At 34.6% G+C, this 72089-nt stretch overlaps 2 protein-coding genes and 1 long non-coding RNA gene across 7 annotated transcripts in view; 1 reads left to right on the top strand and 2 right to left on the bottom strand.

The window, feature by feature from the left end:
• The window catches only part of LOC141566679 (zinc finger and SCAN domain-containing protein 12-like), a 25549-nt gene extending 22241 nt beyond the window's left edge, over positions 1–3308 (bottom strand). The window contains exons 1-2 of one of the 5 annotated variants that reach the window (XM_074311560.1): positions 3225–3291; position 1 (exon numbers count right to left, since the gene is read on the bottom strand). The exon at position 1 is cut by the window's left edge and continues 27 nt beyond it. The gene's annotated coding sequence lies outside the window, so the exon portion shown is untranslated. Of the gene's footprint in view, positions 2–1046; positions 1090–2950; positions 3185–3224 lie in introns of those variants that run through there. The other 4 variants (XM_074311559.1, XM_074311561.1, XM_074311557.1 and 1 more) reach the window with 4 other exon arrangements.
• A 22672-nt stretch (positions 3309–25980) lies between these two features.
• Positions 25981–47043, bottom strand: ZKSCAN1 (zinc finger with KRAB and SCAN domains 1). Its single transcript, XM_074311553.1, has 6 exons — positions 46893–47043; positions 39718–40237; positions 39287–39434; positions 38180–38268; positions 37769–37895; positions 25981–35518 (listed from the first exon to the last, which is right to left on the bottom strand). Exons 2-6 carry the CDS (start codon positions 40141–40143, stop codon positions 34629–34631), a joined length of 1680 nt encoding a protein of 559 aa, XP_074167654.1. The 5' UTR covers positions 40144–40237; positions 46893–47043; the 3' UTR covers positions 25981–34628.
• On the top strand, positions 38606–47006 carry LOC141566680 (uncharacterized). The gene is made up of 2 exons (XR_012489375.1): positions 38606–38686; positions 45971–47006. It is a non-coding gene; the product is annotated as an uncharacterized LOC141566680 (long non-coding RNA).
• Positions 47044–72089: the final 25046 nt, after the last annotated feature.

Genomic DNA, 72089 nt, shown 5'->3' with positions numbered 1-72089 from the left:
CCTCCATGTGATGCAAAAAAAAAAAAAAAAAAAAATTAAAGCTTTTAATTTACAAAACATGCATAGGTAATTTTTCAACATTGACCCTTGCAAAGCTTTTTGTTTCAAATTATCCCCTTCTTCCTCCCATCCCCTCTCCTAGATGGCAGGTAGTCCAATACATGTTAAACATGTTAAAATATAGGTTAAATCCAATATATGTATACATATTTATACAGTTATCTCGCTGAGCAAGAAAAATCAGATCAAGAAGGAAAGAAAAAAAAAAAACGGGAAAGAAAACAAAATGTAAACAAACAACAACAGAAAGAGTGAGAATGCTATGTTATCCACACTCAGTTCCCACAGTCCTCTCTGTAGATGGTCTCTTCATCAAATGGACAAATGGAATCGGTCTGAATCATCTCATTGTTGAAGAGAGCCATGTCCATCAGAACTGATCATCATATAGTCTTCTTGTTACCATGTATAATGATCTGGTTCTGCTCATTTCACTGAGCATCAGTTCATGTAAGTTTCTCTACACCTCTCTGAAATCATCCTGCTGGTCGTTTCTTATAGAACAATAACATTCCATAACATTCATATACCGTAAATTATTCAGCCATTCTCCAATTAATGGGATGGTTCCAGTTTCTGGCCACTACAAAGAGGGCTACACAAACATTTTTGCACATACAGGTCCCTTTCTCTCCTTTAAGATCTCTTTGGGATCAAACACTGCTGGGTCAAAGGATATGCACAGTTTGATAGCTCTTTGGACATAGTTCCAAATTGCTCTCCAAAATGGTTGGATCCGTTCAGTTCCACCAAAAAAGTCAGTATCCCAGTTTTCCCACAATCCCTCCAACATTCATGATTATCTTTTCCTGTCATGTTGCAAAAATATTAACAGATTATTAGTATAAAGATTACAACAACTTATCACCAGGATAATATACCAAATGGGATTTATACCGGGAATATAAGGTTGCTTCAATACCAGGAAAGTTATCAGTATAACTGACCATTATCAATAACAAAAGTAACAGAAATCATATGATTACCTCAATGCAGAAAAAGCATAATGATGAAACACAACATCCATTCCTAATAAAAACATTAGAGAACATAGGAATAAATGGGAGCTTTCCTTAAAATGATACATAGCATATATCTAAAATCATCAGCAAGCATTATATATGAACTAAAAGCATTCCAATAATATCAGGGTGAAACAAGAATGCCTATCAACATTATTATTTAACATTGTACTAGAAATGTTAGCATTAGTAATAAGAAAAGAAAAAAGAAATTGAAGGAATTAGAGTACATAATAAGGAAATAAAACTATCATCCTTTGCTGCTGCTGATAGCATATTTAGAATGCTGGAGAATCAACTAAGAAACTTCTAAAAACTATTAGCAACTTTAGCAAGTTGCAGGATAGAAAACAAACCCACATAAATCACTGGCATTTCTATATATTTCTATATGTTCTATATGTTACCCACAAAACTCAGAAGCAAGAGAAAGAAAAATTCAATTTAAAATAATTAGACAATATTAAATATTTTGGAATCTACCTGCCAAGACAAAGCCAGAAATCATATGAATCCAATTACACTTTTCACAGAAATAAAATTAAATCCAATTGGAAAAATATCAAGTCCTCATGGGCAAACTGAGCTAATATAATAAAAATGACAATTCTATCCAAATTAAGTCATTTCTAGTCATATGAAAAAATGCTCTAGATCATTATTGATTAGAGAAATGCAAATTAAGACAACTGTGAGGTATCACAGGAAAAATTAATTATAAATGTTGGAAGGGATGTGGGAAAACTGGAACACTAAATACACTGTTAGTAGAGTTGTGAAATGATCCAACCATTCTAGAGAATTTATATTCAAAAGACTACAAAACTGGGCATATCCTTTGATCCTTTGATTCAGAAGTCTCACTAAGTGGATCTGTATATCAAAGAGATAATAAAAAGGGGGAAAAGACCCATATGTTAAAAAAAAAAAAAAAAAGCTGCCACGGGGAATACTATTTTCCTGTAAGAAATTATGAACTGGCTAATTTCAGAAAAGCCTGGAAAGACCTACATGAATTGATGCTGAGTGGAGTGTGCAGAAGCAGAAATACATTGTACAAAATTACATTAAGATTATGCGATGATCAAATGTGACAGGCTCAGCTCTTCTCAACAATGCAATGATTCAAATTAACTCCATCCCAAAATGCCAAACACGCACAGAAAGAGAACTATGGAGACTGAATGTGAATTTTGTTTGTTTTCTTTCTTGTGTTCTTCCCCCCAGGCCCCCCCTTTGGTCTGATTTTTCTTGCACAATGGCAAATATGAAAATGTTTAAGAGGATTGCACATATTTAATCTACATCAGGTTGTTTGCTGTGATAGGAAGAGGTAAGAGAGGAGGGAGAAAAATTTAGAACACAAAGTTTTACAAAAATGAATGCTGAAAACTATCTTTAAATGTTGTGGGAAAATAAAACACTATTAAAGAAGAGTGAGAGAGAGATTAGAGATTAACTTCCAACTCCAGTGCGTGTATCTTGTATATGTCTAGTTACGGCTGTAAGCCTGTAACCTTTGTATCCCCAGAGCTTGGCTTCTGCCCGTATAGTGTCTAACAAATAACTGCGGACTGAGCTCACTTCCCAGCGGTCTTCCCTGCCTTTCCCCTTTCCCCACTCCAACTACAGAAACGAACTTTCTTTTCTTTTTTTTTTTTTTTTTCTGAGGCTGGGGTTAAGTGATTTGCCCAGGGTCACACAGCTAGGACGTGTTAAGTGTCTGAGACCAGATTTGAACTCGGGTCCTCCTGAATTCAGGGCTGGTGCTCTATCCACTGCGCCACCTAGCTGCCCCTCCAAGACGAATTTTCTAAAGGGAAGGTTTTATATATCATCCAGATGCCGGGTGGTTCGTTATTACCTACCTCGGGATCACCCACACGTGTCAGGCCCAGGGACAAGTGGCCTTGCTCGGCCATTAGGAACGTGAGACCTCGCCTACATTCACTTACTCTGTGTGGTCCTCAGTTTCCCCATTTCCAGAACCTCAGCACCCTCTGCTCTGCCCCCTCCCCCTCCCCGCTCTCTGCTTTCACGACAAGGGACGAAGAAGAAGGCCTCCTCCTCACACCTGCCCCCAGCCAGGTTGGAGGTCCGCAGGAACGCAGCTCCCCGCTTCCCAGAACCCTAACCACTCACCAGCTCCGAAAAGACCCTCCAGAATCCTAGAGAACGGAACAATGCCGAGCTCCCAGAACCGGAAGTTTGGAAGAAGAGATTCCCTCTCCGAGGCGCAAGGCAGACAGGCTTGCCCCTCTCTAGGACGAGTTGGAGGACTCCATACCTCTATGGTACTCTCTCTTTGGCCATATGGGAGACAAGGAAACCTGAACTTGCCATTAGATTTGTTGAAAAACTTTGTGGCCAAGCAGTATTTCCGTTATTTCAGAAGTTCTTAACGTGGAATCTGTGGGTTATGTTTTAATTTAAGATTAAACATTTATTTGTTTGAACTAACATTTATGATCACTCTTTCATTTCTATGCTTAAATGCTATTTTTAAACCCTTAAATAAGCATGGCCTGCAGAAAAATGCCTCCAGGTCTCCGGATGTTAAACCCATCACACTTCCGGCAAGAAGAAGATAGCAACAGATCAAGGAGCAAATAGGTAAATTTATAGGGAAAACTGTTAGAAGTGGAGTTGGGGAATACAGAACTAAGAACAGAAAAGGGTAAATGACGTCACCGGATTGGGATGAACGTGATTGATGGAAAGTTTAGTAATGGCGGCTAACAGTGACTTTCTTCTCTCATGAAACTAAGAAATGGTCATTTTTTCAGTCCAAGTGAAAGATAGTAGCCCAGGCTTTTGGATGACAAACCAGACGTCCTTGAATGAAAGCTTAGTGGAATAAAAATAATCAGGCCCAGCTCCCTTTCTTTTACACATGCTCTCCAAGACTGTGCCTCATCACTCCCAAGAGCTACATTTCTTTCTTTTTTTTTTTTTATTTAAATTATGGCTTTTTACTTACCAGATATATGCACAGGTAATTTTACAGCACTGACAATTGTCAAGCCTTTTATTCCAATTTTTCCCCTCCTCCCCAGATGGCAGGATGACCAATACATGTTAAATATGTTACAGTATAAATTAAATACAATATATATACATATACATACCCATACAATTATTTTGCTGTACAAAAAGAATCAGACTTTGAAATAGTGTACAATTAGCCTGTAAAGGAAATAAAAAATGCAGGCGGACAAAAGTAGAGGGATTGGGAATTCTATGGAGTGGTTCATAGTCATGTCCCAGAGTTCTTTCGCTGGGTGTAGCTGGTTCAGTTCATTACCGAAGAGCTACATTTCTTTTTTCTTTTTTTTTTTTTTTTTAATTTAATTTTTATTTTATTTTATAATTATAACTTTTTTTTTTTTTTTTTTTTTACAGTACATATGTATGGGTAATTTTTTACAACATTATCCCTTGCACTTACTTCTATTCAGATTTTTTCCCTTCCTCCCCCAACCCCCTCCCCCAGATGGCAAGCAGTCTTATATATGTTAAATATATCACAGTATATTCTAGATACATTATATGTGTGTAGAACCGAATTTTTTGTTGCACAGGAAGAATTGGATTCAGAAGGTAAAAATAACAGTTTACACTCATTTCCCAGTGTTCTTTTTCTGGATGTAGCTGATTCTGTCCATCATTAATCAATTGGAATTGAATTAGCTCTTCTCTATGTTGAAGAAATCCACTTCCATCAGCATACATCTTCATACAGTATCATTGTTGAAGTGTATAATGATCTTCTGGTTCTGCTTGTTTCACTCAGCCTCAGTTGATGTAAGTCTCTCCAAGCCTCTCTGTATTTCTCCTGTTGGTCATTTCTCACAGAACAATAATATTCCATAACTTTCATATACCACAATTTACCCAACCATTCTCCAATTGATGGATATCCATTCATCTTCCAGCTTCTAGCCACTATGAAAAGGGCTGCCACAAACATTTTGGCACATACAGGACCCTTTCCCTTCTTTAGTAGTTCCTTGGGGTATAAGCCCAGTAGTAGTATGGCTGGGTCAAAGGGTATGCACATTTTGATAACTTTTTGGGCATAATTCCAGATTGCTCTCCAGAATGGTTGGATTCTTTCACAACTCCACCAACAATGTATCAGTGTCCCAGTTTTCCCACATCCCCTCCAACATTCATCGTTATTTGTTCCTGTCATCTTAGCCAATCTGACAGGTGTGTAATGATATCTCAGAGTTGCCTTAATTTGCATTTCTCTGATCAATAGTGATTTGGAACACTCTTTCATATGAGTGGAAATAGTTTTAATTTCATCACCTGAAAATTGTCTGTTCATATCCTTTGACCATTTATCAATTGGAGAATGGCTTGATTTCTTATAAATTAAAGTCAATTCTCTGTATATTTTGGAGATGAGGCCTTTATCAGAACCTTTAACTGTAAAAATTTTTTCCCAATTTGTTACTTCCCTTCTAATCTTGTTTGCATTAGTTTTGTTTGTGCAGAAACTTTTTAATTTGGTGTAATCAAAATTTTCTATTTTGTGATCAATAATGGTCTCTAGTTCTCCCTTGGACACAAACTCCTTCCTCCTCCACAAGTCTGAGAGGTAAACCATCCCATGTTCCTCCAATTTATTTATGATTTCATTCTTTATGCCTAAATCTTGGACCCATTTTGATCTTATCTTAGTATGTGGTGTTAAATGTGGGTCCATGCCTAGTTTCTGCCATACTAATTTCCAGTTTTCCCAGCAGTTTTTGTCAAATAATGAATTCTTATCCCAAAATTTGGGATCTTTGGGTTTGTCAAACACTAGATTGCTATTTTTATTCACTATCTTGCCCTGTGAACCTAACCTATGCCACTGATCAACTAGTCTATTTCTTAGCCAATACCCAATGGTTTTGGTGACTGTTGCTTTATAATATAGTTCTAGATCAGGTACAGCTAGACCACCTTCACTTAATTTTTTTTTTCATTACTTCCCTTGAAATTCTCGACCTTTTGTTGTTCCATATGAATTCTGTTGTTATTTTTTCTAGGTTATTTAAATAGTTTCTTGGGAGCCTGATTGGTATAGCACTAAATAAATAGATTAGTTTAGGGAGTATTGCCATCTTAATTATATTCGCTCGGCCTATCCAAGAGCACTGAATGTCTTTCCAATTATTTAAATCTGACTTTATTTTTGGGGCAAGTGTTTTGTAATTTTTCTCATATAATTCCTGACTCTCCTTTGGTAGATATATTCCCAAATATTTTATACTATCGACCGTTATTTTGAATGGAATTTCTCTTTGTATCTCTTGCTGTTGGATTGTGTTGGTAATGTATAAAAATGCTGAGGATTTATGTGGATTTATTTTGTATCCTGCAACTTTGCTAAAATTCTGAATTATTTCTAATAGCTTTTTAGCAGAGTCTTTGGGGTTCCCTAAGTATAGCATCATGTCATCTGCAAAAAGTGATAATTTGATTTCCTCATTTCCTATTCTAATTCCTTGAATCTCTTTCTCGGCTCTTATTGCCGAGGCTAGAGTTTCTAGTACTATATTGAAAAGTAATGGTGATAGTGGGCAACCTTGTTTCACTCCTGATCTTATAGGGAAAGGTTCTAGTTTATCATATGATGTTTACTGAAGGTTTTAAATATATGCTCCTTATTATTTTAAGGAATAGTCCATTTATTCCTATACTCTCAAGCGTTTTTAGTAGGAATGGATGTTGGATTTTATCAAATGCTTTTTCTGCAGAGCTACAGAGCTAAGATGACAATATTCCCAAGGCCTTATGGCTTTCTTGAAAAGTACTGTGGTCTCTACTATTATTGGGATTTCTACTTTATTATTCCCAAGGCTATGTAGTCTGAGGGTTAGTACTGCAACATTCCTAAGGCATGCATTATATCACCTCTAATATTTTTCATTTTCCTCTTTTGTATTGCACATCTAATGAGTGTAAAGTGCCTAAGAATTGCTTTAAATTGCATTTCACTAGTAATTAGTGATTTGGAACTATTTGATAACATCTTTCTTTGAAAACTGCTTGTTCCTATTTGACCATTTATCTAATGTTGTGTCCTATCTTGCCCAACTCTTTATAATCCCATTTTTACTGTAAAAATATAGCAGAATTGCAGTAGCACTTCTTTTCAGTTTCCTTTACTGGATCTAAATCCAGGGCAAGCTTGCTAATTATGAATGCCTAATAGGATTTTGTCCTGGGTTCTTTTCTCTAGAGGCTTCACACTTGTAGCCAGGAGGCAATAATTAGCCTACAAAACTAATAATGAACCAGATTCAAATGTAATTGTGAAATACTTAACAAAATAAATAAAAATACAATATAACATAGATAACATTAATTTGTGGTTTTCGGAGTCAAAATACAGCCAAAATTTTAGTTTAATACTACTGCTTTAAACAATTTCACTTGGTGATTTCAATCAGCTCCCCTGATTTCAACTATCATCTCTATGTAGGTGATTTTCAAATATATTTACACAACCCTCAACTTTTTCCAGACTTTGATTTCCAATTACCTGTTGGACATTTGATTGGATGGGTATTTAAAATTCAATGTCCAAAACAAAAACTCACTTTCCCCTTCAAACATTTTTCTCTTCTGAATTTTCCTGTAACTATTGAAAGTATTTGTTGTTATTAATCCTTCTTTTTCTTTTTTTTTTTTTTTTTTGTATTAATAGTTTTTGTTTACCAGATATATGCATGGGTAATTTTACAACATTGACAATTGCCAAACCTTTTGTTCTAATGTTTCTCTTCCTCCTCTTCCCCCCAGATGGCAGGTTGACCAATACATGTTCCTATGTTAAAGTATAAATTAAATACAATATATGTATATATGACCAAACAGTTGTTTTGCTGTACAAAAAGAATCAGACTTTGAAATAGTGTACAATTAGGCTGTGAAGGAAATAAAAAATGCAGGTGGACAAAAGTAGAGGGATTGGGAATTCTATGTAGTGGTTCACAGTCATTTCCCAGAGTTCTTTCGCTGGGTGTAGCAGGTTCAGTTCATTACTGTTCTATTGGAACTGATCTGGTTCATCTCATTGTACCCATTTGGTTCATCTCATCAATACCCATCGTATTGATCATCATACAGTATTGTTGTTGAAGTATTTAATGATCTCTTGGTCCTGCTCATTTCACTCAGCATCAGTTGATGTAAGTCTCTCCAGGCCTTTCTGAAACCATCCTGTTGGTCATTTCTTACAGAACAATAATATTCCATAACATTCCATACCACAATTTATTCAGCCATTCTCCAATTGATGGGCATCCACTCAGTTTCCAGTTTCTGGCCACTACAAAGAGGGCTGCCACAAACATTCTTGCACATACAGGTCCCTTTCCCTTCTTTAAGATCTCTTTGGGATATAAACTTAGCAGTAACACTGCTGGGTCAAAGGGTATGCATAGTTGTAATGCTTCTTTTTCAAAAAGAACCAATGACCCCATGGTGTGATGGCTGAATTAATTATGATATATGAATGTAATGGAATACTATTGTATTCCAATGTAAGAAATAATGAAAGTATAGGGCAGATAGGTGGTCCAGTGGTTAGAGCACCAGCCCTGAAGTCAGGAGAACCTGAGTTCACATCTAACCTTAGACACTTACACTTCCTAATTGCCTCAGCAAAAAAAAAAAAAAAAAGAAAGAATGAAAGTAATGGTTACAGAAAACATGGGAAGACTTCCATGAAGCGATGCAAAGTGAAGTGAGCACAATAGGAGAATAATTGAATAATGTATTCAATAATAACAATATTGTCTAAGCTAATCAACACTGAAAGACCTAGTAACTCTGATGATCAATATAATGATCATCCAAAGGATTTATGATGAAACAAGCTATCCATCTGCAGATAGTGAACTTGTCCAGAACTAATGGACTCAGGATATGGACTAAACTTTACTTTTTTCCCTCCATTTTTTGTTTGTAATTAGATATAGTTAATATGGAAATTTGTTTGGCATAACTAGGTATATATTTTTTAAGTTTTATTTTTCTTATTTTCTCAATGAATGTGTATGGGGAGAACAGGAAGGAGGAAGGGATTTTAAACTCAAAATTGAATTTAAGAAAAAAGACTATAAGAATCCCGAGGACAGATACTATTTTTACTTTTTTTTTTTTTATCCCTCAGTAAATGGCATATATTAAGTACTTGATAAATGCTTAAAGATTGGATGAAGGAGGAAAAATAGATTGGGAGGATGATCTGTGAGGCAGAGTTGCAAAAAATTGTTAATTTTTAACTTTAATCAATTAACCCAATTCAGCTGCTTATCTGCAAGTGACATTTATGATGTTACTCTTTATATCTAAATCATATACTTATTTGAGGCTTATTTTAGTATATAATCTGAGATAGTCTGTATCCAGTTTCTGCCAGACTTCTTTCTAATTTCCTAATAGTTTTTGTTGAATAATGAGTTCTTGATCCAATAGCTGGGATCTTTGAATTTATAAAACACTAGATTAACTAAATAGGCAGTTATGCTCATTTGCTTCTATGTATCTAATCTGTTCTGCTGATTAACCACTCTATTAACTTATATCAAATTGTTTTGATGATTACAGCTTTGTAGAATAGTTTGAGAGCTGGTACTTCTAGGCCCCTTTCCTTATCATTTGTTTTTCATTGATTCCTTTTATATTCTTAATCTTTTGTTCCTCTAGAAGAAATTTGTTATTATTTTTTCCCAACTCTTTAAAGTAATCCTTTGGATAGAGCACTGATCCTGGAGATCCTGGGGTGAGGATTAACTGAATTCAAATATAACCTCAGTTACTTTACACTTCCTAGGAAGGCATGTCATTTAATCCCAATTGCCTTACAAAAATAATAATAATAATCCTTTGATGGTTTGGTTTCATTGGTATGACTTAGCAAAATCATTTTTATTATTTGTCAAAAAGTGTTTTGTCATTCTGTTCATGTATTGCCTATAGAATCCCAAATATTTCTTTTTTCTTTTTAGGATCAGAAGAACCTTTATTGAAAAAGGTAGCCTAGTTTGGCTTCTGGGTTCTAATCAGACAACTGAGAGGCAGATAGATGGCACAGTGAATAGGGTGTCCAGTCTGTAGTCAGGGAGATTTGACTCTAATAGTAGTTGTATAACTCTGAACAAGTTTCCTAATCTCTTTCTGACTCAGTTTTCTTAATTGTAAAATGGAGATAATAGCACCTATCTTGCAGAGTTGTTGTGAAGATCAAATGAGATATTTGTAAAATGCTTAATACAATGCTTGGCACATAGTCATAATATACATTTTTATTCTCTTTCTTTTTCCCTTCTCTCCAGACTTCAGAATAAAGTAAGACTGGAGGAGAACCTGGACTAATGAGCAACCTACTGCCTCTGAAAATAATATTTCTGTGACATTTCATGACATTCCTGCATGAAAAGATGAATTCTGAACTTTGAAAAAGTGGCCAACCAAGACTGTTTTTGTCTATTTGGGGGCAAGAGAGCTTGGTGATCCTTTGTAAATTCCTTGAGACATTTCTCATGAATTTAGAGCTTACTCTAGAGCAGAGGTATAAAATAGAAAATGTGCCTAAAATGTTGTTGGACAATATTTAATAAAACATAGATAAAAAAACTCATTAAATAAACACACACAAAAAAAATCCTACCATAAATAGCAGCACATTTTTTTATTGGCATAAAGTTGGGCAAAGTAACTCATTATTATTTCTCTAATTTCCTCTTCATTGGTGGAAAGATCCCCCTTTTCATTTGTAAGACTATCAATTTGATTTTCCTCTTTCTTTTTTTTGATCAAATTTACCAAAGGTTTATCTATTTTATTGGCTTTTTCATAAAACCAACTCTTGGTTTTATTTATTAATTCAATAGTTTTTTTACTTTCAATATTATTGATTTCTCCTTTTAATTTTTGTATTTCAAGTTTAATTTTTGGTTGGGGTTTATAATTTGGTCTTTTTCTAGCCTTTTAAGTTGTAAGCCCAATTCGTTAATCTTCTCTTTCTCTATTTTCTTCAAATAAGCCTCTAAAGATATAAAATTTCCCCTTATTACTGCTTTAGCTAATAGCAGCACATTTTAAAAACAAAATCAATATGTTGATGCATACGGAGCTTTATGAATAGATCAGTGGCTCCCATTTCTATTTGAGTTCGATGACATTGCTCTAGAGAGCCAGGCAGTTAAAATCAGTTTCTTGACTCTAGTACTCTTTTTTGAGATTAACAATTTGATTTTCTTCTTTCTTTTTTCTGATCAAATTAACTAAAGATTTATCTATTTTGTTGTTGTTTTTTTCATAAAACCAACTCTTAGTTTTATTTATTAATTCAATAGTTTTCTTATTTTCAGTTTTATTAATCTCCCTTTTTATTTTTAGAATTTCAAATTTGGTATTTAATTGAAGGTTTTTAATTTGTTCTTTTTCTAGTTTTTTTGTTTTTTTTTTTAGGTGTAAGCCCAATTCATTGATGTTCTCTTTCTCTATTTTATGCAAATAAGCATCTAGAGATATAAAATTTCCCCTCATAACTACTTTGGCTGTATTCCATAAGTTTTGGTATGTTGAATCATTATCATCATTCTCTTGGATGAAATTATTGATTATATCTATGATTTCCTGTTTCATCCATTCATTCCTTAGGATTAGATTATTTAATTTCCAATAAACTTTTGATCTATTTTCTCCTGGCTTTATATTACCTGTGATTTTTATTGAATTTTGATATGAAAAAAATGCATTTACTATTTCTGTCTTTCTGTATTTGATTTTGAGGTTTTAATGCCCTAATATAGGGTCAATTTTTGTATAAGTTCCATGAACTGCTGAGAAAAAAGTAAACTCCTTTCTGTCTCTATTCAAGTTTCTCCAAAGTTCTATCATATTTAACTTTTCTAATATTTTGTTTACCTCCTTAACTTCTTTCTTATTTATTTTGTGGTTTGATTTATCTAATTCTGAGAGAGCAAGGTTGAGATCCCGCCCTAGTAAAGTTTTGCTGTCTATTTCTTCTTTCATCTCTCTTAACTTCTCCTCTAGGAATTTGGATGCTATACCACTTGGTGCATATATGTTTAGTATTGATATTGCTTCATTATCTATGGTACCCTTTAGTACAATGTAGTTTTCTTCCTTATTTCTTAATTAGATCTATCTTTGCTTTTACTGGATCTGAGATCAGGATCGCTACCCCTGATTTTTTTACTTCACCTTCTAGTGTTCTTTAAAACAAACAAACAAACAAACAAACAAACAAACAAACAAAACCTTAAAAATTTTTTTGGAATAAAATAAGCATGCTCATAATATAGTACAATAAAAAGGTGTTTATTCATAAAGCTATAAATCTATTATGCACAACTTGCTATTCTTTTCAAATATACAATAACATTAAATAAATTTCTTTTTTTCCTTCCCTCCCTTCTTGGCTACACACAATTACACATGCACACATATATACATGTGTGTATATATATATATATGCATTTATACATATATATGCGTATACATATACAAAATTATTCTATACATACTCCTATTTATCAATTCATTCTCTGGATACTGATAGCATCTTTCTTCGTATGCCCTTTTAAGTTAACTTGTATTTTTATAGTAGACAATATAATTTATTTGCTCAAGGACATTCCTTTTTTTTGGAGAAGGTCAAGGCAATTGGGGTTAACTGATTTGCCCAAGGTCACAGAGCTAAGAAATATTAAGTGTTTGAAGACTGATTTGAACTCAGATCCTACTAACTTCAAGGCAGTGCTCTATTCACTGCCCCTCAAAGATAGTCTTAAAAGAGTATTGCTGTTGCTGTTACTGTATACAATGTTCTCTTGGTTCTGCTCATTTTGCTCTTCTTTATTTCATGTTTTTCTAAAATTATGAAATCATTGAGCTTATCACAGTAATATTCCATCACAATTATATGCCACAATTTATTCACCATTCCTTGATTTATGGGCATCCCTGCAATTTCCAGTTCTTTGCCACCACAGAAAAAACATTTTAGAACATGTTAGTTCTTTTCCTTTTTTTCCTAACAATCTTTGGAAATAGACCAGATAGGAGTATTGCTGGGACAAAGGAAATAGGCAATTTAGGTATAATTTCAGCTTGCTTTCCAAAATGTCTGGATCATTTTACAATTTCACCAATAATGAATTAATGTCCCAATATTTCCACATCCTTCCCAACATTTGTGACTTTCCCTTTCTATCATTTTTAGTTAATCCAGTAGGAGTAAATTGACAACTCCCAGGCTGTTTTAATCTGTATTTCTCTAATCAATAATGATTTAGAGCATTTTTCATATGATTATAAGTTGTTTTGAGTTCTTCATTGGAAAACTACCCTTTCATATTTTTTGACCATTTATCGAATGGGAATTCACTCATGTTTTTATAGATTTGACAAAATTCTTTATATGATAAACTGTCTATAAAAATTTCCCCCAAAATTTGTTTTCCTTCTAATCTTGGTAATATTTGTTTTATTTATATAAAAATAATTGAAATTATCCTAATTTTGCTATCACTTATTTATTCACAAATTATTTATCTATCCATAAATCTGATAGGTAATATGTGCCATGTTCTTTTTATTATTATTATTATTATTATAGATTTTTATTTACCAGATATATGCATGGGCAATTTTACAGCATTGGCAATTGCCATACTTTTTGCTCCAATTTTTCCCCTCCTTCCTCCCCCCCCCCCATGGCAGGTTGACCAATACATGTTAAATGTTAAAGTATAAGTTAAATACAATATATGTATACATGCCCAAACAGTTATTTTGATGTACAAAAAGAATCGGACTTTGAAATAGTGTACAATTAGCCTGTGAAGGAAATAAAAAATGCAGGCGGACAAAAATAGAGGGATTGGGAATTCTATGTAGTGGTTTATAGTCATCTCCCAGAGTTCTTTCCCTGAGTGTAGCTGTTTCAAGTTCATTACTACTCTATTGGATATGTTCCATGCTGTTAAATTTTTCTTGTAAAAATCTCTCTTTAAATCTCAGTCAGGTATTCATTTTTACTTTTGTAAGGGTCAGGGGAGGAACCTCACATAGTGTAAGAGGAAGTAAAGAGGCCTTGATGCCTGAGGCACCTGGATGTGATCTCTGCAGCCAGCACTAACCACCTAGTGAGCCGAAGCTCTGGTCGCCTAGAGGACGCATCATCCACAGGAGAAGCCTCCTTCCCTTATTGGCCTTGTGTGTGAGAACTCATAGATCCTATATAAGCAGTGGGAACCAGGAAGTAAGTGGAGTTCAATGGGCGTTCTATAGGAGTTCAATAGGAGTCAGTGGGAGTTCATTAAGAGTGCAGCACGTGAATACATGAAATAAAGTCTTGTGATTACAAGCCGCTGTGTCTGGGCGCTCTGTTGGACATGAGGACCACTGCTCGGAGAGGTGGTGGCCAGAAATCTCTGAGGACCTGTGATTGGGTAAGATTTCTGAAGGCCTGGGACTAGTCAAGACTGGCAATCAATAACTCTGGGTGGGAGGTTATAGACCTTATTTTGGTAAATAGTGTTTCCAACAGCTGTTTTCCAGTTTTCCCAACAATTTTTCCCAAATAATAAATTCTTATCCCAAAATCTTAAGTCTTCATACTTGTTAAATATAAGGTTATTATGTTTATTTGCTAGTGTAAACTATATGTCCAATTTATTCCATGGAACTGTCTTTCTATTTCTTAGCCAGTACCAGATAGCTTTGATAATTACTATCTTATAATTTAAGATCTGGTATTGTTAAACCTCCTTCCTTTATACTCTTCCAGCCTCCATTATTTTGTTTGGTATTCTTGTCTTTGTTTTTCCAAATGAATTTTATTATTATTTTTTTCTAGTTCAATAAAATAATTTTTGGTAATTTAATTGAGATGACAGTGAACATATAAATTTGTCTGGGTAAAATTGTCATCTTTATTATATTGGTTCTGTCTACCCATGAACAATTAATATCTCTCCAATTATTTAAATCTAATTTTTGTTATAAAATTTTTTTTAATATGCTTGCTTTTATAGTGCCTGGGTTTGCTTTGCTAGGTATATGTCCATATATTTTATACTGTTTAAAGTTATTTGAAATAGAGTATTTTTTTAAAACTATCTCTTCTTGAAGAGTTTTGTTTGTGATATATGGAAATACTAATGGTTTATTTGTTTTTATTTTATGTAATGATACTTTGCTAAAATTATTAATTGTTTTATTTAACTTTTTAGTTGAGTCTTTGGGATTTTCCAAGAACATCGTCACATTTTCTGCAGAAAGAGATAGTTTTATCATCTCATTCCCTATTCTGATTCCTTCAATGTCTTTTTTCTTCTTTTTCATTATTGTAGAATTTCCAATACAGTATTGAATAATATTGGTAAAAATAGGCATATTTGTTTCATACCTGATTTTACTGAGAAGGCCTCTAGTTTATTCCCTATTACATGTAATGTTTGTTGATGATTTTAGATAAATTTTTTTTTTATCAACTTAAGGGAAAATTCATTTATCTAAAATCATCAGGAAATATTCCAATACTTTTAAGTGTTATTAATAGAAAAGAGTGTTGAATTTTATCAAAGCTTTTTCTGAAGCTATTCATATGATTCTTAACTTTTATTATTGATATAATTAATTGTTATTAGTTTTTCTTGTTACGGTAACTGCATTCCTGGTATAAATTCCACTTGATCTTTGTATTATATTGTTTTAATCTTTTAGCTAATATTTTATTTGGGGTCTTTGCTTCCATATTCATGAATTCATGAATGAAATTAGTCTCTAATTTTCTTTTTCTGTTTTACTCTTCCTGGTTTAGGTATCAGAATCATATTTGTTTTCTAAAAGGAGATTGGTAAAATCCCTTCTTTACCTAAAATTAGTTATTATTGGAATTAGCTGATCTTTAAATATTTGATACAATTCCCTTGTAAAACTAATGGTCCTGGTGCTTTTCTCTTAGAAACTCATTTATGGCCTGTTCAAATTATTTTTCTAAAATATTTTTATTTAGATATAATATATTTATTTAGATATAATATAAAATATAAATTTTTATAAATATTCTTCCATTTGACAGAAGTTATTTAATTTATTGGCATTAAATTGGGGAAACTTTTAATTGCTTTAATTTCATTTTCATTGGTGATACATTCACCCTTTTCATTTTTAATACTAGTGATTTGGTTTTTTTTCCTTTTTTAAAAAATAAGTTGTTTATTTTTATTTTTTATCTATTTTAATTGTTTTTTCATAAACTCCTAGTTTTATTGACTCAATTTTTTTCTACCCTTAATTTTATTTATCTCATCTTTAATGTTAAGGATCTTCAATGTAGTGTTTAATTGGATTTCTTTAATTTGTTCTTTTTTTAACTTTTCAAATTGTATACCTAACTCATTAGTCTGCTCTTTCTCTATATTATTGATATAAGCATTTAAAGATATAAATTTTTTCTAATCACTGCTTTTGCTGTATCCTGTTGGTTTTGATATGGTGTCTCAATATTGTCATTCTCTTTAATGAAATTGTTTCTATGACTTGTCCTTTAGCCCATTCATTCTTTCAGATTGTTGTTTAGTTTCCTATTAGTTGTTAATATATATTTACTTGTTTGTGGTCAAAGAAGAACTGGAGTACATTATTGAATACAAAATGGATAATTTTGATTACATTAAATTAAATTACATTAAATAAAGACAAAATTAGAAGGGAAAGAATAAAATGGAAATTTAAAAAAAATATTCAAGGTTTCTGATAAAGGCCTCATTTCTAACATATATAGAGAATTGACTCAAATTTATAAGAATTCAATTCTCCAATTGATAAATGGTCAAAAGATCTGAACAGACAGTTTTCAGATGGAGAAATTAAAACCATTTCTATTCATATTAAAATGTGCTCTAAATCACTATTGATTATAGAAATATAAATTAAGGCAACTATACATCTCTCAGATTGGCTAAAATGAAATAAAAAAATAATGGTCTGGAGAGCAATTTGGAACTATGCCTAAGGGGCTATCAAACTGTGCATACTCTTTGATCCAGCAGTGTTTCTACTGGCCCTGTATCCCAAAGAGATCATAAAGGAGGGAAAAAGACCCACATGTGCAAAAATGTTTGTGGAGTTCTTTTTGTAGTGACAAGAAACAAGACACTGAGTGTATGCCCATCAGTTGGAAAGTAGCTGAATAAGTTATGATATATGAATGTTATAAAGTATTACTATTCTATAAAAAACAATCAGCAAGATGAGTTCAGAGAAGTCTGGAGAAACTTACATGGACTGATGCTAAGTGAAGTGAGCAGAACCAGGAGATCATTGTACATGGCAACGGCAGGATTATACATTGATCAATTCTGATAGATGTGACTCTTTTCAACAATGAGATGATTCAGGCCAGTTCCAATGGTTTTGTGATGAAGAAAGCCATCTGCACTCAGGGAGAGATCTATGGGAACTGAGTGCGGATCACAACATAATATTTTCACTCTTTGTCTTGTTGTTTGCTTGTATTTTGTTTTCTTTCTTATTTTTTTCCCCTTTTTGGTCTGATTTTTCTTGTGCAGTATAATCATTGTGCTTCTATGATAATAGAAGAACTATACATGTTTAACATATATTGGATTACTTGATGTCTAGGGGAAGGGGTAGAGTGGAAAAGAGGGGAAAAATTTGAAACACAAGGCTTTACAAGGGTGAATGCTGAAAATTTTCCATATATGTTTTGAAAATAAAAAACTTTATAAAAAATTAGATAAAACATGTATTTCCTTGATTCCTTATTAAATATAATTTAATGAATTTATGAATTGAAAAAGGATACTTCTAATATTTATACTTATAAAATTTTAGTGTGTTTATATATTATAATAATGTGTAGGTATGTGTGTGTATATGTGTACATATCTCTTTCATATATATATATGCATATATATATGTGTGTGTGTGTGTGTGTGTGTGTGTGTGTGTGAAAGTCCCACGAATTGCTAAGAAAGAGGTGTTTTCATTCAGTTCTCTCCAGATATTTATCTTATCTGGTATTCTTTGATAAATAGGTGGGACCAATGAAGATCTCTCAACTCTGACAAGTTGCATCAAGTGGTTTTCCCCAGGAACTTTTACAATATGATAAAATCAATCAGGCTTTCTAGGTGGCTGTGGTCCAAATCAAGTGTATCCTCCCATTTCTTTGGGTCATGGAATAGGCAACATGGCCTTTGAGTAAGAAGCATGGTGGAGGAACACATGTCAAAATGTAATAGGCATTCCAAAGCTTTTCACCACCCATGACCAGATTGACCTAGGCAATGGCCATCTGTGTCAGAGTTGCATCCTTATTTATGTCATATCTTTTTCAGCTTCTTACAGAATAGGCCCAATCTATCCAGTTTCAGAAGTATTTGTATTATTATAGCCATAACTTTCCACCTTTTAAAGTGTGCACAGAGCATCGGAGTTCTTGTCATGGAAACAGAAAGCCCCTTCAATAAGAAGGTAATGTGGGGTACTGATAACATCAACATTTTAAAATCTTTTGGTCAAGGATTGCATATCTCTGAATTTCACTGAAAAGATACTTTGCAAATATGCATATGTTTTGGAGCTCTGGGAAATTTGCTATAATCTCATCCAGTGTATCAACATATCTTTTCTATTCAAGATAAACTCTGTACAAGATTATCTCTTTTAGTTTTGGGGGTGGGGGTAGAGTGGAGTAGAGAGTTGGATGTACTATAACTTATTGATACACAGCTAGTAGCTGCACTATCTAAGGCATTTTTTTTTTTTCCATGTCAAACATCTTATCCACCTCTTTAGGGACCCCAGGGAACAGCATGTACCGGAAGCTTAAAGTACCATCCTGCCACTAGTACATTGACAGGGGTGGGAAGAAATTCCTCTATAATACTGTTGATAATTTAAATGCTATTTTTCTTTGCTTCTTCTTCCAGTAGGATGCAGGATGCAGGAAAAATGTTTTGTATGGATTTCATATCATTCAACTTTGTTGATGTTTAGTCTTTTAGTTGACGCTTTAGGGTTCTCCATTTAATGCAAAAAGTGATAGTTTTTTCCCTTTTTGCTTATACTTATTCCTGCAATTGCTTTCACAATTATATTACTATATTCAATAATAATTGTAATAATGGACATCCTTGCTTTAGCTGTGACAATATTGGGAAGGCTCTCAGTTTATCTCCATTACAAATAATGCTGTTTTTAAAATTTTAGATAGTATTTATCATTTTAAGGAAAATACATTTATTTCTCATCATTCTAATTTTTTTTAAAAAGGAAATGAATATTGTATTTTGTCAATTTTTTTCAATACGATGAAATTGTATTACTTCTTTATTAATGTGGTCAATAATGTTAATAGTTTTTCAATTATTGAGTCAGTCTTACATTCCTGATATAAATTTGGCCTGACCATAATGTATATCTTTGATTTATATTTTCATACTCCATTTGCTAATATTAATTTAAAATCTTTTTTGCATCAATATTCATTAATTGGTCTACAATTTTCTTCTATTTTGACTCTCCCTGGTTTAGGTATCAAGACTGTATTTTTTCAGAATTTGGTTTATTTACCTTCTCCCCACCCCCAAACAGTTTATGTGGTATTAGAAATGCTCTTTGTTTGGCAGAATTTCCCTGTGAATCCATCTGGTTCTGGCTAGAACAACCACTACCAAAGATGCTACTAGAATCCTGTAAAAGATGTCATGAGAATAAAGATACATCATGGAAGATGAAGAGCAAGAAAAAGCCACTGGATACATCAACATCATTTATGGACCTTCCATGAAGTAGTGGGGTAACCTAGATCTGCAGAGATTTAAGGAGGATAATGAAGAAATTATAGCACTTTTAAAAGATGTTTGGCAGCTTAGAAGGGAGAGGAGGGATACCATGATAAAGCAAATATTGTTTATTTTTTAAAGATATGAGCAATTTGCTTTTAAATTTTTTCCCACTTGTTTTTTTTTTTTCCAATTACATGTAAGGATAGTTTTCAGTGTTCACTTTTATAAAATTTGAATTCCCTTTTTTTACTCTTTTTACTCTTCCCCCCTCTTCCCAAGATAGCAAGTAATTTGAGATAGGTTATTAAACATGTTCCTATATTAATCATCTTGTTAAATAAAAATCAGAATAAAAGAAAGAAACAACAAAAATAAATATAGTATGCTTCAATTGAGACTCCACAGTGCTTTTTCTGGATGTGGATAGCATTTTCCATTATGAGTCTTTTGGAATTATTTTAGATCATTGTATTGCTGAGAAAAGCTAAGTCTGTCAAAGTTGATCATTGTACAATGTTGCTGTTATTATGCACAGTGTTCTCCTGGTTCTGCTCACTTAATTCAGCATCAGTTCATGCAAGTTTTTCCAGGTTTTTCTGAAATTCACTTCACCACTTATTACAGTACAACAGGATTCCTTTACATCCATAGACAACAATATATTTGGCTATTCTCCAATTGATGGATAACCCCTCAGTTTCTCATTCTTTACTATCACAAAAAGAGCTATTATAAACATTTTTGTAATGGGCCCTTTTCTAATTTTTAATGATCCCTTTGAGACAGAGGTATTGTTTTTATGCAGTTTTATAGCTCTTTGGACAGAGTTCCAAACTGCTCTCCAGAATGGTTGGATCACTTCACAACTCCATCAAAAATGCATCAATATTCCAATTTTCTCAGATCTTCTCCAATATTTGTCATTTTCCTTTTGTCATATTAGCCAATCTGAGGTGGTTAACAGAGTTGTTTCTTTTAATCAATAGAAATATAGAACATTTTCATATGACTATTGATTAATTTCATCTGAAAACTTCCTGTTCATGTCCTTTGACCAATAACCAATTGGGTAATGACTTGTATTCTTATAAATTTGACCAAATTCTCTCTATATTTTAAAAATGAGACCTTTCTCAGAAGTAAACATTGTTTCCTAGCTTTCTGCTTCTTTCTTATCTTGGTTGCATTCGTTTTGCTTATGCAAAACCTTTTAAAATTAATCAAAATTATTCATTTTTTATTTCATAATGTTCTCTCTTTTTTGGTTACAAATTCTTCCCTTCTCGATATATGGGTGGTAAACTTTCTTGCTCTTCTAACTTGCTTATCATATCACCTTTTATATCTAAATTATTATCTAAATCTTATCTTGATATATGACGTAAGATATTGCTCTATGGCTAATTTCTGCTATACTATTTTTCTAGCATTCCCAGCAGTTTTTATTAAGATAGTGGGTTATCCCCAGGGAAGCTGGAATCTTTGGGCCTAACAAACTAGTAACTAGTAGATTTCTAAAGTCACTATTGTGTCTTGTTTACCTAACCTATTCTGATCCACCACTCACTTAGTATCAGATAGTACTAATGATTGCTCCTTTATAATCTAGTTTTAGATCTTATACAGACTTTTTTTTTTTTTTTTTGCATATTTTTCACTAATTCCCTTGTCTTCTTCCAAATTATTTTTTTTCTAGTTCTATAATTTTTTGGTAGTTTTATTGGTATGGTACTGAATAAGTAAATTAACTTTTATATTATTTTATATTATCTGTTTACTCATGAGCATTGATATTTTCTCAATTATCTGATTATATTTGTGCAAAGTGTTTAGTAATTGTGTTTACATAGTTCCTGAATTTGTCTTGATAGCTAGACTTGCAAATATTTTTTGTGGTTTACGGTTGTTTTATTTTTAATTTATTTTTCAATCATTTATTTTGCTAAATACATGCAAAGAATTTTCAACATTCAACATTCAAAACTTTGTGTTCCAAATTTTTTTTCCTTCCCTTCTCTCTCATCCCTCCCCAAGATAGCAAACAATTGTATATAGGTTAAACATGTATACTTTTAAACACATTTCCATATTCATCATGCTGTGTAAGAAAAATAAGATCAAAAGGTGGGAGGACAAATGATAAAAGGTGAAAATATGATCCACATTCAGTCTCTCTGCATGTGAATGACACTTTCCCTTACAAGTCGATTGGAATTGCCTTGAATCATCTCATTGTTCAAGTCTATCACAACTGATCATCACATAATTTTGTTGTAACTGTGTACCATGTCCTCTTGTCTTTCCAGGCTTTTCTGAAATCAGCCTGCTCATCATTTCTTATAGAACAATAATGTTTATATGCCATAACTTTTCCCCTTAATCTCCTTTGAATATAGGTCTAACTGATGTGTAGATTTAGAAACTTCTTGTGATTTCAAATTTTTCTTTTTTTTCCCTAAGGCTGGGGTTAAGTGACTTGCCCAGGGTCACACAGCTAGGAAGTGTTAAGTGTCTGAGACCAGATTTGAACTCCGGTCCTCTTGAATTCAGGGCTGGTGCTCTATCTACTGCGCCACCTAGCTGCCCTGAGATTTCAAATTTCTTTAAAGAATGGTTGTACTTCTTCACAGGTTTAATAATGTACCCTTTTTGTGGTGTCTTTGGGATACAGACCCAATAAAGACATTGATAAAAGGGTACACGGGGTTTTATATCCCTTTGGGCAGTTCCAAATTGCTCTTCAGAATACTTGGATTATTTCACAACTCTACCAACAATGCAGTAGTGTTCCATTTTCCCCACATATCCTCCAATATTTATCATTATCTTAGCCAATCTGAAAGGTTGTCTTAATTTGTTTATCAATAGTGATTTAGAGCATTCTTTCATATGACTATAAATGACTAATTTCATCTGAAAATTGTCCTTATCCTTTGAATATTTATCAATTGAAAAATGACTTTTATTCTCATCTGAGACAATTATATATTTTAGAAATGAGGTCTTGGCCTCCTATAAAATCATTTCCCAGCTTTTTGCTTCCTTTCTAATTTTGGCTGCAATGATTTTTTTCATGCAAAATCTTTTAAATATAATCAAGATTTATCTATTTTGTATTTCAGATTGTTCTCTAGTTCTTTTTTTGGCCATAAATTTCTTTCTCCACAGATCTGACAAGTAGATTATCCCCTTGCTCTACTAATTGTGATCTTATCTTGGTGTAAGGTGTTAAGTGTAGGACAGTTCATAGTTTTGCCATCATTTTTAAATTTTCCCAGCAAGTTTTGTCAAAGTGAGTTCTTATCGCAGAATGTGTAGTCTTTGGGTTTAACAAACACTAAGTTATTGTAGCCATTGACTATTGTGCATTGTGTACCTAACCTATTCCATGGATCCACTACTCTTTTATTTCTTAGTACCAAATGGTTTTGATGACTACCACTTCATAATATAGCTTTAGGCCTGGTACAGCTACACTATTTTCCTTTGCATTTTTTCCATTAATTCCTTTTTGCTGAGGCAATTGGAGTTAAGCCACTTGCCCAGGGTCATACAGCTAGGAAGTGTTAAGTGTCTGAGGCTGAATTTGAACTCAGGTCCTACTGACTTCAGGGTTGGTGTTCCATCTACTGCACCACCTAGCTGCCCCTATTCCTTTGGTCTTAACCTTTTGTTCTTTTAGATGAATTTAGTAGTTTTCTAGCTCTATTATTTCTTTGCAGTTTGATATGGCACTCAAAAAGTAGATTAATTTAGGTAGAATTGTCATTTTTGTATTAGCTTGGCCTACCCATGACCAATGGGTATTCTTTAGTATTTTTAATAATGGTTGCTATATTTTACCAAAAACTTTTTTCTACATTTGAGGTAATCATTTGATAATTTTGTTATCAAAATGGTCAATTATATCAATAATTTTCCTATGTTGAACCAGCTTTGCATTCCTGGGTTTATGCCAGGAATGGCATAAATGTGCATAATTTTTGTTTCATATTTCTGTGGCCCATTTGCTGACATTTAAAATCTTCATTAGGAAAATTGGTCTATAGTTTTATATTTTGAGTTTCTTTACTTTTCCCCCCCAAGCAATTCATGTGGTATTAGAATTGTTTTAAGTGTTTGGTAGAATTCTCTTGCAAATCCATCTGCTTCTGGCTGAAACCACCTCTCCCAAAGATGCTACTAGAATGATCAGAATAGGGATACCATGGCCACTGGACAGCTATCAGGATTTTTAGGAACTTTCCAGAAAGATGTGAGGGCAATCTAGATCTGCTAGGATTTAAAGAGGATAACGAGGAAAGCAAAGTACTTTTAAAAGATGTTAGGCAGTATAAAAAGGAAGTGAGTATAAGACAAAAGCAAGCATTGTTAGCTTTTTAAAGATATGAGCAATGTGCTTTATTGAAGGTAAAGAGGGTAACTACTGGATGGGAACAGATTGAAATCATTGCTGAAGGACATAATAAACATAGGAAGTGAATTTCTTCAGGTATCAGTGGAGATATCTAGGATATAAAGAGGATAACTATAAAGACAAGGCTATATTGAAGCCAAGAAAAAGGTTCAAGAACCAGTTCAAGGTTTTGATTTCAGAAACATTCTTATTAAAAGAATGGAAAATTAGGATCTTGGGTTGATGTGAAGAATCACTTTTAAGAATCTGGTAAATAGTTTTTTTCAACCTATTATTGTGACAAGGGCATGACTGATAGACAGCATGAATCTAGTGAATCTTCTAGATTTTGAATCTCATTCCAATACTACTGAATTTCAGGAACTGAAAAGGCTAAAGGAGGGCAATCTAGGTTTGGTGTAGCAGGCAAAGCAGAAAATTAAAGGAAAATTAACCAAATTACAACCTTTAAGCCTCAGTTTCCTTCTCCGTAAAGTAGGACTAATAATAGCATCTCCTCCCACAAGATTGTTGTAAAAACCCAATGAGACAATATATGTAAAGTATAAAGATAATGTCTAGCTATTCGGTGTTAACAAGGGGTATGTATAGGTTGCAACTATTCAACAAGACCTACTCAAACCAGCTTTTAAATGTCACTTTCATCCCAGCTGTCCTATGCAGGGAGTAGCACTTGTGTTTAGATTGAAGTGAGAATAAAGGGCATGGTAGAGAGAACAGGTGTCAGGACCTTATTCTGCATATATGTGTACACAAAGTTTTGATCCCACCTACGATTATAATTTCTGAGGGAGTTTCATATGCATTCCATGCAGATCAGCACCTGTTAGGCAATTCAGAATTGTCTATATTTCTATACAACATATATAATGAACATCTACTTAACATTCCTTATATATTTATGACAGCAATAACTTAGTAGCTTAGTTAATGCTACACCCTTCCCCCCCCAAATAATGCACCCAAATACACACTATCTAGCTATCTATATAGTGCCTTAAGGCTTGCAAAATACCTTTAAAATATTACATTTAAACATTGCACTTTTTTTTTTTTAAAAGATATGCTTTACTTTAATTCTCTACATTCTTGGGAACTAAAAGGAGCCTTCCTCAAGAATGGTAAAATTGTAGCCTTGAGAAGTGAGTTGAGCCAGATCATTAAAAAAAATTCATTGCAACAATGAAGTTAATATTGAGTGGGTCAAAGAATGTAGAGAAAAACTGACTTCTACTTTAAAACAAAAAAATTTAAGTGAAAATTTAACAAAGTCTGAGAAAATTTCAAATTATTTGAAACAATATAGCAAAAAATGGAAAAGTTTCATACACTGATTACAAGATAGTAAGAATGTAACTATTGCTCCAAACTCAAGAGCATTCCTAAAATGGGATAAATGAAACCATTCTGCTGAGATTAATCAATTCTGCAATTTTCAGTTAAAATATTTTTGTTTTGGTTTGCTTTTTTTTTTTTTTTTTTTGGTGGGGAGGGTACAAGGGTAAAATTATTTTTAATAATTTTATATTTGGGTTGTTTATTTTTTAGACTATTCTCTTTCATATCTATGAGAACATTTTTCTGAATGAGCACGGAGTCAGAAAGCAAATTGTCCAAAATGTTATCTAGAGGTCAAATATTTATTACATTTGACTGACTAGTACCCAAGTAACATAAAAAGGAGAGATACAATCCTTATCTTCATCCACAATCTTACCATCATATTTAATTTTTAAAAATAAGAAGAATCTTTCCTTCCCAACATAGATTAGTTACAAATCATAATCTTATCAGAGTTACTTCATGGAGAAGTAAATATTAGTACTCAATCATGCAGATTTAAAGAAACTCACATTGGTGAACTAATTAAATATGTAGAAAGTACATATTAAGCACCTGTATTCTTTAGATACTATTGCAGCTTCTTCTGTAAATTAATGTCTTTCTTACTTTGGATTTAGTCTAAATTGCAAAACTGGGGATTGAAAAGGCAGAAAAAGTTTTATCTAAGAGTACAAATTAAGAAAAATCTTCAAATAACCACATAAATCAATATATTAGGCTTCCCATTATTGGTTAAGCTAAAAGTGTGTATATGTCTAAAATTAAAAAATAAACTTACTTTAAAAATAATTACTGAATCTTACCTGTATACCCTCCCACCCCAATCAGCACACATATATATGAAAACCAAGAATTTTAACTCACCCATCCTCTTTTCCCTCTCCCTATTTTTTGTTTTGCAAACACTACTAACTGCAAAAGATTATGCCAAATGTTTTAGCTTTTGCCAGTATAAAGGTCAACATATAAAAAACATCTGGCTGCCTGTAACTCAACGAGGGCAGAAGACAAATTAAGTGTTTAAATTTTAAAATATTTACACTCATTCTTCCACCTGCTCCCAAATACCCTTGAATTTCATTTCTTACCTTCTCTCCTTACCCCCCACCCCCACCTCAGGTAAAATCAGCATGCTGGGTTGTTGGCTCTCCAGATAGATCTCCATCCTTGTGAAAGATGGTGAACTGAAGCTGAACCAGCTCCCTAGCTATACTCTTCTTGATTTAATGATGACTAGACCCAGAAAAGAAAGTCCACACAAGGGTGAAAATACCATGTTTTCAATCATTCATAAAATCCTTTCCCTCTGAATGTGTCTTCAGCTTCATTCCTCTAAAGAAGTATAAACAGTTAAGTAACTGCAGAATGGAAAAAAAAAAGTTCTGTCTAGAGATCATTGAATATTATCAGTGATATAACTAATACGGGGGAGCAAATTTCTCAAAAAATTATGAAGATATTGTGGAGTTGCAACAGAGCTACAATTCACTCTCTTTATTAGAAAACAAATGGAAAAGCTTAAGTTCATTTATTCCAATCCCTTCATTTTACAGAAGAAACCCAAATTAAGCAATTTGCCCAAGGTCATACAATGAGCTGAATAGAACATGTTTGATGCTGAAGAAAAATAAAATAGATTAAAAACACTTGCTGTGAGCTGAAAAATTTGTAAATTTAATTGAAAAAATGTACTTTGATAAATTTATCATATAAATAAACAATTTGATAAATTCTTTTCAGCCATTGCAGGAAATTATTAAATAATTGCTTTGAAATATTTAGTTGATATATTTTCTGTTTTTACTGATTGGAAAAAACTTGTCAGATTAAAAGACATAATAACTAAGAGTGATAAATCAGAAGCCACCCAGAGACCTTGGATGTAAAAATCCTTTACACAAACCTATTCTGCTTAAGACAAAAATTGATACACATCAAAATATGGTTCCTCTAGCAAAGGCAAAGAATGATGAAAAATTTAAATTTGTACTTTGGTTTATAAACCAATTCTCTTTTAAATTTGCCTAGAAACAAGGAACTTATTTGAGTAGCTAAAAAACTCCTGCTTGATTGACTGCTATAATAAAGATGATTAATACCAAATTTATTAAGTAAACAACCAGTAAAAATGAAAATAAGACTTACACACCTAACCCTTCTCCTATACCCTTTTCCTGTTCTCAATATGTCCATAAGGAAATCTTGAAAAGAACTTTTGAAGCCTTCTCTAAAAGTCTGATGGCAGCTGCGTGAGGATCATGTTTTAATCTTTCTAAAATTCTTTAAGCAGAAATATGAAATTGTTGGACTTTTGTAATTTCCCTAATACTTTCTGATCATTTCACTTCATCCACTGTTACTTAAAAATCTGACCTCTGCTAATATAAAGGGCTAAAACTCTGAATAGGTACACTGAATCAGACAACCACTTAAGGCTAATTACCTATTGAGCAATACTCTTAGCATATGCTTGGAAAATGTCCCTTCTCACTATTCTATGTTGGCTCCATCTTTTGGTGTACACAGACAATTGTAGGTGGGATTAGGGAGTGTATACAGATAATTGCAGGAGGGATTAAGGGAGTGGAGTAAAACAAGCCAGAGTCACTTTGGAGGAGAAGTCATAGAAGGGACGTCAATAAGTGGAGAGCTTGTGGCGGTTTTATCCATCTCCTTTGCTTCTCCCCTTAAAGACCAATGACTTTTGCTGATCCTGAGATCAACAGAGAGCTAACTCGGTCTTCACATGCTGAGACATAGAGAAATTACTCCTATTTAATTACCAGTCAAATCTGGCTGTTTTATAGAACTTATCAGTTTCCCTAACTTGACTGACAACAAATACTATTAAACTCTTGCTTATTTTAGTTTCTTTACTTCCATGGAGGGCCAGCTAGATGGCATAGTTGATAAAATGCCTGAACTCAAGAACACTCATCTTATGAGTTCAAATCTGGTCTCAGACATTTACTAGCTGTGTGACCCTGGGCAAATAATGTTTGCCTCAGTTCATCTGTAAAATGAGTTGGAGAAGGAAATGGCAAACCCACTTTAGTATCCAAGAAAACTCCACATGGGATCATGAAGAGTCAGATAGGACTGAAAAATATCTCAACAAAAACCGCCCCCATTGAGTGTCATGTCTTATTGTCTAGAATCACACAAATTTTTTCTACACTGCTCCCAACCTCTGCTGTTCAAATTTTGGGGAACAAGGTGAGGAGAAAAGGGAATACTATCTTAACAGAATTAAAAAAAAAAAAAAAAAAACAAAACCAAAAAACTATACATACCCTGACCCCATGGGGCTAAAAGAAGAATGATACAAAACAGATCCTGACATTCTGGTTACAAGTAATATACAGAAAACACTAAACATCTGTAATTTTAAAAAGTTCTACATTGTTATATCCTTATGGTCTCATTCTTTCTCTTACTGAGTTTAGAGCTTAGTTTGAAGCTTCTAAATTCAGTAAGACACTTTTGGTAAGTAAATGCTTCAGATCAGTTGTCTCAAAATTTCAGCTATGTGTTTGTTTCACCTTTATTGTATTAACTCGTTTGCTACTACCAAGTCTTTTGCTCCAAAACCTTATTTAATCCAGTTAAATCTATCATTCCAAAGGAAAAAAGACTGCATTAGGAAAATATATGTAAGGGTCCAGAAGCAGCTTTCTTTCAAGCATGTATTTTAAGTTTTCTAAAGGTGGCTTACTGTTGACTATTATCTTGGATGAAATCATTTTCTATTAAAGAAAGATGCAAACTTAAAAGACTGTTTAGGGTTAGCATTAGTATCAGGGCTCGGATGCCTGCCATTTTCCACATTTATATGGTTTCTCTCTCCAGAAGAAATTATCTTATGTAAGATAAGGCATCAATTATCCAAGACCCATCTCAAATTCCTCTATCTCAGAATATATTAATATAGCATGATCAAAATATATAAGTTCACTACATATCTAAATGTTTTCCTGGATTCCAGCTTTCTGCCAGACTAGAGGCCAATCACAATTTCAGAATACTAGCAAATTGAATATTTTCTTTTCCTTCTTCTTCCTAGCAGAACTGGTGAAAAATATAAAACAAAATCCTTCTAGGAATTTCATGGGGTCAACTATAAACATGAACTTATAAAATATTTAATTATATAGTGCTTTAAGGTGATAACTGACTGTTTACAGACAGTTACTCCAAAATAACATTTGAGGAAAGCAGTTTTTTCCTGACAGTAGACAAGATGACAAAACTGGAGCAAAAGAAGGAAACCTTTTGGAAGTTCACCTACCACAGTGCACACCTGGATAAGTTGCTAGATATGTTTTATAAACAACTCATGCAGTTGTATAGTGCTTGACAGCACTAGTGATTCAACTAGGATCTATGGCATAAACAGCATTCCATCCTGAAATACCTAAAAAAAGGCCAACAAGGAAACACTCCCTATGGAAAGCCCAAGACAGTGAAGGTACACCTTTGACATATGATTATCCTGACAGAGATGGTGGAAAGTATGGCGGATGTCTATAATGGCAAATCTTTCAGTTAGGCAGAAATTAAGCCCGAGATGATCAGATACTATTTGGGAGAATTTTCTAACACCTACAAGCTTGTAGCCAGCTGTGTACTGGAGCCACTTAATCAATTCATCCTTCTCAACTAATCCAGATCCTAACAAGAAAAAGGAAAAGGTTCTTAAAAAACAAACCAAAACCAAATAACACTTTGGTGCTGAAGAAGAGTCCTCCAGTCTTTTAACAACACCATTACGTTATGTGATATTTGATGAACAAATGTCCCAAGACACTGCTTCAGACAGTGGCTAAGGTCAGCAATACCTTTAGAAAAAGTATCTATCGCTCCACGTGGCTCTTCTCCCATTTAATGAATTTTGTTCTATCTGGGATAACTACTAAGCCAGTAGGACAAACCCAATTTAGTGATTAGTCTCAAAAAATTAGGAATCAACTGGTCTCAATTATAATAGTACTTATTTTAAAAGATGAGGGTATGGCTATGAGCCAAAAAAAAAAAAATGAGAATTTTAAAAGTCCTTTCTATACTGTCCATACTGGAAATCTGTTCTGATTATTATCCAGCTGAAATTTCTGATTAATTTGTTACTGTTCTTGTATAGCCCCTAGAATACAGGATGGTGCAGTCTTTGCTCAAAAAAAGCAATGTCAAACTTTTTGAATTATCAGTTTGGTCTGTTAACTCTAGTTGCCTCTCTTCATAGTTACACTGTACTCAGGAACTTCTGTTTCAGTAGATTCTCAAAGATTCTCTTTTCCCTTTTTCTTGAGTCCTTGACTTCAATTATTCTATAAAATCATCACCTATTTATTCTGTCCTTAGGTGTCCAGCTCAGCTGTGTTAAGCATTAATTTGTATTATAATTGGAGATATTCATGGACTTGATTAATGATAATCTGGGCCTGCTGAATTTAGGCTTGGAATAAGATTGCCCACAGATGTCATTAATATCTTGGGCTCAAGAAATTCTAACACAATAGGTGTTAGAAAAAGCTTTTCATTAATTCAATTTATTTGGTGTGGAATTTGGCACTATATTAGTGCCCGATCTTCAGCCTCTCATAAATACTTGCTTTTTTTTGTTTTCCACTTCTTGGTTGCAGTCAATGAATTCTTGACAACGTAGTCTTGTAGAATTCAGGATTAGTTTTCTTTAGTTTCTTGAACTAATATTATCATTGAACATCATGAGTAAGGTCTTCATGCTATAAACTTGTACATCTTGACAAGTGTGTTATGCAGATTGTGTGAAGCAGTCCATTTACATGTTGTTTTCCATGTTGAGTTAAAGGGTCACCATCAATAGCTCTACATTTTCCTGATGACTTTTTCCATAACTTATGATGAAAGTCATGATTTATTGATATGGAAATGTCTACCTGCTTGTGTTGTACTCCATATTTGTAATCTGAACTAACAAAGAGCCTAATAACTTCATTCTTCCAAAAGATGTAAGAACAGTTAAAGAACTCTTAGAAGAAATCTGGCAATAAAGGAAGTTGAAGGTTGCTGAAGCAGAAGTAGGATCTTTATAAGAGAATGACTATTCTATTTTAGAATTTATAATAAATCCTAAACACGTAAACAATTCCAGTGAGGAAGAAAAGGGGGAGTGATTTAAAGAGAATGATGTGGATGCAAAGCAACAAATAGAAGGCAGAACCAAAAGGAGATGCAAGATATTAACATTCTTATAAGAACAGCATTAAGAATCCTAAAGTTTAGAATGAGCTGAAATTGATGAATGCTAAAGACAAAAAAAAAAGTTTTGGGTTTTCTGTTTACTATAATGAGAAGAGGGACCATAATGGGGACCACGATAAGGCAACTACAGAGATGATAAAGAGAAGGCAGATTTAATTCTGATATTGTTTTCTTGGCCAAGAATAATCTTTGTACCAGAAAGAATATTTTAAAATATTGTTAATAGAAAGTTAAAAACCAAAATGAGACAGTGAAAACATCTAGATACTCTTGTTGAATTTAAGTCACTAGATCTAGATAACCTACAACCTGAGATATTAAAAGAGCTAGAGCTGGGCCATTTTTAGTTATTTCTAAAAGAACAGAAAAAGCAGATTTACCCATATTTTCTGGAAGGAAAGAAAAAGAGGAGACAGAAGGAAATCTGCAAAATATAAGTTGGTGAACTAACCTACTCCTGGCAAAATTCTATCATATAATCTAAAAAAGAGGTAATGATCACTAAGTAACCATGACTCCACCAAGAATAGGTCATACCAAACATACTATTAAGATGGTTTTGCTTACTTGTTTTAAGAAACATATTAAACTGTTAAAAGCATAAAGCACTCAAGTTTATCTAGACAAGCAAAACATATGACAAATCCCCTCAAGGTAAACCTTGTGATGATGGAAAGTTATGAAGTAGTTAATGGTAGTAAGATGAATTCAAAACTGGTTGAATGACCAGGCCTAAAGAACAGTTATTAACTGGTCATTGTTCAGGAAAGGAAATCTCTAGAAATGTCCCAAAGATCCATTCTTAGCCTTAAGTTTTATTTTTATTTTCAGTGACCTGAATAAAGAGTAAAGGTGGTATATTTGTCAAATTTATAAATGACACAAAATTGAGAGTTAGCCCTCATGTAGTTAACAATCAGTCTCCAACAAAATATTTCTATAAAGCTATTATGATGAATCAAATATGTTAAGGAAAGGAACTGGAGCTGCTGGTGACTAACATGCTCTAGCAATACAGGCTAATAATGTCTCTGGAACTTAATAGTTTTAGAGAACTACCTAGAGCAGTGAGAAGTTAAATGACTTGCCTATACAATTAGTATGTGTCAGAAGCAAGACTTGAATCTAGATATTTCTGGCTGAGGCCAACTTTCTCTTGTCCATCGTATCACAGTGCCTCTTATAAATCTATTAAGAAATTTATTAGACATTAGTCTTACAATTGGGTTAAAAAATTATCTTGACAAACACAAAGTTAATAAAAATAGTAGTTTGAAAAATATCTTGGGTTGTATAAAACTGAAAGCTAAATATGATGGGCAGTGTGACACAGCCCAAGTTGATACACTCTCATGCTTCAGTGAAAGACAGTGGTCATACTTATCTGACCTCATCTGGAGGGCACCCAATCGGCTATGTTGTTCAGGAAGCTAACATGGGAAAATTCTGCTAGAATCTTATCAGTAACAATAACCAAAGGAAGTCAAAGTCATTGCTTCACTTAACTTTTTAAAGTTGATGACATATTTTAAATATATATTTAAATAATGATGTCTCTTAAGTCTTGTGGCCCTTAGCCAACATTTTATATATTTTAAGTAGGCATTTAAACAATGTTTTCCTTCTATGCTTAATGAGCTCAGGGAGAATAGCAGTCTATATAGCGTTTTAGAATTTTTATAGCAATAATTGGTGATTTCTGCATTAGTTAGGCTATGCTGTAGTATTTTAGCAGGGCTCCAGCTTCAGTGTGGGAGTCCTGTTTAAGAAGTCAGTGAGTACTTATTAAACAAGGAACACAATAATGTCATCACACAATAATTCCCCCATCAGGTCTTACTAAGGCTATTAGGTAGGAGATCAGTTCCTTAGAATCTTGTTGGGGAGATAAGGTTTACTACATTCAGGAGACAATCAAAAGACAGTGTACAATCAAAAGCTAAACTGTATGAGACTATAGGATAGCACTAAGAATTCAGAAAAGGGAGAAGTATTGTCATTTATAGAATTTCTCTGTGATGAGGATGGAGTCAACTATACTCCTATGGGGAACTAAGAGTTGAGTCATATATACTCTTCAGGAAGAGATAGAAGTCTTTGGTTTGATTTTGATCTGCATAGCCTTAGATCTCTTCAGCTTTGGCATCCCACCTTTGATTACTTATGTTTTAGTTTTAGCAGCATGTCCCAGCCCAGGATTCTATAAATATCCTTCTTTGGGTCATGATGTACAAAAATGATATTGGGCAATCATTGCTTGCTTTGCAGGGAAAAAATGTCTTTCAGTTCAAGCCAATTAATTAGTTAAGTATCCTTTAAGCACTTACTATGTGCTAGGCACTGGGGATACAAATCTCAAGGTTGGTGGTTTTCAGCAATTACACTGGTGGTTGCAGACAGGGATCCTTTATTTAAACAGGTTTGACCAGCTTCTTCTCAGTGTCCTCATTCCCAAAAAGTCTGATGTTTAATTTAACATATGCAGATATTCTTAAGTAATATCTATCTGACTAAATTTTCTTGCAGAGGGTTTTGTTGGAGAAATAAATACTCACAGCTTAAACTGACAAAGGCAGTACTGCTCTAATATATTTTTAAGTGTGATTTGATTATATAGTAGAGGCCAAATATTTTTCCCATGGGCACACATCTTTGAAATTATGGAAGTTAATGGGAAATTTCACTTTATACACAGCTTTTCAGGAATGCACCAAATGCATCTAGTGAGGTGGAGCTGTAATCAGAGGCTCTCTCTCTGTTATGAATTCTATGATGTAGGGTAAGAGTTGAGCTCCGGGTGAAGGCTTTCCCACACTTATTACACTTATATGGTTTTTCTCTGGTATGAATTCTCCGATGAAGAATAAGGTATGAATTACGGTTGAAAGCTTTACCACATTCATTACATTCATAGGGCTTCTCTCCAGTGTGGATTCTTTGATGTTTGGTGAGATCTGAGCTCTGACTAAAAGCTTTGCCACATTCATTACATTCATAAGGTTTTTCTCCAGAATGGATTCTCTGATGTAGAATAAGGTTTGAACTATGACTAAAAGCTTTCCCACACTCATTACATTCATGAGGTTTCTCTCCAGTGTGGATTCTCTGATGAAGAATGAGATTTGAGTTAAGACTGAAGGCTTTCCCACACTCATTACATTCATAGGGCTTCTCTCCAGTGTGAATTATCCGATGTCGAATAAGACTGGAACTCCTTGTAAAGCATTTGCCACATTCATCACATTTATGGGACTTTGTTCCTGTAGGAACTTCTTCCTGTGTAACAAGATTTGAACTCAGACTGAAACTTCTTCCTAATCCTTTGCCTTTCTCTCGATGGCCTCTCTCCCCTGTGGGTGGTTTCTTGTCCTTGACTGTCACCTGTCTAAATCCTGTCTTTTCTAGCTTCAGTTTCTCTTCTAAGTTTCTCTGTTGTCTTTCTAATCTGCTTTCCTGTTCACATGTTTCTCCAAATTCCCTTTGGAAACTTTCAGTTTTTTTCCCATGAGATCCTGTTGCTTCTGAAATATCTTCCTTTGAAGTAGACTCTTCACTGGTTGTCCTACTTCCACAACCTGACAAATAGAAAATAAAAATATTACCTATTTGAAAATAGATGAAGCACTCAATAATCAAATGTTGCTGTTTATTAGAAGAACATGGCCACACAGTCAAATTGGCTTCAGAAGGAAGCAAATGACAAGGCATAAGGAGGCAAAGGGACATTAAGTAGAAGTAATTTCTAGAGGTGCTAAAGGGAAAGTTAAGTCAATAGAGATGAGCTGAATAGATAATAAAACAAAGTAAGATAGATAGATAGAAGGAAGAGGCAGAAAGATAGACTGGATGGATAAAAACAGTTAACTTATAAGAGTAAGAGGAACATAGCCCATTAGACAAAACCTGTGTGTAGAAGGGAAGGGAGATGGCTAGAAGAAAGGGATGTCAATATGGAAAAAGTGGGAATAAAAGTAATGAGTAGGAGAAAGGAAGTTAGGAGCTGGAATAATGAAAAAGTTAATATTAAGCTGAAACTATTATGGCCATATTATATATTACAATACTAATTATTAGAGTTAATCCACAAACACTATAAATATATGTTACACATGCTTATACATTTATTTACATACAAATACCTATATAAACTCATTTGCTTAAACAACATTCTATTTTGTTTAATCAAAAGTAATAATGTATATGCAACACTTTGTAAGCATAATGTAGATCAAAGAGCAAACAGATTATAAGTCTTGAAGTCTTGCTTTTTATGGTAAGATAACATATGAAAACAAAGATACTCATGAGCATGGTTTAATAATAATTCAGTTTAGCAATAAATATATCACTAGGAATATTTTTATTTATACTTTGCTCTAAAACTTCTAAATAGCTATATTTGGCTTTAAGCCAAAATTAGTTGTTTGTGATCTTAATATAAATGTTTGTTTTTATAGGAAAAATGAAAATAGATCATTTCTTACATCACCGATCTTCAGTTATACAGCAGGCAACTAGGTGGCACAAAGAACTTTTGACCACTGGCACTAGAATAAAGAAGACTGGAGTTCAAATCCAGTCTCAGACATTTAGTAGCTGTGTGATCCTGAGCACCTTACTCTTAGTTTCAACTGTTAAATGGAGATGAGGAGTACTTACCTCAATAAAGTACTTCAAATATGATAAGTACTTAATAAATTCTTGTTTCCTTCTAGAAGCATAAGTATTGGAACTAAGCAACCTTAAACAGATATGGTCACCCAGCAGCAACTCATTTTCAGGTATAGTGCTTAGAATAAATATCTCAGAAGCTTAATTCAGTGACCAAAGTATCAGAAAGGCCAAACCAAGTGAACAGAAACTTAAGCCTATTTTTACTTGCTCCTTTTCCCTGCTTCCATCTCCTTCTACTATGGGAATGGAAATCTTAAATGTTTGCTTTCACTGCATGGTATTCCTTTGAGGTATTACCTCATGGGAACATAATACAATGTAGAAAATTAACTGTAAACTGGTCTGGTAAAACATTTTAACTGTAAAGGCTGTAGAAAAGGTATAATAGGAAAGGAAACTGACCAAGTGTCTTTAAGTTTTTTTTTCTGGACCCATAGCTTTTTGATAATGATATAAGGTTTGGAAATTCCAGTCAAAGAAAAGGAAATGAGGTATGTTTATGGAATTATATGGCACTTTTCTAGAAAACTCTTCAGTGGGAGTGAAAGGCAACAGAAAGGATTTAATTAGTGAATACATGTTGAAATGAGAGGATCTTCTAAAAAGTTCAATGACATGTTCTCAGGAGACTAGTTGATATATTTTGGGTCAAAAGGATAATTAATTTATCTGCTTATTCCCTGCTAAGAGACAAAGAAAGCTTAGTAACGTTTACACAATGTAAAACTAGGGAAAAGTCAGCTCCACATCACTGGAGGGATGAAAAAGATAAGGACACAAAATACCAGGAAAATACTCTTTTTTCATCTTTACAAAATGGTTTTAAAAAGCATGAACAGGGGCAGCTAGGTGGCGCAGTGGATAAAGCACCAGCCTTGAATTCAGGAGGACCGAAGTTCAAATGTGGTCTCAGACACTTAACACTTCCTAGCTGTGTGACCTTGGGCAAGTCACTTAACCTTAGCCTCAAAAAAAAAAAAAAAAACAAAAAACAAAACATGAACAAATGTTTTTGTGACTTCAGAATGGGGAGTTGAAATATCCTGCTTCTGAATGTGAATTCCTTGGTCATTTCTCTGTTAAACACAAACATCACAACTAACAAACGAGAAGGCAAAGAAATCTCGCTTTACACCTTCATTAGCTCTTACCCTGGAAAAACATGTTTCCATAATTCTCCTGTTTGCTGTCTCTACAGAGATTCTTCCGAGCCAGGTTTTGACATCCCCATTCTTCCAGGATAAGAGATACAGCCATGTCCTCGATTTTTACCAAAGCCTGAAACAATATGAATCCCATCTCAGTTTTCATACTTAGTAAACCTATAGAGTGCAGTCAGAGGAATTAAGATGAAGAGAAATCAAAAATACCATAAAGGATCCTAAATGGGTATGGGCTTTTGGATGGGAAAAAAGGAGAAAAAGCAATTAAGACATAGGAAGTTAGCCTAATCTGAGTAGGAAATGAGAATAGTAGGTGGGATCTATGGAAAAACTCCCAAAATAATATGGGGGAAGGAGGGGAGGGAACTCTTAGTTAAGACAGAGGAGCCCACATCTCACCTGAGAATCTGCTGTGAATAGTGCTGAGGCCACTGCCTGGTCTCTAGGACCCCTCTCATGTGAAACAGGAACATGGGAAGCAGGGTAAGCTGAAGGAGAAAGTAACTGTGAGATCAGTTCTGTCTTAAAGCCTCCCTTGAATGTAGACTACAAGATGACCCTATCTTGCTACTTTTAACCTCCTCTCCTAACCTACAGCTAAATATAATAACTCAAAAAAGTATAGAAAATGATTTCTACCTACTTAATCCTCAAGTTTTAGGCAATAAAATTCCAAAAAGGGATTAAAGGCATGTAAGACCTGGAACAGACTTGAAAAATAAAACTAGTCCAAAAAACTAATTTTAAACAAGGTCTGAGGCTCAGAAAAGTTAAAATGATTTGCCCCAAGTCTTATGACTCCCAATTGTTTTTTTCTCTGTCACAGGCTACTCTTGATTTCCAAGTCACAACTTTGAATCCACATGTTGGATCTAACCCTTGGCTCAAATTCATCCAAGTCAAGAGGTAAAGAACCAGAGGACTTTTTTTTTTATAACTGGGAAAATAAAAGGTGACTTTTCAAAATGTCTAAGTAGCAATACTCTAAAAGAAAGACCACAAGTAATGTTACTAAATCTATGTATCTGCCTCTCCAATTTTATCTCTGTCAATACCTGTCTGGTTTCCACTCTTGTTGAATGTTAAGACATTGACAAATTTGGACAGAATTGGGATAATTTATTACAAAATGTGATAAGAACACAATGCATTAATAGATATCAGTGATGATTTGGTCATGGATATACTAATTGCACTATGCATAAAAAAAGAAAAATTCAAAATAGAATAACTTTTGATGTTAGGGAAACATAAGCAGATCTTAAAAATTATTATAAAACTGAAAATGTTATAAATGCAAGGACACTGGAAATAAGAAATAGAAAGTGAATCAGCAATAAGAACTGAACCATTACAAATTGTACACTAAAGTATTGCACCTCAGTCATGTGAATTCACCCAAAACAAAAATAATAACAACAAAAAAGGCATTATTGTTCAGGTCTTCTGATAACACATTACAGTATAATTCCTCTATTTCCATAGGAATTAAATCTTGTTCCTTACCATTCTGTTGTAAAAGACTTGGCTTTCTTGTTACATGTTTGATCTGAGGAGTTCGGTGCTGGAATTCAAAGCTTGAAGATCCATGTGCTGTTCCCAGTGGTACCATCTCCTGGGATAGCATTTCATGTCCATGTACATGGACTGGTACCTGGAAATAAGAAAAGTAGGGTAATGAGATTTAAAACTTCACAGAAAAAGCAAGAACCATCCCCTCAAAACACAGGACACAGAAATAGCAATAGATGTAAAAGTCAAGAAAACAGGAAAATAGAGGATACTTAGCATTCAACAAAGGAACTAGCTCAAATTTTAACTAAGTAAAACCTTTAACAAAGCAACTTCCTATTCCAATGTCGAGCTGAATCCCCTTATTCCAGTCTCAAGACTAATACCCTGCTCACCCAATCTGCACTTCATTTCTTCTTTCGTACCTGCTGTCCTGATAAATCAAGCTCAAGATCCTCCAACAGTGTCACTGCTTCCTCTCCACAATCAGGACGGTACTCTTGCAACCAGGTCTGGATCTCTCTGGGTAAGACAGCCAAGAATTGTTCCAGCACCAGTAGTTCCAGGATCTGTTCTTTTGTATTCATTTCTGGTCTTAGCCACTGATGGCAAAGTTCTCGTAGCCGACCAAGAGCCTCCCGGGGACCAGAAGTATCCTGGTAGCAGAACTGTCTGAAGCGTTGGCGGAAAATCTCTGGATCAGAAGGGCTATTACTTCTTTGCAGGCTAGAATCTTGGCCCCAAAGGTGTTCCTCTTCATCTTCCTCTTCCACCTTTACTATCACAAGTCCTTCTTTATCTTGTATAGCCTGAGGGGTCATGACTGCAGCGTCTCTGGATTCTGCAGTCATAATTCAGGTTCAGAGTTCCCCCTCACTCTGATGGAATCTGAGAGGTAGACTGACACTGAAGATATTTGAAGTTTTTTTTTTTTCTGCACTGCTCCTGAATTACAAAAAATTCTTATTAAAAAAAATAAAATAAAATGATTTATGTTTCTAGGGCACCCAATATTTGTCCATCTTCACCAAGGGAATTCACTGAGGTTAACAATTCTGATTAATAAAACTATCAAGCAACTGTGACATTAATATTTAATTTTATTTCTTTAGGCTTGTCCCAATGACATTTATCTGTGACACGCTAGAAGACCTATTTCATAGCCAAGATAAATTGGAAATCAAAACTTGAGACTAGGTTGACACTAAACTATCTGAATGTGCCCAGGTAACTTTCTAAAAGCTCTAAATTGCAGAATTGTAGCAGATCTGCATTAGTAGAGGGAGCTTCCCAAAAGAGAATTCCCTACACCAATTAAATCACCAGTTTAGTCCTCCTCCCCCTGCATATTTTTCCTGCAATTTCTGCTGCCAATAAGTGAGAAATAGTGCATTCTTTATGTGGATTCATTGTCTGTACAATGCACATGCTTTAATCTGAGGTCTATGGCATGTGAATTTTCCACTGAAAAAACTGAAGCATTTATTAAAACAAACATTTAAATCACTAACAATATATTTGAAAAGAACATATCTCTATATTTAAAGAAACATGAAAAAATGTACCTTTCTCACTAAAATTAATACCAGTTTTGATAAGAATGTTTTTTTGTAACTTTTCCTATTTTTAATTTAGCTCTACAAGGGGTGTGTATTTCTCTCTCTCTCTCTCTCTCTCTCTCTCTCTCTCTCTCTCTCTCTCTCTCTCTGACTGACACACACACACACACACACACACACACACACACACACGGTCTTTAGGTCAGACAACAAAACTTCTTATAACAAAAATCTATAGCTATGGGCGTAACTATGCTAGGCTGCAGTCTGCTAAGTACCATAATTTCCTATAAGGTTTAGCTTCCTTTTTCTCCCTAAAAGTTTCTCTTTGATTTCTTTTCAAAGACAAAAGCAAGAAGAGCGTGTTGAGAGACATAAAATCTTTTTATATAGACAATCTGAATCCTAGTGGTCCCAATGAGCAAGGATTAAATTTTCATTCTCTACTTAAAAAGAGGCTCTCCTCTCAAACTCCACCTACTGTTTGAAATTTGCTAGTTCTTCATCTTGATGTATGCCACTTTTTCTTATTTGTTAATAACGCTAATTTTTTTAATAAATCAGGATCAAACACTCAAATTATGTTTGATTTACTCTTTTATTCATCTAACATCCTTTGTTCTTCTGGGATCTGTAAAGATCTAAGGGGACAAAATCAAGTGAATACTGTTGAAAAAGTTATTTTGAAAGATAAGTAGGTTAAGAGATGATATAATTCCATTTTATCCTGTATTAGCCAATTTTTTTTTTAACCATGAGATGCATACAGCAGGATCAACTGTCTCCTATCATACCTCCTTTCCCCTGAACAATTTTCTAAGTACAAAAGAAAACTCAAGAGGACTTTGAAAGTTTAAGGAAGTTGTCCCCTTCTTCTTTCTCCTACCTGATAAACCAACAGTATAGTTTACATTATTCAATGTAAATAACTATGCTAACTTTTTTCCCTCTATAACAAGTGATAAGAATCCTCTTTAAAATAATAAGTACCTTTACCCACTCTAAGAGATCTACCAACTCAGACCAAACTGCTTAGGAAGAATTTTATCTTCTCTTTTGTTAATCTCTCAGACTGAGAAGCTTTGAAGAGGATATATTAATGTTATCTGCTGAATTATCAAATACGTTTCTATCAATTGCTGGTGGGCTAAAACGCACAGAAGTAAGAAGTTTATTTGACACCTGTTAATTTATTGGCATTAGCTGGGATAAGAAAATTCATGCAACTATTGCTACCATATTTTGCATGGTATCAAGGCCAGCCAATTCTTTCTTCACAAAGTTTCTAAAATCTGTTACTTTCTATCCCTTTGGGCCTTAAGACTAATGTTTCTAAAAACTGAGATTTTCATCATGTTACTTCCTTGTTAAAAATCCTTCAGTAGCTCCCATGGTCTAAAGCCCAAATTCCTTAACTTTGTATTCAAGATCCTCAACACATAACAAAATTAATTTTCACAAACTTATGTCAATCCTCCAGAATTCTGTCAAAATAATGTCTACTCACTCTTTTGCATTTTCTTGCCTTCATAAACATTTTGCTCATCCTTCAAAGTTGAGGTCAAGTCATTCCTTTTAGCCCACAATGACCCTTTTTTTTGGAATTGTAACACTATTTATTGTTGGAAGGTATTTTTGAAGCATAGCTGCACTTAGAAGAATTGGGCTCCAATCCTAACTCAAGATACTTAATAGCTGTGTATTCCTACAGCAAGTCATTTAAGTTCTGAGAATTGTTTCCTCATCTATAAAAAGAGGCTACTTCTAAATCTTTATCACTTACTTCATAGATCTGGAAAAATATTTTTAATTATCACATACATGGGAGTTATTATTGAAAACGTTTAGTTATAAAACATTTTCTTCTCTTTAAAACATATTTGTGATTTCATTCATACATATATAGAAGTTTCTATCTATCTCTGATTCAGAAGATCATCTACTCCGCATCTCTACTTAAGATTCCTGCTTGGGGCCCAGAGAAAAGAGATTCTGAGACTTGCCCAGAGTAATATCACCAGTATTTAACATAGATCAATAGCAGGCACTTCTCTATTCACTACTCCTATGGCTGCTTTTTTAATTAATCATGACCTATCTTACAAGGTTATTTACTTTCTTATTTCTCCAACTAGATTCTATGCTCAAGAAAAGGGTGAAATGAAAGGTTAAGAAAGATTTCAAAATTAAATTAAACATGTTTTAAGGATTTATGCATCAAGTATTATGTGGTGATGGGATACAAAGACTAAATAAGATAGATTCTACTTTCAATGAGTTTATAATCTAAAAAGAGAAAAAATACAAGAATAGAAGTATAAGGTAACAGAAAGTATTTAAAGGAATACTGAGTTTGAGTCAGAATAGTGATGGATGGCAGGAAAACATAAGAACTGGTTCATGAAAGAAATGATTTTGACATGCAAGGAAATGGGGGTGGGTGGGGTTGAAAGCATCAATTCTAGGCATGGGGAACTTACATGAGTAGAAATCTTTCAGCTAGGAAAGGACAGGAACAAAGAATAGAGGAAAAAAAGCAGTTTGCTGGAATACTGATTATGCAAAAAGGTAGGGAGTAATATGAGATCAGGCTGTAGAGATAAACTGATGCCAGGCTCTCTGTATGGCTTTGAATGCCAGAACAAGGAGTTTATATTTTATTTAAAAAGACAATAGGACTCCAGAAAAGGGTATGTGTATTTTGTGTAAGAATTAGTCCTGAAACAATGCTTTAGTAAGATTACTTAATAGCCTAAAAGGATGAAATGCTTAGGTTCTATTTAAGAAGCTAAGAAAGTGAAATGGTCCTAAACCTGAGAGGTTGCAGTTAGAATAGTTGAGAAGGGGACAGAAAAGAATTACTGAAGAGAGAGTCCTACTGATTAGACTTCTAAATGAATACAATACTGGTCTGTGCTGGGAACATCTGGGATTCAAAATTTCCCTCAGATGTTTGTGTGAAATTTGGGCAAGTGTGCTTCAATTTTCTCATTAGTAGAACAGGATAATTCTACAGTCCTTACTTCTCAAGGTGGTAATGTGGATGAAATTAAATAATGTATATCAAATGCTTCAAAGTTCTATAAATGTCAGTTATCACAGGCTGCCTCGCCCCTCCCCTATATTCCTCACCTTGGCATTTAAAGCTCTTTATATTCTGATTCCAGCTTACTTTTCCTAATAATTTAATATTATTTTCCATCATCTTGCTCATGCTTCTTGATTTGAAGCCTTTCCTGATCCTCTTAACCTATTACTGTGTTCCCCCCCCCCCCTCCTCAAATTGTTTTGTGTTTATCAGTTTATGGGTTATATGCTCTCTCCCTTTTCTTGTTCCCTCTTTCCCTTCCTTTTCTTCCCAAGTTCCTTGATGGGTTGAGAGCTTTCTTTTTTCCTTCTATTTTTATTTCTGAAAGCCCAGTGCCTAACCATAATACTTTGCATAGAGTAGGCCTTAATACATATTTGTTAAATTGACTACAACGAAGTGAGGGTAAGCAACATTAAATGATGGAGAAATCCAATAAGATGAGGACTTTAAAAAGGCTATTTTATTTGCTTACATGAATCTCATCAATGAACAGTTTAGAATAGTAGAAGCAGAAATAAGATTAGAATGGATTTAGGACTGAGTGAATTGTGGAGAAGGATAAGCCATAAATATAGGCTATTTCTAGAAATTTGGCAATAAAGGCAAGGAGCCATTGAAAGACAGCTTCAGTAAGATAGAAACAAGATATAGCCCTCCCACATGAATCTGATATCACAAGCAGGCACTTAATATTTACTGATTGCTTCATGATAATTTCCACAGGAAGAGAAGCAAAGTGGGTAGGGGAAAGGAAACTTTGATTTAAACTTTCTAGATAACTAACTTAATTCAAGTTTGATTTGCTTGAGCTGTAGAACAAGATGCCTATACCTATTCTTTTTGGGAGAATATTTTAAATAAACATAAACTTCTGAAAAATTATATATGTACATATGCATTTTTGAATAAAATAGTTATCTTTTTTTGTTTATTCTAAAAAACCATAAAGAAATTCCTGAAATATAATGATTTGGCATTTCACATCTGGAAGAATAAGTGATGAAGCAATTGACCACATATGCAAATTTGAAGATTTCACTATTTTTCAGTTCACTTATATTCAAATGAAAATGGAAGACATGGCATATAGTAGGAAAAACAATGGTCTAAGTGTCAGGAAATCAAACCATTCCAGTGTGACAATGAATCTTTCCTCATAGAATTTATCATCTAGTGGGGTTTTAACAAAATAAGCTTCAGTTTTCTCATGTAAAACGAAGATATTTAACTGAATATCCTGTAAGATCCCAAAGAACTCCTACATTCTGTTATCTCAGATTCTCTCAGATTAGAAAACTAAGAAACCAACTTTCCCACTGCATTACATACAAATCACTTAATTAACTTTAGAGCTAAATATTTCCTCTTGTTCTAGAAACCAATTCTAAAAGAACCAATACTTTTATAAACAATACAGAAAATTTACAAAGTTTTAAGAGTCATAAAGTCATTTCACCATGTTAGAAGGAAAAAGCTAAGATTTAATATGAAAGCTACAAGCATTTAGACCTAAATCAAAACATGTTAGAACATAAAAAGAATATAGAAATCAAGAATAAGCTAAACTCTTATTAAATTTTGAAATATTCCCAAAGATTCTGAAAGGTATTTGCCAACTTAACAGTCACAATAAAGAGAAAGTAGAAACCAGCAGAAAACTTCTCAGGAGAGTGAACTGATCTTTTGTATGACAAAACTGTTTTTTCTTTCTTTCTTTCTTTTTTTCATATTTGGCTGGCAAACAGCAACTGTTCTCTGTTTAGGTTGCACTAAATTGTCCACAATTCAATTTGGCAAGTGTTTATCATAAACCACCTACTATCTGTCTAGAACAGGGCTTCCCAATAAATGCTAGCTTTGGTCGCAATCCATGAAATCGCCACTTTCTAAGATCAAAGTATGTTGTTGTGTATTTGTGAGGGTGGAGGGAAGGAGGAGGAGATCCAACTCTAGATAGCTCTAGTCACAAAATAATACGTCTGGAGGAGTCTTTGGGAAATCATGCAATTCAATTTCTTCATTTTACAGATGGGGAAACTGCGATCTAAAGAATCCAAAATCACCCACCGGAGCTCAGTCGGCTAATTAGTGTCAACACCAGCGCTAGAATGCAGACTGCATCCTCTGGGAGCTAGTGCTTTTTATGCAGCACCGCCCTTCAGAATACAAACAAAATATCCAACAGACAGACATCAGTTCAGCCATCCCCCAGTCACTCGAACCTAATAAACCTCCACAGCACCCAAACACCAAATTACTCCTTAAAACACAACACTGGGCTCCAAAAACTGTAACAAAAAGGATGGGTTGTACCTGACCTTCCCATTTCACCTCTTAAGCCCACATCACAATGTAAAAGTAGGCAGAGTGCAAGTTTAATTACCAGTTTTGGTGCATGACAATTCAAACAATGTACGTATCAAATCAGAGAAAGGGCCCCAGATAAAAAACAGTTCGGACCACCTCCTTCGAAAGAAAGGTTATCGGCTTTTTACACCTCGGTATCCTCCCTTCCCCCCACTCCCGCCCAGGCTTCCAGAAACTCATCCCTTAGTCGTTCCTAAGGGTGCTACGGAATGAGGAAGCCAGAGCAGGAATGACAGCTAGGTCCCGAAAGACCCACTGAGAGAACCGCAGTCCGAGCCCAGACAGGTAATCTGGAGGCTGACACCGCCCCTCCTTCCCATCCCCCAACCTCAGCTCGGACTCCCGTCCCGAATCGGACAGGACGCCCCTCCCCTCTTCCCAATCTCAGTCCCGGAGCTCCCCTTTAACGCTCTCTGTCCTGAAGGGTAGCCTCGCTGTCCGGCAAGTAGCCTCTCCGCTCACTGGGCCCAGGCCCAGCTCGGGTGGACTCCGCGAGGTGCAGCCTCTCCGCCCTGCTCCCGGGCCCACCCGGCCACAGCGTCTTCCCACCCCATCCCCACCCCTTGGGCCCGTTCTTACTCACCGCGGACCCAGGGGCAGCTCTGGGCACGGTGACAAGGGAAGGAGCGCTAACCCCCGGAGATAAGAGCTACGAGAGTAAGAAGGACAAGAGGCAAGGCCCCACAGACGCCTAGAAAGACACAATGAGTCACAAAGGGCGGAAGTAAGTTAAGAACTTAGCTTCCGGGGCGGAACAAGAGCTCTGAGGATTCTCTAGGAATTCTGGAGGTTTGCACGTCTCTTTGGTTCCTTGGTTTGCCTATTTTATATCTATCAATTTTTGGCCCCTGGGGCACCTAAGCCGGATTTCAAAGGAAAGGCGTCTTTGTTATCAATGAACTAACAGACTGGCTACAAAATAAACCCTCAAATAACCAACTAACAATAACAACAAATCCAAGAGGCAGCAATAGAAAGGGAAACATTCCAGGAAACTACAATAAATATTTGGGGATCAAATACCAAAGCAAGACTCGTATAGAGACAGAAAGTGCTTAATTTAGTGTAACTTTTTTTCCCCCCCTGAGGCTGGGGTTAAGTGACTTGCCCAGGGTCACACAGCTAGGAAGTGCTAAATGTCTGAGATCAGATTTGAACTCTGGTCCTCCTGAATTCAAGGCTGGTGCTCTATCCACTGCGCCACCTAGCTGACCCTGAGACAGAAAGTGTTTTTTAAAAAAATATATTTTTTTTTACCAGCTTTAAGACCATTCAGTGCTCAGGGTTGTACCAAGAGAGGAAGCATTTATTAAGCAATTACTGTGTTACGGGTGTTTTAGAAATATTATCTTATTTGATCCTCACAATCTGATCGGTGCTGCTATTATGCCCATTTTATAATTGAGGAAACTGAGGCAAGCAGATATTAAGATTCTTGCTAAGGTTCACCCAGCCAGTAAAGTGTCATAAACCCAGTTTTGAACCAATTTTCCTGACTCCCTGCCTAGTATGTCCTTTAGCAGTCAATAAAATAAGAAATGAGAATGCTCCCAAAGAATGCATTGTCTTGGATGCTGTCCCTAATAAAATATGGAGCATCAGACTTCTGTCCTTTTTAGTGTTAGCTATAGTATTTCAAAAACTTCTGACTAATCATTGCAGTCTACAGAGAGCATATCATATATATGCAATAATAACGATAGTAGCTATGTTTGCCATAGTTAACATAATTAACAGTGATATGGTATATTTTAAAAAGATGTGAATTTTGAAACCCTAATCGCACCTCAATTTAAACTCTTTGAATGTAGAGATAAATTATTTCTGTTTTCCCTTTATATCCTCAAATATCTGGTACTATGCTTGCATGGTAGGCACTTAAATGTTGAAATAGGTTTTCAGAAGAAGAAATATTTAATCTTTTTAAGCAGTGAGCATTCTTTCCAACTCCAACTCCCATTCTGACAAATATTATCCGGACTGAAGCTATATTTCTTCCCTCAGGATTCTAGGGTTAACCCTTGAGGAATGAAGTGATTCTTTGCTAATACTATTTTCTTGAGTCCTCATTTCAAAATGTTGTGCCTCAGTTTCCCTAATTTGTTCTGCCTCAATCCCTCTGGTTGCAAACCTTACCACCCCCATCCCCCTCTCCCCCGCCCCTTCCTGACTATTAGGACTGATATAACTTGGGGCTGCTACTCTGGGGTCATAAATTGTAAATGTTTAGTCTCAGATTAGAGGGAGATCTTCTATTTCAGACATCCTGGCCTCTAAGTCCTCCTAAGTTATCAAGAATTTATGGTCCTCACCACCAACCTGTCACAACGGGATTTATGGTCCATTCCCTCTCTCCTCCTTCCTTTGTGTCCCATGATCACTAGAGCCCTATAAAAAAATCATTGGACTCTCATATTAGATACTGAAAGCTTTGAGACTCAAGTCCCAATCAGTCTGCTAGGGTCAACATGGATCCTGTTTTGGCCCCAGACAATCTCTCCCTCTCAGAAATTTAAATAAAATATTAAAAACGCTCTAATCTCTATCTTGCTCAGTTTCTCTGATATTAAAAAAATGTCAATTAACTCCTTGTGTCATTTAGCAATTAAAATCAATTTTTTTTCAGAAAGATATTTGCTGAGATGATATAGCAAGAATCTATCTCCAACACCTAGAGGCATACATTCCCCTATACAATCTTGATCCCTGAGGAGCATGGGCTCAATATTTCATTTTTGGAGAAAAAGGATTTTATGAATTTGTTTTTTACCTTCTTAAAATGTGTGTGCATAAGTTAGCATTTATTATCTCTCTCACTACCCATAAAATTCTCAGAATAAATGTATATAGTCCAACAAAATAAATTCCAATTGTTGTCATATCCAAACAGGTATATCTTATTATTTTAAGTCTTTATCTCTGTGGCAGGTAGGTGTGATTCAGTTTCAGTTCTCTGGACTCCAACTTTATGATTGCTCTAATAAAGAGAATTCAATTATGCTATTTACAAGAAACAAACTTGAAACATAGTCACATAAAGTGAAAAGGAAGTGCTCACACAAAATCTATTATGATCAAGCTGAACTCAAAAGGCAGGGGCAATAATTGTGATTTCAGATAAGGCTACAATAAATATGGAAAGGATAAAAAGAGATAATTGAGACAAAGAAACTACATTAAACCTTTTTATATAGCTTTTTATTTACAAGATACATGCATGGGTAATTTTGCAAAACCTTCTGTTCAAACTTTTCCCCTCCTTCCTCCCACCCCCTTCCCCATGGCAGGTACACCAATACATGTTAAATATGTTAAAGTATATGTTAAATACAATATGTGTGTACATATCCATAATTATTTTGCTGCACAAAAAGAATCGGACTTTGAAATAATATACAATTAACCTGAGAAAATGCAAGCAGACAAAAACAGAGGGATTGGAAATGCTATGTAGTGGTTCACACTAATTTCCCAGAATTCTTTCACTGGCTGTAGCTGGTTCCATTCATTATTGAACAAATGGAACTGATTTGATTCATCTCTTTGTTGGAGAGGGCCACGTCCATCAGAATTGATCATCATATAGTATTGTTGAAGTATATAATGATCTCCTGGTCCTGCTTATTTCACTCAGCATCAGTTCATGTAAGTCTCTCCAGGCCTTTCTGAAATCTTCCTGCTAGTCATTTTTTTATGGAACAATAATATTCCATAATATTCATATACTACAATTTATTCAGCCATTCTCCAATTGATGGGCATCCATTCAATTCCCAGTTTCTAGCCACTACAAAGAGGGTTGCCACAAACATTTTTGTACATACAGGTCCCTTCCCTTTCTTTAAGATCTTTTTGGGATATAAGCCCAGTAGTAACACTGCTAGCTCAAAAGGTATGCACAGAAACTACATTAAATTTAAAGGTAACACAGACAGTAAATCAATAGCAATAATTAATATTTAGGAAATGAATAATATAGGATTTAAATACTTAAAGGAAAAGTTAGTTCATTTGTAGGGAAAAATAGAAAGCAAAACTATAATAACCCAGGAATATACTTTACCTCTTTCAGATCTAAGTAGTCTAACAAAAATTCAAGGAAAAAAGTTAAGGGCATGAATAGAACTTTAGATAAATTAGAGATAATAGATCACTAGCAACTGATGAATAGAAACAAAAAAGAATGTGTGATTTATCTTGTGTTACTTATTCTGTTTTGCTCCAAATGAAAAGGGAAGGAATCTATATTCTTATTTACCCCCAAATCTCAAAGTCCACATGTAAGGACTATAATAATTTCCTTAAACCTGTTATGAGAAGCCCCATGGAAACTCAAAACCCTTATTCTACCTGTCAGAGAAATACCATTAATAATAGCTCAAAATCCGCTTTGCCACTGTCAGGGAGTATGATGACTGGCCTCTAATTCCCTGGGAGTCTTCCTCCACTTCCAATTCCATTAATATGAATCAGCTCCAGATTCCTTAGTCCCTTTCCCTAATGCTTGGTTCTGCCAGATCTAGATAAGAAACCTATATAAATCTACTCTAAATTGGTTGTGGAGAGAATACTCTGTTCCTTCTAGAGACAGAGAGGGTCATCTAGTTCCATTCAGAATCCTATTGGATTGTCCTGTGTTCAACCACCCTGTTTTTGTGTGTGTGTGTGTGTAATATCTCCCTCAATAAAATTAGTTTGCTTTACTGCCTTATTTTGAACTCCAAGTTTTTTTTTATATGAGACTATGTTACTCATAATGGAACCTTTCTAAGTTGTGTTGATGCCCTTCATGGGGCATTTTCCTCAGTTACATGATGATTGATTTGGGAGGAGTGCTTTTTTGGGGGGTAGGAGAAAGAAGGCATCTTCTGATTATAGTTCTGATTACTGTGTATTAGTTAAGTTATAAATGCTTTAAACCAACCTCTTGTATGGACATGCAAGATAGAAGGGGATGGAATGGAGCAGTGCTGGGACACAAGGGTAAGTATGATTGTGTTGGAGCCAAGATTTCTTCCTACAGAGATTTACTTCCCTCAAACTTACTCAAGCAAAACCATGAAATTTATACCAGACCAAAAAATGATCAAGAAATACATAAGAAACTATAGGTAGGAACCCTTTCAATCCCATAAATGCACAAAAAGTCAACTAGCTACCTAAAGGAAATAGGAAAGAGAGCCATTGACAAAACTAGCATCATCATCTCAGATGAAAAATTCCAAGCCTCTAAGTTATATATAGTCTTCAGGGCTCTTTGCCTCTCTTGCCCCAGTTATCAGAGTGTTTGTAAAATCATAGTATGGGAAGGTATCTTTGGGCTCATTAGAGACCAGTTTGGATACCTATGAACAGGCAGTTTTCCAGTGAAGACATCTAAACAATTAATAGTCATATAAAAATGCTCTAAATCATTATTGATGGGCATAGTTAAGTGGCGCAGTGGATAGAGCACCAGCTCTGAATTCAGGAGGACCCAAGTTCAAATCTGATCTTAGACACTTAACACTTCCTAGTTGTGTGACCCTGGGCAAGTCACTTAACCCCAGCCTCCAAAAAAAAAAAAAAAAAATCATTATTGATTAAAGAAATGCAGATTAAAATAACCTTGAGATATTTATATACCCCTACCAGATTGATTAAAATGATAGAAGGGGAAAGTGACAAATATTAGAGAATATGTGGAAAAAATGGGACACTAATTCATTGCTGTAAAATGATCCAACCATTTTGGAGAACAAAATTATGACCAAAGAGTGATTAAACTACCTATACCTTTTGTCTCAGCAATACTACTACTTGGGGCTATTTCCAAAATGATTAGGAAGAAAGGTGAAAGAATCTATATATTCTAAAATGTTTTTTATCAATTCTCTTTGTGGTGGCAAAGAACTGGAAAATGCAGAGCTACCCATTAATAGGGGGGATGCTCATCAATTAGGGAATGACTGAATAAATGGTGTGATTGTTATTGTTATGGAGTAGCATTGTGCTATAATAAATGGAAGGGTATAGTTTCAGAAAAATACGGCAAGAATTGTATGAACTGATGCAAAGTGAAGTGAGAAGAATGGGCACAGTAACAGCAATGTTATATGATATGCAACTGTGAAAGACTTGGCTGTTCTGATCGATACAATAATCCAAGAAAATTCCAAAGGTTTCATGATGAAAAAATGTTAATGACTTCTTAGAGAGTGAGAAATTATGAACTCTGAATGCAAATTGAAGTATAATTTTCTCCTTTTGTTTTTCTTGCTTTTTAGTGAAATATGGCTAAAATAGAAATTATTTTGCCTAATTTATATATATAATTGATACATTGCTTTCTCAGTGGGCATGGGAGGGGTTAGGAAGGAGAGTAAGACTTAGGAATTCAAAATTTAAAAATAAAAGAATGCAATAAATAAAAAAATAAATTAAAATATATATTAAAAGACTATGTGCTAAAATTTGTGAACAGATGGAATGTTGATCTAATAAATGGGCAAAACTCCTCAACTGTTATTGAAGACTGACTGTCTGTCTTGGACTTTCAAATTAATGAAGAAGATTTGTTAAATGAATCTATTTCATGAAGTTTTTGTGAGAAAAGTTCTTTGTTAACTTTAAGGTGCTAAGTAATTACTATTAATAGTATCTTCTTAGAAAAAAATAACTAGCCATCTGTACTTAATGTAAGTGAAAAAAACAAGGACTTTTTTTTTTTTTTTAACAATACTTGAAAAGTCAACTCAAATAAGGGGTTGAAAACTATTGTACTTTATCCACTCCCAACAGGCTCACTTAATTTTTGCTACTGCTGTAATCACTGAGGCACTTAAATGAACGACAATCATCAGTTAAAAAAAAATTTTTTTAGCATATACTCCCAATATATTGCATAGATTATTGCTATGGTGTCCTAACTGTTCTTCCTACCTTCGGTTTTCCTTTTCCCATCCCATCCTGCTTTTTTTTTTTTAAAGCACTACTTTCAATACTTTCATCATATCCCATTCTTTCTCAGGCAACTAAATGGCTTTGTATTTTTCCCTCTTTAGCACAGTTAATAAACTTCCTCAGGCAGCACTATAAACTTATAGTACTATAGTTGGCCCCATGACTACTTATACCTCACTTTCTCTAAGCTTTTCAATTTCTCTCCATTTTTTTTTCATTTTATTATAACTTTTTATTGACAAAACATATGCATGGGTAATTTTTCAACATTGACCCTTGCAAAAACTTCTGTTCCAACTTTTCCCCTCCTTCTCTCCACTCCCCCCCTGGATGGCAGGTAGTCCCATACATGTTAAATATGTTAAAGTATATGTTAAATATGTATACATATTTATACAGTTATCTTGCTGCACAAGAAATATCGGATTTAGAAAGAAGGTAAAAATAACCTGAGAAGAAAAACAAAAATGCAAGCAAACAATAACAGAAAAGTGTAAATGCTATGTAAAAAAACACAGAAATGTGGTCCATACTCTTTTCCCAGTGTTCTTTTGCTGGGTGTAGCTGGTTTTGTTCATTACTGATCAATTAGAACTGATCTGGATCCTCTCATTATTGAAGATATCCACTTCCATCAGAATTGATTCTCATATAGTATTGTTTCTGAAGTGTATAATGATCTCCTGGTCTTACTCATTTCACTCAGCATCAGTTCATATAAGTCTCTCCAAGCCTCTCTGTATTCATCCTGCAGGTTATTTCTTACAGAACAATAATATTCTGTAACATTCATATACCACAATGTACTCAGCCATTCTCCAATTGATGGGTATTCATTCAATTTCCAGTTTCTAGCCACTATGAAAAGGGCTGCCACAAATATTTTTGTACATACAGGTCCCTTTCCCTTCTTTAATATCTCTTTGGGAGATAAGCCCAGTAGTAACACTGCTGGATCAAAGGATATGCACAGTTTGATAACTTTTGGGGCATAATTCCAGATTGCTCTCCAGAATGGTTGAATTCATTCACAACTCTACTAACAATGCAACGGTGTCCCATTTCCCCCACATCCCTTCCAACATTCGTCATGATCTTTTTCTGTCATCTTAGCCTATCTGTCTTTCTTTTATTTTTGAAGCAGGCAATACTGATTGTTTTTGGGATTCTAGTGTGCTTTGAGGAATTAAAGGACTTTTTGTAATGTACTTTTACTGGATGAAGTGAGAAAAGGAGAACTGGCTCTTTGGCAGCCTCATGGACCTCCAGTCCTGTTTATTCATGAAAAGGAATGCCAAGAAGATCACAGTGCATTCTACATGAAGCCAAGGTTTTGAGCTGTTTTAACACAGTAGCTATTTTATATTGGGAAGTTGTCTGGATGTTGAAAATTGTTTGCACAGGGAGACAGAAAGTCAGTGTACTATTTACCTAGACAGGGAATAAGTAGCCTTCTACTCCAGGCTATTTAAAGGACTAAAAATCTAAAAAACTTATAGTCTGCTTGTTTGGAAAGCTAAGTTCAGTGTTTTTGGGTTTTTGCCTCATTTTGTGTATCATAATCATCATTATTATTTATTATTAATGCCTAATCAATATTATTAGCAATACTATAAACTTATATAGTACTTCAAAGGTTACATAACTTTTTTCACAACAACCTTGTGAATGTGACATGAGTAGATTCAAATATTATTTCTTGGGAACAATGATATTGATACTATCTACTTCACTGAATTATTGTGATGGAATATCTTTTAAAAAGAAAACTAGACTAAGTACCATAAGAACAGAGCATATCTTATCTGAACAGAAGAGTTCTACTTTATTTTTATTTTTTAAAATTTTCTTAGTATTTTATTTCCCCCATTTACATATAAAACAATTTTAACATTAGTTTCTTATTATTATTATTAAAGCTTTTTATTTTCAAAACATATGCATCAATAATTTTTCAACATTGGTCCTTGCATAGCCTTGTATTCCAAATTTCCCCCTCCTTCCCCTCCACCTCCCAAGATGGCAAGTAAACCAATATATTTAACATTAGTTTCTAAAAGTTTGAATTCCATATTCTCTTCCTTCCTTCTCATCCTCCTTGTTGAGAAGGCAACCAATTTGATATAGGTTATACATGTGTAATCATGTAAAATATATTTCTATATTAGTCATGTTGTGAAAGAAATATAGACAAAAAAACTCCAACCAAAACCTCAAGAAAAATATAGTAATTTTAAAAAGTATGTTTCAATCTTTAATCAGACAGCATCAGTTATTTCTCTGAGCATGGACAGCATTTTTCATAAGTCCTTCTGAGTTGTTTTGGGTCACTGTTGCTGAGAATAAATAAGTCACTCGAAGTAATCATCTTACACACAGTATATTTGTACATAGTACATTTCATTTTGCATCAACTCATGGAGGTCTTTCCAGGTTTTTCTGAGAGCATCCTACGCATTATTTCTTATGGCACAATAGTATTCCATCACAGTCACATAGCATAATTTGTTCAGCCATTCTTCAAATGATGGGCATTCCCTCAAATTTCCAAGTCTTTGTCATCAGAAAAGAATTGTTATAAATATTTTTATACACATAGATCCTTTTTTTTTCTTTTCTTTTGTTTAGTTTTTTATCTCTTTTGGGATACAGATCTAATAGTGGTATTGCTAGAGCAAGAGATGGATGATTCCAAGTTGTTCTACAAAATGATTGAATAGGTTCACAATTCCACCATCAGTACATTAATATCTCATTTTTCCAATATTCCCTCCAACATTGGCTATTTTCCCTTTCTGTTCTATTAGCCAATTTAATGGGTAGTATCTCAGAACTATTTTAATTTACATTTCTCCACTAAATAATGAGTTAGAGTATTTTTTCATATGGCTATAGTTTACTTCATTTGAAAACTATATATATTTTTTATCATTTATCAACTGGAAAATGAATCTTCTTTTTATAAATTTGATTGAGTTCTCATTGGAGAAATGAGATCTATCAGAAAAACATGCTTCAATTCTTTTTTCAAAATTATAATTTTTTATTTATTTATTTATTTTTAAATTTTTATTTTATTTTATAATTATAACATTTTTTTGACAGTACATATGCATGGGTAACTTTTTACAACATTATCCCTTGCACTTACTTCTATTCAGATTTTTTCCCTTCCTCCCCCAACCCCTCCCCCAGATGGCAAGCAATCTTATATATGTTAAATATATTACAGTATATTCTAGATGCAATATATGTGTGTAGAACCGAATTTTTTGTTGCACAGGAAGAATTGGATTCAGAAGGTAAAAATAACAGTTTACGTTCATTTCCCAGTGTTCCTTTTCTGGTTCTGTCCATCATTAAACAATTGGAATTGGATTAGCTCTTCTCTATGTAGAAGAAATCCACTTCCATCAGCATACATCCTCGTACAGTATCATTGTTGAAGTGTATAATGATCTTCTGGTTCTGCTCGTTTCACTCAGCATGCTCGTTTCACTCAGCAAAAATTATAATTGCTAACATTATTTCCCTCCATCCTATTTCTCTTCTCCCTCCCAATTTATTCTATCTTTCTTTCCTTTTTCCCTATCCCTCTTCAAAAGTGTTTTGCTTCTGACTACCCTTTTCCCAATCTGTCCTTCCTATCACTATCTCCCTTCTTTTATCCCTTTCCTTCTTACTTTCCTGAAGGATAAGATAGATTTTTATTCCCAACTAAGCATGTATGTTATTACATCTTTGAGGCAATTCTGATGAGAGTAAGATTCACTCACTCTGCCTCACTCCTCAATTTCTCCCATATTCCTGTTTCTTGCCTCTTTTATTCTACCTTTCTCACTCCTTAATTTAATTTTTTAAAGATATCAACTCTTCACATTCAACTCACACCTGTGCCTTCTGTTTATATATACTTCTTCTAAGTGCCTGAGAAAGTTTTTGAGTCACAAATAACATCTTCCCATATAGGAATGTTAAGTTCCTTATTATTTTCCTTATCTTTCTCTTGAGTCTTGTATTTGAAAGTCAAATTTTCTATTCAATTCTGGCTTTTTTCATCAAGAATGCTTGAAAGTTTTCTATTTAATTGAATATCCATTTTCTCCTTGAAGAATTATATTCAATTTTTCTGGGTAGATTCTTTGTTGTAATCCTAGCTCCTTTCCTCTCTGGAATATCATATTTCAAGCCCTGCGATTCTTTAATAAAGAAGCTGCTAATCTTATGTTATGTTGACTGATATCTGAATTGTTTCTGGCTGCTTGTAATATTTTCTCCTTGACCTGGAAGCTATAAAATTTGGTTATAATATTCCTGAGAGTTTTCAATTTGAAATTTCTTTTAGGATCTGATTGCTGGATTCTTTCAATTTCTATTTTACCTTCTGGTTCTAGAATATCAAAATAGTTTTCCTTGATAATTTCTTGAAAAACAATATCTAGGTTCTTTTTTTGTTTTTAATCATGACTTTCATGTAATTCAATAATTTTTAAATTGGCTCCATTTTCCAGGTCAGTCTTTTTTTTCCAATGAGATTGATTTCTAATTTTTCATTCCTTTGATTTTGTTTTATTGTTTTGTTGGGATTCAAAAGAGATCCCAAAAGGTTGGAGTTTCAGTCCAGTGTTGTAAGGTATCTAAAAGAATTTTCAGGTTTGGACCCTTCTTCAAGTCAAAGGGCAGTTTATTATAATTGTGATGCCAATTGAAGTGGGCTAAGTTCCAAAAGAATTTAGTAAAAAACAAGAAGCAAGAAAATAAATTTATAGGAAAAGTTAGAGAGACCAACTAATTTGCTAATTTTATGGCTTACAGGTAGGTTTGAGGAGTGGTCTATTCATTATTGTCTCAGTGTTTATCTGACAGTCAGGATTGCCTATAGATCTATAGTACTCCTAAAGCCAGGGGACCATAAGGTTACCATTATATCTTCCCTAAAAGCTAGGGGAAGAAATATATAACTATGGAACTATATTATTACTAAGGCCAAGGAACTATAAGGTTATTACAACATTTCCTCTGGAAGCTGCACTCCCCCCCCCCCCCAGTTTCTTAATTTCTCATAAAATCATTAACTTCTATTTGTTCAATTCTAATTTTTAAAGAATTATTTTCTTTAGTGAGCTTTTGTACCTCCTTTTGGCCAATTTTACCTTTTTAAAGTTGTTGGGTTTTTTGTTTTTTGTTTTTTGTTTTTTTTTTTTTTTGGTCAGACTAATTTTTCTTTTTCTTATTCTATTTGGCAATTTTGCTTTACAGGCCATTCTTCTCACTGGCTTTTTGTACTCTTTTACCATGTGCCCTATTCTGGTTTTTAAGGTATTATTTTTTTTCAGCATTTTGTGTGTATGCATGTCTCTTATCAAGCTGTTGACTTGTTTTTCCCTGATTTTCTTTCATCACTCTTATTTCTCTTCCATTTTTTCCTCAACCTCTCTTATTTGATTTTCAGAATCCCTTTTGACTTCTTCCATATTGTAAGACCAATTTGTATTTTTCTTGGAGTCTTTGGATATTGGAGCTTTGACTTTGCAATCTTCTGAGTGTATTTTGATCTTCCTTGTTACCCCAGTAACTTTCTATGATAAAGTTATTTTTGTTGTTGTTTACTTATTTTTCCAGTCTATTTCTTGACTTTTAACTTTGTTAAAGTGGAATTCTGCTTCTAAGGTGAAGGACACATTCCCAAGCTTCAGGGTTTTTATGTAGCTGTTTTCAAAGATACTTTTAGGGGCCTGTAAGTTTTCAGTTCTTCCAAGGTGGTATGCTTTAAGGAGAGTGTGTTTTCTATTCTCCTGGCCTATTCACTGGTCTATAATTGACCACAAGGACTTTTCTGCCCTGGAACTGTGATGAGTCTCTCCTGAAGCTACAAGCTCTGGTTTTGTAGAGAAAATTTAACCTCAGGAACATGACTGGGATTTCTACAGAAGATGGGTTTAAGGAGTTTGATATAATTTGGATTTCAGACTGTTCTATCTCCTTAAAGGGTGGGACCATGGAGCTAAACTGCTCACTATTATTTCCAACAGTAAAAGGATCACTTAGGTCGCCAAGTATACATGTGCCAAAGTGTTCAAAAGGACAGCCACAGTTCGGTTTACCTGAAGGCTAATCATTCTGTAAAGAGCTGGGCAGAACAAAACAAAGTGTGATCTCTTTAGTAGAGATTTCTGTTCTTGTGCTGGCCTGGCTATTTCTCCTGAGAAATTTTCTCTGCATCAGGAGTAGAAATAGGTTCAATTGGGGAGATATGACACTAGCTGAAAAATATAACTTCGGGGTTTGACATAATAACATGGCTTTGTTTGGATATAGCAAAGATGGGGTTTCCACATCTCTCCATTTGAGATGAGACTTTAATCAAAAGTCCATTGCTTGGAGAATTGGGAGAGAAAGAAGGCCAAAATTACAGCAGCCTCTTTTGTGTCTGCATCAATAAACCAATTTCCTATGACTTGGTCTGTGCATATCAAATAAGTTTTAAAAAAACATGCTTGTGTCAAGGACAAATAGATATTATTCCCCATTAATTTAAATATTTGCATGGCTATAACAAAAACTGTAAATTATATTTTTTTTTAAAAAACTGTGCTAAAATTCTTTAAGTCACACTGCTTGAGTATAACAATTGGGTCTCACAAATGGTTGCATCAAGAGACAATTTGAAAAATTTAGAAAATTTATACAAACATATTTCTAATAAAATATTTCTTGTAACAGGCAGATGACTTGGCTAAATATTCACCTACCCAATGATGGAAAACAGTCATTTATTTAATGTCACATTCATAATTATGCCAACTGATCTAAAATAAAACTTTGATACAATCTTCAATCCTAAATTTCAGATTACACCTGTATTTTCTTTCTTGTACCAGAATTTCACATTCCATACCAAACTCACCTCTTAAAGTTTATGACCTTGCTAGCTGCTAGAAAGAATGGGTTAACAAATCTAAGAATAAAATCCATCTAGATAAAATCTTCACTGTATCAAATAACCCAAGAAAATAATTTTCCTAGTACTACAATTTCAGAAAAAAACTTATGAACTCAGTTAATAGCTACTGAAAAGATTCAGATAATAGTTTTGTCTTTAAGAGACAAGACAATTCTAAAATTCAGAACATAGGAATTAAATAATTTGGAGTAAAAATGTCACAAAACCAAAGTAAGTACATGTCCAATGGGGCTGATAGAATTTTTTTTTAAATTTTTTATTTTATAATTATAACATTTTTTTTGACAGTACATATGCATGGGTAATTTTTTACAACATTATCCCTTGCACTTACTTCTATTCAGATTTTTTCCCTTCCTCCCCCAACCCCCTCCCCCAGATGTCAAGCAGTCTTATATATGTTAAATATATTACAATATATTCTAGATACAATATATGTGTGTAGAACCGAATTTTTTGTTGCACAGGAAGAATTGGATTCAGAAGGTAAAAATAACAGTTTACATTCATTTCCCAGTGTTCTTTTTCTGGATGTAGCTGGTTCTGTCCATCATTAATCAATTGGAATTGGATTAGCTCTTCTCTATGTTGAAGAAATCCACTTCCATCAGCATACATCCTTGTACAGTATCATTGTTGAAGTGTATAATGATCTTCTGGTTCTGCTCGTTTCACTCAGCATCAGTTGATGTAAGTCTCTCCAAGCCTCTCTGTATTTCTCCTGTTGGTCATTTCTTATAGAACAATAATATTCCATAACATTCATATACCATAGTTTACCCAACCATTCTCCAATTGATGGACATCCATTCATCTTCCAGCTTCTAGCCACTATGAAAAGGGCTGCCACAAACATTTTGGCACATACAGGTCCCTTTCCCTTCTTTAGTAGTTCCTTGGGGTATAAGCCCAGTAGTAGTATGGCTGGGTCAAAGGGTATGCACATTTTGATAACTTTTTGGGCATAATTCCAGATTGCTCTCCAGAATGGTTGGATTCTTTCACAACTCCACCAACAATGCATCAGTGTCCCAGTTTTCCCACAGCCCCTCCAACATTCATCGTTATTTGTTCCTGTCATCTTAGCCAATCTGACAGGTGTGTAATGATACCTCAGAGTTGTCTTAATTTGCATTTCTCTGATCAATAGTGATTTGGAACACTCTTTCATATGAGTGGAAATAGTTTTAATTTCATCATCTGAAAATTGTCTGTTCATATCCTTTGACCATTTATCAATTGGAGAATGGCTTGATTTCTTATAAATTAAAGTCAATTCTCTGTATATTTTGGAGATGAGGCCTTTATCAGAACCTTTAAATGTAAAAATGTTTTCCCAATTTGTTACTTCCCTTCTAATCTTGTTTGCATTAGTTTTGTTTGTGCAGAAACTTTTTAATTTGGTGTAATCAAAATGTTCTATTTTGTGATCAATAATGGTCTCTAGTTCTCCCTTGGACACAAACTCCTTCCTCCTCCACAAGTCTGAGAGGTAAACCATCCCATGTTCCTCCAATTTATTTATGATTTCGTTCTTTATGCCTAAATCTTGGACCCATTTTGATCTAATCTTAGTATGTGGTGCTAAATGTGGGTCCATGCCTAGTTTCTGCCATACTAATTTCCAGTTTTCCCAGCAGTTTTTGTCAAATAATGAATTCTTATCCCAAATTTTGGGATCTTTGGGTTTGTCAAAGATTAGATTGCTATTTTTATTCACTATCTTGCCCTGTGAAGCTAACCTATGCCACTGATCAACTAGTCTATTTCTTAGCCAATACCAAATGGTTTTGGTGACTGTTGCTTTATAATATAGCTTTAAATCAGGTACACTTAGACCACCTTCCTCTGACTTTTTTTTCATTAGTTCCCTTGCAATTCTCGACCTTTTATTCTTCCATATGAATTTTGTTATTATTTTTTCTAGGTCATTAAAATAGTTTCTTGGGAGTCTGATTGGTATAGCACTAAATAAATAGATTAGTTTGGGGAGTATTGTCATCTTTATTATATTCGCTCGGCCTATCCAAGAACACTGAATGTCTTTCCAATTATTTAAATCTGACTTTATTTTTGTGGCAAGTGTTTTGTAATTTTGCTCATATAATTTCTGACTCTCCTTTGGTAGATATATTCCCAAATATTTTATACTATCGACTGTTATTTTGAATGGAATTTCTCTTTGTATCTCTTGCTGTTGGATTGTGTTGGTAATGTATAAAAATCCTGAGGATTTATGTGGATTTATTTTGTATCCTGCAACTTTGCTAAAATTCTGAATTATTTCTAATAGCTTTTTAGCAGAGTCTTTGGGGTTCTCTAAGTATACCATCATGTCATCTGCGAAAAGTGACAATTTGATTTCTTCATTTCCTATTCTAATTCCTTGAATCTCTTTCTCGGCTCTTATTGCCAAGGCTAGAGTTTCTAGTACTATATTGAATAGTAATGGTGATAGTGGGCAACCTTGTTTCACTCCTGATCTTACAGGGAAAGGTTTTAGTTTATCACCATTACATATGATGTTTACTGAAGGTTTTAAATATATGCTCCTTATTATTTTAAGGAATAGTCCATTTATTCCTATACTCTCAAGCGTTTTTAGTAGGAATGGATGTTGGATTTTATCAAATGCCTTTTCTGCATCTATTGAGATGATCATATGGTTTTTATTAATTTGATTATTAATATGGTCAATTATACTAATAGTTTTCCTAATATTAAACCAGCCCTGCATTCCTGGTATAAATCCCACTTGGTCATAGTGTATTATCCTGGGGATGATTTTCTGAAGTCTATTTGCTAATATCTTATTTAAGATTTTAGCATCAATATTCATTAAGGAAATTGGTCTATAGTTTTCTTTCTCAGTTTTCAATCTACCTGGTTTAGGTATCAGTACCATGTCTGTGTCATAGAAGGAATTTGGTAGGACTCCTTCAATCCCTATTTTTTCAAATAGTTTACATAGCATTGGAGTTAGTTGTTCTTTAAATGTTTGGTAGAATTCACCTGTAAATCCATCTGGTCCTGGGGACTTTTTCTTAGGAAGTTGGTTGATAGCTTGGTCTATTTCTTTTTCTGAGATGGAACTATTTAGACTACTTACTTCTTCTTCTGTGAATTTGGGCAAGCTATATTTTTGAAGGTATTCTTCCATTTCATTTAAGTTATCGAATTTATCGGCATAAAGTTGAGCAAAGTAGCTCCTAACTATTGTTCTAATTTCCTCTTCATTAGTGGTGAGTTCACCCTTTTCATTTTCAAGACTATCAATTTGCTTTTTCTCTTTCCTTTTTTTAATCAGGTTTACTAAGGGTTTGTCTATTTTGTTGGTTTTTTCATAAAACCAACTCTTAGTTTTATTAATTAATTCAATAGTTTTTTTACTTTCAATTTTATTAATCTCACCTTTTATTTTTTGAATTTCAAGTTTTGTGTTTGTCTGGGGGTTTTTAATTTGTTCCTTTTCTAGCAATTTTAGTTGTAAGCCCAATTCGTTGGCCCTCTCTTTCTCTATTTTATGCAGGTAGGCCTGTAGAGATATAAAACTTCCCCTTATTACTGCTTTGGCTGTATCCCACACATTTTGGTATGATGTCTCATTATTGTCATTTTCTTGGGTGAAGTTATTAATTATGTCTATGATTTTCTGTTTTACCCAATCATTCTTTAGTATAAGATTATTTAGTTTCCAATTATTTTTTGGTCTATTTTCCCCTGGCTTTTTATTAAATGTTATTTTGATTGCATTATGGTCTGAAAAGGATGCATTTACTATTTCTGCCTTACTGCATTTGATTTTGAGGTTTTTATGCCCTAGTATATGATCAATTTTTGTATAGGTTCCATGAACTGCTGAGAAGAAAGTATATTCCTTTCTGTCTCCATTTAGCTTTCGCCAAAGATCTATCATATCAAGCTTTTCTAGTATTCTATTTACCTCTTTGACTTCTTTCTTATTTATTTTGTGGTTTGATTTATCTAATTCTGAGAGTGCAAGGTTGAGATCTCCTGCTATTATAGTTTTGCTATCTATTTCCTCTTGCAGCTCTCTTAATTTCTCTTTTAAGAATTTAGATGCTGCACTGTTAGGATTACTAAGTGAGAACTGAGGTTGTCTGGATAGTTACAAGGTGAGAACTCAGGTTGACTTGATAGAGGGGGCAAGCTCATTGGCTGGGGTGGTTCTTCCCAGAAGCCCTTGCATTATCCCACGCCCATTCTCTGGGAGAATAAAAGAAGAGGACTCTCAGAGAAAGAGGAAGACTCTGAATTGCATCAGGCCTGACGGGGCTCTCTGCAGGAAGGGAAGTCACTTCTAAGGACAAGAGTTAACAGCAACTGCCTGGAGACAACGGTTCGTTACAGGAAGAAGAATCTGTCTGAGAGATTTGAGTAGACACAGCAGATCTCTTACCAGAGAGCGATCCGGCAGCTCTGCACCACTTGGTGCATATATGTTTAATATTGATACTGCTTCATTATTGATACTGCCCTTTAGCAGGATATAATGCCCTTCCTTATCTCTTTTTATTAGATCAATTTTTGTTTTTGCTTGATCTGAGATGAGGATGGCTACTCCTGCTTTTTTGGTTTTGCCTGAAGCATAATAGATTCTGCTCCACCCTTTTACTTTTAGTTTGAATGTCTCACCCTGTTTCAGGTGTGTTTCCTGTAAACAACATATAGTAGGATTCTGACTTTTAATCCAGTCTGCTAACTGCTTCCTCTTTATGAGGCAGTTTGCCCCATTCACATTTATGGTTAGAAGGACTAATTCTATATTGCTTGCCATCCTAATAACCCCTGCTTATGCTTTTCCCCTTTCCTTCCCTTTTACCCTCCTATCCAGTATTAAACTGGTGAACACCACTTGCTTTTCACAGCCCTCCCTTTTTAGGATCCCTCCCTCACCTTAAAGATCCTCCCCTTATTTTACCCCTTTTCCTCGAAATTACTGTATTCCCTTCCCCTTAGCTTACTCCTTCCCTTTCACTTTTCAATGAAATGGAAGAAGTTTCACCATAAATCAAATATGTCTATTGATACATGCTATGTTCATCTCCCTCCTTTCTTTCTCTCAGATATAATAGGTTACCTTTGCCTCTTCATGAGATGTAGTACCACCACTTTACACTTTTTTTTATGATATAATCTCCTTTCCACCTCTAGTTTCTAAGACAAATTGTACATATGTTCTTTACATATTTTTTTGACAGAAGTATAGTTCTCAAGATGGCTGATAGAATTTTAAAACATAACTCATATCATTTTACAATTGCACAATATACAGAAAGCAGCGTTACACCCTATCCACATTTATCCAACATGTGACTCAGTTTTTGCTTATAGTCAAATCAAATACAGATTTAATTTCCAATATAATACTTCAATATTTGCACACAAGTTTCTAAGATCTTATACCAGAACAAGTTCACAATTTTAGCATGCATGAGATTATAATAATTATCTCTTATAATTTTAGAATTAGAATTCCAATTTAAATTTAAAGTGGCAGAAAGCTGCCTTTTCTAGTTCATCTATCCAATTCAACCCTTCTACAATTAGGGTTGAAGGGAGAGAGGGATGCAGGATGGCTGGGCCAATTTACAATTTCTGGAGCAAGGTCTGTAAGAAGAGTTTTAAAAAATTGGCAGACTTTAGAACTAGGGGAAGAGACTTAAAGAATTTTAGATCCAAGTGTGGAGTTTGTGGCATAGTGATTAACCTACCTTTCATGCCAGAATGCTGAGGAGTTATTGCAAAGATATTGGGGTACCAACATAAACTCCAGAAGAATCCAGGTTAGCCAGGACAGATTCCACAAGCCTTTCTAAGGGAAAGAAGAGTGGAAAATTGTACAGAGAAGAGGCTTTTTCTTTCTGCAGCTTTTCTGCAAGCCTTACAGGACCACAGAAGGCTTTTAACTACAAGCCAAATTTCAGTTTTATAATATCAAGAAATAACCATTACTTATCAATTAGTTTACTAAATTTCATAGCAAAAGCATTTCCCTTTTGAGTTAGGGAAGATACAAGTCAATTAGAGCCAAACAACTTAGGATTAGTCTCAAAACCACTAGAATCTGCTAAAATGTTTTAGCAGTTCCGTAACTTTAATTAATTGCTTCTGTAGACCCAAAGTGGCCAGTTCTAGGTTTCCAGAAATATATCAAGTTTTTCTTAAGATAGAAGATTTCTCCAAGCCACCTGCAGGCAGATTCTGCCTACAGAGAGAGGGGGAAGTATTTCCTGAGGAGAAGCTAAAAGGGCCACATCCTTCTTGGAATACTTGGGATCCTGAGAGGAGGATTTAGGACTTGGGATCTTCAAACTGAGGGGAGCCTACCTGGAGAGGCTGGACATAACCTGAAGAGATCTTTAATCAACTCCGAGATCTAATGAGAACAGTCTTGGACCTCGAATCTCTCCTTCAAGGAGAGAAGCTTTATTTAGGAAACGTTCATGTTAGTTTGAATTGCAAAGCCAAGGCAAACTGACATAGGCATAGATAGGAGCATGGGAGAGAAATGATACAGAGAGAAGCAGGGTTTTTAATCTTAGATGGCCAGATGTTTCTTTTGCAGTACTGAGGATGCAAACATCCCTAAAAACCTCAAAACACAGTCTCATACTCCGATGGTCTCTCCCACTCCTATCCCATCCTCACAGCTGATGCCACAGATGTTCCAGAAAAGCTGGGTTCCTCACCAGAAATGGCAAAATATCTTGATTCGGGGCATCCCCGGAATAAGTTTGACTACTAGGCCCCAGTTTTTTGCTGAGTGATCAACAAGCCTTGGGGAAGAAAAAAACAAACTGGGTCTCCCCTAAAAATTCCTCTAGGTGGAAAAATGGAGTTGTTTGCTGGGCTTCTGGTCACTCCTTGCCTTAGCTGAGGAACAGAAAAAACATTGGAGCTCACATTGCTTACCTTTTTGTCAAGAAGGTCAAGGGTTTCAAGCACCAAATGATGTGATCTGTGATGTGGAATTTGTCACCATAAATGATGACAGGCACCAAAAATTGGGGTTCACTTATGTGAAGAATTCTCTTTGGCATTGAATGGGACTGATTAGATGAAGTATTTCTCAGTATTGAGTCACATAATCTCTGTTCCCAGAGTTGAAACCCTAGGGGGAGGGGAAGTCGTATGAATTCTGGAGGAATGAACTTTGAACTCTAGGATACAAGAAGTTAGTGAAGTTGCAAGAAGGGATGTGACCTGTGGGAGGCAGACAACATTGGTGATCACTGGTCAAGGATGGTTACATCCTTTTAGTCTATCCAACGAGAAGGTTCAGATCTTTTGCTTTTAAGTCCTAGACAAGCCAGAAGCTGGCCAGATTCCAGGAGCACATGGTGGAGTTGGGATGGCTCCCAGATGTGTCTGGGCCCTTCCCTGCTTTCTCTTTGTACCTAAAGATGTCTCTGATTAGTTAATTTGGGAAAGGGGGAGAGGGATCAATTTTTTTTCTGCTAGCTACACCTAACACTGAAGATCTCATCAATAAGCTTTGCCCCTGGATTGTAGATAGGTCCAATCTTGCAAATTCTTTTAAGATACCTCACTAGTCTAGAATTGGGGTCCCCTTGAATCCCAGCAGTTAACTTCCATCTTTTGGGGTACTCTGGAAACACAATATCTTTCACCTTACCTCTCTACATGGTGTCCCTCTCCTGATAACTAACTTTTTAGGATACAAAGTCCCTTTCAGGATTTAGCCTACCAGTCAAGGGCATGCCCCAATCTCATGGGTGTTTCCTTTCTCCTGTTAAGTAGCAAGTTCATTTAGGGAACTTACCCATTCCATAAAACCCTTTTCTATGTTCTTCCAACTCTATTTCTTATTTGCTATTCCTATTGTCTAATGTATCCCTTCATTTTGTTTATAACCTCTTCTCTACCTTTTGCCAAAGAAAATGGCCATTATAAATTCTTCACCTTACCAAACCTTAACATTTGGTGGCTACCATCATCTGGTGTCTACATTAGTCCCATCACTCAGGACAAGAGGAGTTTGCTATTTCCTTCTCTGTACACTTAAAGGTTCATAAAAGGCTTCTTTTATAACAAACCTGAAAACCAAAGTGATATAAATACCATTATTGCCATTTATAGATGAGTAAACAGAGGCTCAGAGTGTGAATTAGAAATCCACAGAAACTCACAGGTAGTAAATGTCAGAGCTAGGACTGAATCCTGGGGTTCTCAATCATTCCATGTCCAGAACTCTTTCACTACTGCAATTTTACAGAACTAAATGCTAAGAGATGCCTTATAAGCTTAATAACATAGTTACCTTGTGTGCTTAATAATAATTTTGTTTTGGAAGCTAAAATTCCTTCTCTAACTTTTACTTCCCTTATACTCAAATTACACTTAGATTCATTTTTCCTTCCTCTGAAACATGAAGCCCTTCATATTACTAATAGAATCTTCCCTTCTTTTCCGGTAAACCTCTGTGGCGTCTGTATAGGTCTCCTCCATCTTCCTGAAGTCAATTACCTATAGCAAATATTATTTTATAGGCATTTTTGCATGTTTTCTTTTTCCTGAAATGGTGAATACTTTGCCCACTCCCATGTCTGCAAGTCCAAGTATGTTACTCCCTCATTCCAAGATTCTCTGGAATGTTAATGTAATAAAGACTTTTAAATATAATGTTGTGTAGTCTTTTTTTTTTTCCTTCTGTAAAGGAAACATTTTGTGGCATTCAGTATTATCTTTTGTCTATTTGCATCATCAGATCTTGATTTTCTTCTGAGTTTTTTATTTTTTCTTATTTCAGATCATTTCCATTCAATAGACATTTATTAAGTGCCTGTCATAAGCATATTACTGAACTAGCAGATACAAAGTTTAGATAAGAAAAGACCCCTGTTCTCATGAGCTTATAGTCTAGATCTATTTATTTTTTTCCACTATGCATCTGTTAGACTATTATAACTTCTTCACTTGATCTCATATGTATAATTACTTTCCCCTACAAAATTTATAAGCTTTTATAACATTTAAGTACCCAAACCTCTACTTCATGATTTTCCTTAGCAAATTCAATTCACTTAGCATCTGGTCCCTCTCTTCCTGCCTGTTTTTTTCTTAGTTTCCAAAATCTATTTCCCTTTTTTCTTCCCTCAAGCTATACTCTTTATCTGTAAGGGACATGTTGTTAAGGACCGTGCCTAGGTGAAGGGGCAGGTCAATTCTCTGAGAGCCTCCACAACTGTGAACATAACATCTGAAGGAGTTGCAAAGCAGCTTTTACTGACAGAGGTGTTGCTTGTGAATTGGGAATTAAATAAATTGGAGGCAGAGGGGAAGAGGAGAGAGGTCAGAGAACACAACTGCCTCTCAGTGGAGAGGTCAGAGAACAGCAATTATCTCTCAGTCTCCTTGTATCATCCATCATCATCCTCTCACAAAAAGGGATCCATTCTGCTGGTCTGAGTTGGATCACCAGCAGCCATTAGCAGGTGGCTCCCATATCACAACAACATGTCATCATATGTAAAAAACTTTTAAATGAATGATGATCAATCATTTCATTCCATGAATGACAATGTTATTTATGTGTGTATATTAGCTCTGTGTATATCCATAATGCTATTTTATAAAATTTGTAAGCCCCTTGAAGATCCTAAAGTTGGTTTTTTTAAACAAAGATCTGGGAGAGGAGTGGTTCTTAAGCCCCCTTGAATTCCCTAAAGGAGGATAAAAATCAGAGGTCTTCTTATTTGTGTTCCCAAAAAAGTAAGGCCTTTTTTAGTCTTTGCCACAAAGACTAGACTTGATCCTCTAATTAATGGAGGGTCACTGATGCTGGCAATGAAAGAAATTTGTGTTGATTAGCAATATTGATATAATAATTGGTATTGTAAAGGAATTCTGCTAAGAATTATCTTGGCAGGCTCTCCTAACCTCCACTGCTCTCCTTGGTTTCTGGTTCCATTTTTCCACCCCAATTTGTGGCACTAGCCTAGTTATAAGATTTATTTGGTGGATGGTCAGTTCTTTTCATGAATGACTACATTGTATGTGTATAGTTTACATTTGCAAGTCCACAATACTTCCCTTTTTATTAATAAGCTTGTTGTGGAGCCAACACTGCTTCTTTTTCCAGTATAATCTGCTTGGTAGCTGAAGCTGCCCAACTGGGTAGCATAGCAACAGGGAGATTGAAGACTGCATTAGAGCAAGAATATTTCTTGGCAGCCAAATGTTGCTGTGACTATTTCCTCCTCACAGTGGCAGAATGTAGTCAATAAAGCATTCATAACTTGTGGGGGGGGGTGGGGAAGGAGAAGAGGGCACTGTATGCTGTGTGTTATAGAGCCCTGGTGGCTGTTTTTGGGCAGTAGTCCCATTTAATCCTGGAGTAATTAGGGAGAATAGTGAATAGAACACTGTTGTTGGAGTTAGGAAGACCTGAGTTGAAATCTAGTCTCAGAGACATAACTAGCTGTGAAATTTTGAATAACTCACTTATCCTGTTTGCCTTAGTTTCCACATCTGAAAAATGGAGCTAATAATAGCATCTCTTCCAGGATGGTTGTGAGGATCAAATTAGCAAAAGTTTTTTTTTAATTTTATTAAAGCTTTTTATTTTTCAAAACTGTGGACAATTCTTCAATATTAACCCTTGTAAAACCCTGTGTTCCAGTTTTCCCCCTCTTACTCCATGCAGTTCCCTAGATGGCAAGTAGTCCAATATATGTATACATATTTATACAATTATCGTGCCACACAAGAAAAAAAAAAGAGAAGCAAAGTAAAATGTAAGCAAACAACAAAAAGAGTGAAAATGCTATATTGTGAACCACACTCAGTTTCCACAGTCCTCTCTTTGGGTATAAATGGCTCAGTTTATCACTGAACAATTGGAACTGGTTTGAATCATCTAAATGAGGAAATAGTTGTAAAGTGCTTAGTGACTGGAACATACTGAGAACTGTATAAATGTTAGCTATTCTTATTATTTTGTATTAAGATAAAGCAGTTGCTGGCAACTAACTCTACTAGGTGGGATTGAGAAAGCTATTTGTAGTGGGGTGCCTGTCCATTAGCTGATCTGAATATGTAGTCTCATTTCGAAAATGGTACCTACACTTTAAATCATAGGATTCAGTAGCAGTTGGGATGCTCCCATGTCTCTGTATGTGTGCCTGAATATGTGTGTTTGTGTGTGGGTGTGTAAGGGGGGCAATTTTAGAGTTGAGAAGATCCTCAGAAGTCATCTAGTGATAATGCTCTACTTAATGAATTAACTTTATCTATAATATTTTTGACAAATGGTCACCAAGCCTTTGTTTGAAGATTTCTGCTGAGAGAGAGCTTCATAAGAAAGTCCATTCTGTTTTTGGATAATCCTATTTATTAGGAATTACCTCCTTACATTGAGCTTTAATATATGCCTCTTTAAATTCTTGGAAATAATGTTCATGTGCCTTTTTTTCCTTTTTTTCATATCCTCAACAAATTAGATCTTTTCCTCAGTTCTTTTAATGTCATATTGTGCAGGTTTAAGATCTTTCACTATCCTGATCATCCTCTTCTAGACATGTCCTTCTTAAAATGTGGTGCTTAGAACTAAACCGAACTAAATATGCTATTCTAAATGTGGAATGACATTAGTAAAACACACATGTCACCATAGCCCAGGAAGCACTCTCCTTTTCTTCCTGAGGCAAGTAAGAATATAAGGGTGACAGTGCTAGATCTAATATCAAGAAGACCTGAATTCTAATGTGAACTCAGACACTAGCTGAGTATCCCTGGATAAATCACTTACTCTCTGTTTGCCTCTGTTTTTTCAACTGTAAATAGCACCCTATTCATGGAGTTGTGAGGATCAAGTGAAATAATCATGTA

The sequence above is a fragment of the Sminthopsis crassicaudata genome, chromosome 4 (genome assembly GCF_048593235.1).
Source record: "Sminthopsis crassicaudata isolate SCR6 chromosome 4, ASM4859323v1, whole genome shotgun sequence".
Taxonomy (NCBI): Eukaryota; Metazoa; Chordata; class Mammalia; order Dasyuromorphia; family Dasyuridae; genus Sminthopsis; species Sminthopsis crassicaudata.
The sequence above is the reverse complement of the archived record's forward strand: the minus strand, read 5'-3'. Positions and strand labels throughout refer to the sequence as shown.

Coding starts and splice junctions, on each gene's coding strand:
- ZKSCAN1 (XM_074311553.1), bottom strand. CDS start 40,143: ATGACTGCAGAATCCAGAGACGCTGCAGTCATGACCCCTCAGGCTATA. Junction 37,896..38,179: donor TATTCACAGCAGATTCTCAG/GTGAGATGTGGG, acceptor ATATTGTTTCAG/GCTTTGGTAAAAATCGAGGA. Junction 35,519..37,768: donor TGGAAACATGTTTTTCCAGG/GTAAGAGCTAAT, acceptor TCTATTTGTCAG/GTTGTGGAAGTAGGACAACC.